Below are 72089 nucleotides of genomic sequence, written 5' to 3'. Positions count from 1 at the left end.
TGACAGTGCTTTTCCTTCAATTCGCCAATCCCAGGTAGTCAGGCATAATGAGGGGCTAGCACAGGGGAACTGTATTACTCAAACAATGTTCAAAAAAAAAAGTTTAATTAACTGCATATTTTGTAAAAGCCACATTTCATTACTGTTTGTTAGGAAGATGGAAGCATGCACTGGAAACACTAATTCTAATTATTACTTGAAGTGGGAGTTTTTGGCAGAAGGTCAAGGAATAATAGAAGAATGTGTGAATCTGTGCTACAGCATAGCAGTAAGACTAATCATTTGAATACAGCCAGTTGCTTTTTCTTGGACTGTCTGTGTGCTGTTCAATGTTCTGGATGAATCTAACACAATCAGCCTGTTCTCTGGTGTATATCCACTTCCTGCTGACTCAGGGCAGCTTGCCTCTTCTGCCATTTATTAAAATGAAACATTCCTATTAAAACACCATTTTTCAGAGAGATGACCAAATAGATATTAGTAATGACATTATTAAAACTATTTTGTTTAAAATGAACTGTCACACTTGTGTGTTGCAAAGCAACACAAACAAATCTATTTCATTTAGTGAGAGATTGCTTTGAAAAGCTGGATTTCTTTCTTTCTATTAGAAGGTATTGCAGAGGGGATGTGATGTGTGCTCCAGGAAACCTCCAGCTTTTATAGCTATTAGAAAGGAGGAATATTGTTTCTAGTACTCTCCATAGCAAATAATGTATAATTCATGGATTTCATTAACATGCAAATATGATCCATGGTCTCCAATGTTTATATCTCCTAATAATCTATTAATGGTTTTAAAAGTAAAGGGTAATAGAAACATTTTGTATGAGCAACATTTAGTCATGGCTGTGTTTTTCTCTAATTGTATAGTATAAGCATGTATAGAGTTAGAACAGAAACAATAGAAATTAATTAACCTATAATTCTCAAACAAATATTTCTTGAATATAAGGTCACATGGCAAATAATTTGAGATTTGCTAGTGAAAAATCCTATTATCATCAGATGACAACATGCCTTACAAAAATTGTTATGGAATGGAAAGGTACCTGTTATATAACTATTGCTTGAAGTGACCCCTAGATTTGGAAATACGATTTGTGTTGAGATTTCAGCTCCCCCATCAAACATGGATGGGACAAGAAACAAATAAATTTAACATACATCTCAAAGACTTGGACTTTTTCAGTTCTCTTTGTAACAGCAGGGGATAGATGAGAGTTCATGGGGGCGCAAACTTATTTAATGTTTTAGGATCAGCTACTCTCCACTTCCATGCTCTATCTGAAACATTGGAGTTGTCAGTCTGAAAAAATGCCAAAATCCACTTCTTGCTTTGTCAGAGAAAACATACAGCAATGGTGGGCTGATAATTCCAGATTTGGGGTTTTTGTTCTGCTCTGAGCCCTTGCTGATGAAAGTTTGCATGTTTTGCCTCCAACTTTCTGCAGTACTTTTGCACACACTCCCCACCTCAGCTGATACCCCAGCCATTACTGAGCCCCTCACCTTTCCTGTCCCTCTCCACAGGAGGATCTGCTAAGGTAGTGAATCACTTCTGTATCAGAAACCACACAAAGAGAAATAGTGCAAGACATTGCCACATCTGCTCTTCCTTCAAAAATACATTTAAAGTATGATGCTGTAGGCAACAATAAACCATTTTAATCAAGTAATGGAAAGAAACATCCTGTCAAGGACAGTTTTGATGATTTTCGTTTCATAACCCACAAGCACTGGACAGTATTTTAGACCAGGGTTGAAGACTTTTTCTCTAAGTCTGAATAGTTTGTTTGAGGATAAGGAGGGAAAAATAATATGTCAATGTCCGCAGCATCTCTCTATATTTCTAATAAAAAATATTCCTCATATCACATAAATATGATAGAGGTGATGGACTTCTGAACATTTATTACCAAATAAATATAGGGCTTTTTTTAAAACAAATGCATATATGATGTAGAAGCCCTTTATTCCCTTCCCAGAATGCTGATTTCTCAGAGAAATTAGAAGAAATTATGTAAGGCTGGGAAACAGAGACAGGACTTTGAGTCAGCACCTTAGCTCACCCCTTTATGGATGACTCTGTGGCATGCAGATCCTGACCATGAGCTTGTGCCAGTGCTTTAATCTTCTAGTGTGATGATCTTTTTCAGGCTAACTGTGATTAAAAAGTCAGTCTCTTATCCTCAGTTTTGTATGTTATACCTCTATTATATCTTCCTCCCCTTAGAGGCATGGAAGAACACTTATAACCCTTCCAAAAATGAGAATTGCCTGAAAGCTACTGCTGTGTGAATTTGGGAAGCTGAGTGGTGGGTCCACCACGAGAGAGGCGGTTCAGAAAACAGTTTATATGCTATTCATATTGACTCATACGTGTAGAAAAAAAATTGTTTCTTTAGTAGAGGCTACCTGTCAGTATAAACAATCACAATTGCATTCACAATGAAAATACAACAGTTTTGCACAACAGAAAAGCCTGTTGGTACATAGACTTCACAGTTCGCTACAGATTTCCTTAATTAAATGAATGTAACAAGTTGATTAGACTTGAGAAGCTCTGAGAAAAGTCAGATCCATTTATACTGAAAAGTAGGACTCAGAAATAAATTATTCACAGTTGATTAGACTAAGACAAGCATTTCTCAAACATTTCTCAATACTTCAGAAAAAGCGACATATTGAACTCTATTTTACTGTGAGGCTCAAAATGGCAATTAACAGTCCTAAGCTGCATATAAAACCCAGTATGAACCACGTTTACAAGAACATTGTGTGTGAATCAAATTACTTTATCTTTGGTTTGAAGAACTTAGAAATAATTGCCAATAAGTATTCATGTATAGGACCAGTTTTTTGAAATAAGTTATTTTAATTACTACTAGTGTCAGGAGTACGTGTAGGCGATTTTATTAGATTTAATGTGTTTAGTGAAGCTCCCTGAACTGTAGCTGGTTTATTTCTGTAGAGGATGAAATATTGAATATAACTCCTCTTACTTTCTAATATTTTATTTATTTCTAAATGAAATCCCAGCATTTGATGCTTTTGTTGCATTCACAGAGAATATGAGGATGAAGCACAGCAATGTATTTATCCTCCAGAACATTTGAACATCGTGTAAACGTGGCTTTCTACAGACCCCGCTTGTAAAACCCATTCCTTTCAAGCTCCATGTATTTAGAGCCATTTCCATTTGTACCCACACCTGGACCCCAACATAATGATGAGTGGAAGCTCTTCCATGAAACAATGTGAATGGGAAAAAAAAATAGAGAGAGGAAAGGTCCCTAAGATGTGAACACTGCAGTCCTGAAAAGTGATAGAAATCCTTGATGATTTTCATTTAGCAGTTCTTTTACTTCTAGCAACATTTTTTCTCAAACATGGAGTTCCTTGAACTTTCCACATCCAAATTACTAAGAAAATTAACAAAAAAATTATATCAGCAACTCTGTCAGTGAATAATGCTAAGAAGGCAATTCCAAGATATTCATACAGGTGAATGATTAAATCTTACCATATGTCTAAAAGTCTTTCAAGTGATATGTCTTGTGAATTTGCTTGCTTTTCAGTTTTCCTTACCCACTGAGGCCATACACCCAAGCCATTCCCAACACTGCAGTGACAGCCAAGCTGCCCAGAGCAGCTGCACAGCCCAGGACTCCACTGTGTCTGCCACAGCTGTGGGATGGGCGAGGACACAACCTGCCTGGAACAGAAACAAACACGCACTGAGGGGTGACAGACACACAAACAGGCTCTGAGGGGTCACAGACACACAAACAGGCACTGAAGGGACACAGACACAATGCCACTGTCTCCTCCCTCCCCCAGGAGCAGACTCAGCTGGCTCTACACCAAGAGGAGGGTTGGAGTAAGGCAATCAAGGTAAAACAACAGGGCCCTTCACCATCATCCATGTTTTTCATCACCCAGTTCCTAAGGTGAACATGTCGGTCCCATGCGAAGGTTTACAGACCTCTGCAAACATTCATTCTTTAAGGAACACTACAGTTATGCACTTTGCTGGTGTGATATAAATTAGCAGTTTCCCACTCTTCATTGCCACAATAAATCGACACAGAAAGAACTGTTGGTATATACAACAACATCAAAGAGCCTGGAATAGAAGTAGTGAATTGCAGTTATAAAAATAAATTCCTATAAAGAAGAGAGAAGCGAAAAGGAGACGAATGTTCTAATCTTACCTTCATCATAATCTTATTAGCATTTCTCAGTGAGTAGTTCAAGTATCAGTCTATACTCTTATGAATCCGTCTCATAAATATGTCAAGTGCAAAGTATAGTTATTTTAATAGTCTGTGTTGGTGGGCCATCATGGATTTAATTAAGAGACAACTAGTGTATGAAATATGACACAAAAGCACCAAACTAAATGGAGAAATGTTTTACTGCAGATTTAAATCAGGGACACAGAAGTAATGATGATCTGGCCTTATAAACCTACCAACATTTAATTAATGCAGACCAGCACAGACCTGTTCATATAGGGGGAGAAAAAGAAAAAAAAAAGAAAAAGAGGCATTAAAATAATGATTTAAGCTATACTATGTTATTTATAAAGACATTTGCATTATCTCAAACAGCATTATATTATTCATAAACATGTGTTTGTTTGTGACTCTTAAATTAATTTTCAAAAGCACCTCTAATAAGAATTAATAAAATACTACTTTCAGCCATCCATTTTCCCAAAATGAAGCCTTTATTAAGCTTCCTGCCTTCCTTTGAAGGGTCTCAGAATGCTTAAATCATTCTGTTCCAAAATTGCCAATATCCTTCTAAGCTTGCAATGAAAACTGTTATTTTTCCACCCAAATCTGCTCTTTCTCCATCTTTCTCCATCTTTCCCATCTATTCAAGAAATGAGGGCATGCTCAGCACTGTGAGTATACAGGATTACATATTCGAGCACTGCACAGTCCTTCCTGCTATCATTTTGGTGCACTGCTTTGACTTGATAGGAGATTTGGCAAGATACACTGGTTTTAAGAAGCAGTGCAAGAGCATATATTTTCACGTTTAAATTCCTTAAATTCTTACTTATGAGTTTAACACTATTTTAGAAAGAAGGAAACCAATAATTCCATGAAACCATTCCAGTATCTTGAACTGATCTTGAAAAATCATTGACTGCCAACAACATCAGTTGCACTGAAGTTGCAAGCAAGGCTTACTATTGATTTGTAAGGGCACAGAAGCAGACTCTGACAATAAACAGTTAAGAATACACCAGTCTGGCTGTAAGAATTGATACCTGGGTCAACTACAGGAAGCATATTTATACATTATTTTCATGTCTAAGACTTCGCTTTTTATTAACCTGGTGCAACAGGTACTAGCTATTTCATGTTAACTTTTCAGTCAAGTGGCTTCCAGTCATTTAGAATAGAATAACCTTTAATTGGTTGGTCTTACAGGCAGTTAAAGTATTCAGAGATTTTTATTAACCTTTTATTATTAAGGAGAAGAAAACAGACAGTAGCCAGAAAGCATCATTAAGGTAACTTAGTCCTTATTTTCAGAAAACTCAGAGCTATGGATTCTAGGTGCTCTCCAAACACCATAATTTGGACTGCCAAGAATGTAATAAAAACTGTAAAATGACATAAAAATGAAAGTACTTCGAAGAAATAAATTCATAACTGCTTTTATTTTTTGGTGAAGAAAACATCAAAGGTTTGCAACTCAGCCTGGAAGGCAAAAATGGATAAAAGGATAGAGCCTATAGTTTCAAAATATTTTTCTCTTTAATGAACAGTTGAAAATATCCATAAATCTCTTCCAGCATCACTGTATTTAAAAAGCAGTCAAGTCTTTTGTGCCTGACATGTTTATAGTAAATCTATTATCATCTGTCGTGTTTGCATAAATTGTCCAAAAGTTCATCCTGCCTTGGCTGTCTTTCAGTATTCATTAGTATTGAAGTAATTTTAGGAGTAAATGAAGGGGAAAACTGCCCAGAAATTGAGATACTGCATAGAAAGAATGAGACTTCATATAACTAACAAGAACAAACAGAGCTTTATTCAGCTAAATTCACAGAATTTTTTTTTTTATTGAACTAACTTGTATGTAAGTGTGTGATAAATAACCACAGACAATCAGGACAAAATTCTAAATAATATATGGTAAGGTAGTAATATTGTCCCAAATAGGTATTTATATGGACAGCTAACTAATCAAATGGCTCTTGTCAAAGGTGTGCTGTGAGCCATCACCTGGATTTAGCACACCTTTGCACCTTCCTCTGATAGTAAGAATTACAGTGCAGAAACACATGAACCCAAATATTTCACTTTCTTCCTCAATTAAGAAGACAAATATAACAAAAATGGAGAAAATAACACTGACAAAGAACTGCCATGGGAGTACAGCCTGAAATACGGGGCTGGCTGAAGCTCCTGTCTGAGGGGAGGCACTGCACACCTGAGGACCCCGGTCTTCTCATGGGACAGAGGATTTGGGCGCCTCCAGCCTCCAGAGTGTGTTCTGGCTTAGCTGTCCCCTCCCTCCAGGATGTTCCCAGCACCCACAGTCCCCCTGTGTCCTCTCCCAGCCTCAGCACTGCTCTCAGTGTCCCCACAGCCCTGCTTTGCAGTGCTTGGCTGTGCCATGGGTGTTTGCAGGAAGCAGCACGAGCATGGCCTCCTTCCCATCAGGGAGGAAAGAACAAACACAGAGCTTTCAGCTTCTCAACAAACACTACCAAATTCAAGAGCTTCCTCTCAGAAATAATTAGAGGCACCTTGGGTGGCATTGTAACTGCAGCATCTAAACACCTTTTAGGTTCCTTGTAGCACAAGGTAGTAACTTGATATAAACGGCTGAAAATCAAGGGCATAATTTTGCTGAGTTACTCAAGTAACAAAGAGATGAATAGGTCAGAAATAGCTGTATTGCTTCACTGCAACCAAAAGAACAAGGAAACCCAGAACTTTCCAGTCTAGACTCCCATGGAATCAAACCTGCAACCAAAGGAACAAGGAAACCCAGAGCTTTCCAGTCTAGACTCCCATGGAATCAAACCTGAAGATGTGCAGGAAGAAATTTACCCTGGTCTACACTCTACACCACGTGTTCATTAGATTTTAAAGTAATAGGGCACTATATCTCTTCGCCTCAGGGCACAGTGTCTTGTGATTTCCATTAAGTCTTGATGACAGCAGGCTTTGTTCAATGAAGTGCGAACATAACAATGGTTTTACGGAGTTTTATAAAGTAACTTACATTCACAGAAAGCTTCCCACACCTCTGTATCAAAAACAATTTGCAGAACTAAATATTTGACAAACAAGTTTAAGATCTGCATTGATTAAATTAGTGAGATAATTAGCAAGATATTTAAGGTTAATGTTTACAAGTAGGTTAATTATTTCCTTTCCCAAATCTCTGTTTTCATTTCATTTGACACATGTTGCAATAACAGTGAAAGTGAGGACACGCTTGCAGAGGTAGCAGCAAGGCAGCATGTGCCTCTAAAGGTGACTAAATGCATACTTCTGAGGGAACTTTTCTCCAATATACAGTCTTAAAGCCTTATGTTCTTCATGTCCCAGCAATTCTCCATCTTTTAGGGTGAATCCCTTCCAATAACACTTCAGATCTGTATAAAGAAACATTTTCTACAGGACTTATGGGATTTCATAGCTTCAAGGCTTCATCTAGGTCTCTGATGTTAATGACAAAGGTGATGGTGTTTAATGCTCTGTACTGAATTTAATCAACATGAACAGCTCCTGTGTACAAGACTGAAGACCCAAGGCAATGTAGAGAGGTGAAATTCCCTCTGATTGGATGTCAATGAGATTACATCACATATACTGTAATGAAATTAAGAACAGAATCTTCTACAATGATGAGAAGGATGGTTGCAGAAAATCAAGAAGGGAATCATGTGCTTCAATAAAGTTTTTAAAAACTATTTAGCAGCTATTTGTGCAGAGGCAACACAACATGACATCTGGATTAACTTACATAAAGCTATTCTGAAAACATGTCAAGTCACTGTGGCCATGGGCTCTGAGAAACCAAGGAGCACAGCTGTGAAATGCTCCCTGGCCCCACAAGCTAATGCTGTTGAAGGGAAAGGTGCTGAAGCTTCTCAGTAGCAGAAGAAACATTTTTCAAGCATCTGACAACTGTTCCCTCTTCTTCCTGAAAGACACTTCTCGATACACCAGAGCCCAGGACCAAACTTCCCAAAACCTGATCGGACTAAAATTCCACATTATGGGGATAAGCCTCAAAATTTCCACCTTTAAACAAGGGAAATTGAGACCCAGATATTACAAAACATTACAACATTTGATAGTCAGATCTTATTTAGACAGCACATGTGATCTGTAACCATTACATCTGCCCCAGCACATTTTACAAGGTCTCCTCCTTGGAAAACATACAACGTGTAGTTTGCAGAAAGCCTCCCAGTCCAGCCGCCCTCCTCCAGCCACTGGCAGCCTCAGAAAAAGTTCATTTTTCATTCATTGCCAATTTTTGATTCTTCCATCTGGAAAGCCAGCTGCCTTTCCCATAGGGCCAGGGCTGCTGGGGAGCCTGTTCTCATGTTCTCATGAGACATAGGATCCTGTCCTGCCCCAGTCCCTTGGAGGGACTGCAGTTGGCTGTCACTGTGCAGCAAGGGATGCTCCTGGAGAGGCTCTACTACTTCTCATTCTCACACAGCTCCACTGCTCCCATCCCATGGAATTGGTTCCTCCCCAGGAAGAGGGTGCTTTCTGGCTGTTAACTGACACCTGCTTTCCCTCCTGTGGACTCATGGCCCAGCCTCCCCTCCATTGTGGGGTCATAAAGCTGTTACTGGGAAAGCAAACACTTGCCATGCCCCAGGGAAGGAGGGAAGCCAGGACTGTGGACAACTGCATAAAATGGTTTGTGTAAAACTTTATCCTGCTAACATTTCACTGAGCAAAAGGATGGATCTGGAAGTTTTATCCCTGTTTTATCCCTGTCTAGGGAGGATGTGCTTTTCTATACCTCTGCAGCTACAGGAATCAACCTTCTGAGCAAAAGGAGTCACCTTTTAAACTAGAGTGAGCCACAGCAGGTGGTTCTTGGGTTCTGCACTCTAAGAAACTCACTTCACTATGTTGAAACTTTAATTGTTTTCTGAATTTTTTTAAGCTGCAAAATGTTACTTAGTGTTGTTTTGTTTGGTTTTACTTTTTTTTTTGTTTTATTCTAGTATGGTGCTGTTATTTGATATATTATTTGATCATTTTGCCATACCATTACAAAACATTAACATGCCCATGCCTGCTGGACACTGCTGATAAGGAGGTTCACAAGACAGGAGCGGGTGCAAATCAGTCTCTGTCCTTTTGAAAAATTAGTTGAAGTAATTTTACATTTTTACTTTCCCAAAGAGACACTGCAGCCATTTCTCTTCCTTTCTTATTTATTGTTCAAACCACTGCAATGTAAACATATACTTCTCTATCCTACATCCCTACTGCCACAGACAAGCCCTCCCCTGTAATGTTTCAGGGGCAAGCACAGAGGTGGGGATGCTCTGGGCTGCACTGCATTTGCACAAGTGACTGCTGTGAGTATACATGCAAGTAAAGCAACTGATTTTTGAAAGGCAGTTAGATACCCAACCAGTAATTGTGTGCACAATTACTGTGATTACACATGTAATCACGGTCATTGTGCTTTTAAATGATGCATGTGCTATTCTAAAAATTCACTGCTGTATTACTAAAATTAATGGGAGCTTTGTCATCAATTTAAACTGATGGAGGATCAAACACTATGTATTGTGGCAATATCCAAGATGTATCCAAGTGCAAATGCAATTTTTGCAACCCAAATGCTAAATTCTCAGTATATTGAAACCGTAAAAGAGGGATGGAGACATAGCTTTTTTAGCATATATAGGTATATATTCATTATGCATTCATTAATAAATTATAATTTTTAATAGAGTTCTGGATTTGATTCAAACTACACTGACATTAAGAGAAAACCAGGGCTCTGGATCAAGGCTTCTTCCCCTAATGTTTCCAATTAGCTCAGGTTATAGGGCTGTGCATGCATTTGTTCATGACAAAATCTTTGGCTTTGACTGCCTTGTCTTTCAAGAGTCAAACAGGATTTTGCAGTGAAGATGCTATGTGGTATACAGTAGGTATAGTGATATGTAGTATTTCACATCTAGTCTTTGTCCATGTTCTAACAATGTGCATTAAATGTGTTACTATTGTCTATTTTTCCGATTAGTTTACAGCCCTGTAGTTCCAGCTGTTTTATTCTGAAACTCTAAAACCCTGTCACTAGGGAGTTCTGTGTAATTGCCCATAATATGCACCACATTATCCATTTCAGGAACTGTGCTGAAAGACAGCAGCAATAAGGGGTTTTCTAAAGGCAGTCTGGTTTACACTAATGGATCTAACAGGAAGGAAATGCAATTTGAAAGAAGCTGATGCATATGTTCTATTGTTGAATATAATGTTTGATTTAATTATTAACTGTCTGTGATGGAAAGTCAGATCCTGCTCAGTTCTGCTTACAGTTTTGTACTCTGCTACCAGTAAAAACAGACGAGATTCAGTCTTAGGATTTAAGAGTTCTTTGTAAAGTACTGACATTTAATTGTGCTTTTATAAAATATCAGCTGAGGAACTTCAATTGCACACTTCTTCCATGCAGACTGGCTTCCTTTTATCAAGCTAAATATACAATATAGAAGCCAACTCTCTTTCATTTTCCCTTGCATAAATCAGGAGATTCTCAAAGTTAACAATCTGCTGTAATTATTTAAATAAATATGATCCAAATTGAGTTCATATTCACTGCTGTTCATGACCTATTCATTTTTCTTTTACTTTCATGTCATACACATAGCACTGCAGTCAATCTACTGTATCACTCAGGATGTTCACAATGGACCCAAGTGAATTTTTAGGAAGGAGTTAAAATGTGCTGGCACGACTATACCTATCCTTCTTTTATCAGGGACAGAGGATTTGGCAGCTCGTTTCAGTCCAATTCTATAATTGGTGTTTTGTGATGTCTAGTAAATTGTTGCATTGTGTTACAAAGGTCCCTAATTCCATGGGTGGGTGTTAACATGCTGTAAGGAATGAATTCATTATGGAGAACTCTTACCTGAAATTCCATTATCCTTTCCTCACCATGGTGACTCCTATCAAACTCATTCATATAACGTAATCTGGGAAGAAATAGCTACTGATGCTAAACAGCTGTATTTTCAGAGGAGCTTACAGGTAAAAAAAAAAAAAAAATACAGCTCTTCTGCATGATTCAGACAAAAACAGTAGTTTAACACCACTAGTAAATAAAATAATTGAGCAACGTAATTTCAGTTTTGTACTTTGTCTGGTGGGATTATTATATTTGAAATTATCTTAGATGCCGAACTGCAGCTGAAATTAAACAATAGTACTGATATTTGGAGTGCATCCAGAATGCAGCTTTTGTTAAACATACCTTTCTATAAGTAGTGCACACAGCATTAGCTCTGTGGGATGCACCCTACTTTGCAAGATTCAAAGAGATTGGTTACTTTTGTCAGGAGGGCAATAGAAAGAAATTAAGTTCCTAGGAAATACACCACCATGCCTCAGATCCTTAATTGATTTTGACAGCTTAAGAAAAGGTAGAGACCCTGAGCTTGGCATATTTGTGTTCTTGGTGTCAGTCAGTAAACTTCAGGCAGAGTGTGAAAGAGCCATTAGAGCAAAATCCATCTCACATTTATCTGGAGAGTTTTACTTGTAATCTGTTCTCGGTCGTAAGGATTGGAGAAGATTTTCTGAAAAATCTGAAGCATTTTGAATATTTAGTTTTAGAGAAATACCTCAGAGCTTAGATCAAAACATATCCAGACAGCTTTAGCCCATGGCTCCTGGCAAAGCAGATTTCTGCTGGATCTTTCCTGGGTCATGAACATCATAAAAACAATCTTTCATAGGCTGTTTCAGGACTCCTGAAAAAGGCTTCTTTTGAAAAGCTTTGCCAGAAACCAACAAATGCCAAGGTGTGCAGCCTCTTTTAAAAAGTAAACAACAAACTGCAAAACAGGTATGAGCAGAGGTCAGCTCTCATTTTGCCTAAAGTTTTCCCTTAGTTTCACTGTTACTCCTACTCCCAATTAAAAGTTTATTGAAGCACTTTGCATACTCTAGTGTATTGAAGAAGCAATTGTTGGAGTGAAAAGGAAAACTGTCAGTTCTGAAAATAGCTTGGACTACTCATGTGTCATTCTCAGTGTATGCTGAAATATCCAGAAAAACGTGGCTCACACTGCGGATTGCATCAGATACCGACACATGTATAAGCAACTCTCTCCCCACTTTCTCCTCCTGAGGCTCATTTTTACAAAACACATGGTTAGAACTAAGCTGTGCTTTCTGCCATTGGAGTAAACTACAATGGAGCAGAGCACAAAGGAAATTTATTCCCCATGCGTGTGTAGGACCTGCCTGTAGAGCTCAGTGTGAGAATCAACGGCAGACACGTGTAAGCAGCACACTGCAGGGGAGGGGGAACAGCCTGCTTCGTTTTCTTGAATCCCACAACCAGACCTCAGGTACAGCCCTGTATGTGCCAATGTCAGATCATTTGCAGATGACAAACGCCAGGCTCCTGCGCAGGTCCTGGGAGCTCATCCTCCCTTCTCAGCCGCGCCAGAGCCCATCTGGCCTGAGCATCCCCAGTGCACCCCCAACGCACCTGTGTGACCAATCCACTCACTCATTCCCTTCTTCCCTTCTCAACATGCACTGTTCATGCTTTGTCTCCATCCCCAAGTACTGCTCTGTTAGCTGCCTCAGGCATGTCCAAGAGGGGGATTGAAAAGAGTCTCAGTGGCTACACAGAACAGCAATGGAATAAGGGTGGAAATCATATTCACAGGGAGACAGAACTGAACTCACACAGGTGTTTCTCCATGTCTGCTGTGACTCCTCTAGGCAGCAAAACAGGTGAGTTTCCTGCATGCTAATCAGGAAAAAACCATCTGAAATATGCATCTGCACATGAGCATCTGTGCAGAGTTTCTCCAAACCAGTTCTCAAGTGCATTTTTTCCCTGTACGGGCCTCTTTTGTACTTCGTTGTGCCAAGAGGCTCATTTTGTATAGGTGGAGAGACCCCTATCCACCAGTCATCAGGGAGTGCTATTAATATGCAACATCTTGAATACATGAGCTGAATGACAAGCTGGCAGTGTTTGAGAATGTGTGGTCCAAGTTTATGTCTCTCCCTGAAGAGGTGAAAAGCCCCCTCCCGAACTCTCTGCCAAACTGTGCAAGAGATGAAAAAAAGGAGAATGGGCAACCTATTTTCTTTTGCTTCTCTCTTCCTAATACCTTGACACTGTGGTTGCCTTCCCCAGCGACAGTTACTGTGAATGGCTGATTTCAAATAGTTTGCTATTGACTTTCAACTTTGAAACAGAACAGAACTGCAGAGTTGTTAATTTATTTTTTTAAATGTTTGTGGAAGAAATCAGAAACATTTATTTTATTTTTTATATAAAAATTGTCTTTCAGATTCATGTGCCATTCTCTGTTCTCTGTCTGAAATGTCCCAACAAAAGTGAGTTAAATTGAGGTCCTCAATTTTAGGCATTTTTGCACTTTGCTTTTGATCACAGAGTGTCACCACGCAAGATTCAACTCAGTGAGTTTCTAAGACTAGAAAAACTTGCTGAGTGTTTTATGTGCCTGAGTAGCAAGAAAGTATATTAGCATGTCTCATTATTGATTAGCTACAGTTTGGAAGGAAGAATAAATGGGTGTTCCTTATACTTCTTACCAAGAAGATGAGAAAGAATTCAGAGGGAAGAGGAAGAATCAGTCAGGCACCATTCCTGGCCTCTAAAACCAGCCTTTGGCTGTTCCCAGACATTCCATGGGGCTCAGGGGCTGGACTCTGCTTGTGCAATTTAGCTGCATCTACTGAGATATTCACCTAGTCCTCCTGCACAAGAAATGTGCTGGATGCTGCTATGACATGACATAACAGAACCATGCTGTGGTTGGTTTGCAGCACTTGTGCTTTAAACACATACCTTTGGTCTTCACCAGCCGTTCAGCTTTGGGGTGACCAGAAAGAATTTGAGAAACAAAAGCCTACAGATCAATAACTTGCTTCCAAGTCTTGAGACAGAAGAACCAGAAGTACCCAGACACGCCCACATGTATCCATGTAGTCTGGGAGCAATGTCTACCATGCAAGCAGAACTGAAACAAGCCTGCTCCAGAGACCTTTCTTTGGTACAGTCACTCCCACTGAGTCCACATGGTCAAGCAAGAAGCTGATTTACAATTCTCCACAGCAGTGTGGAGTTAGGACTTGGTTTTGGCGTACTCAGTCCCAGCTGGCTGGGGCCTCCCAAGCCATGAGATTCACACCAGCATCTCCCCAGCAGAATCCCTGCTCGAGCCTGGCCTGATCAGCCTGGGCTCTACCCCAGCCTCCACGCAGAGCAATAATGGGAACAGCAAACTGGGCTTTTCAGACACCAGCTGTTTCCCTGGCATCGCTGCCTCCCTCTCTGCATGTGCCTTTGTCATTCCCTGAATCTCTGCCTGCTGCACAACTCTTGGAATCAGTTAAAATGACTTTCGGGATGTTTTCCTCTTGCCTTAAAGGACTTGTGTGCTTTGTTTTTCCCTCAGTCACAGCAGAACATAGAAAATGGTCTACATGGAAAATGTGAAAGATGGTTTCTATGTAAATTGAAGGTAATGTCAGCCAAATTAATTTGTTCATTCAAAGTCTATAAATAATTTTGTATTCCACATTTACAAATTTATATTATTTCTTATGGGGAATCTATTTTCTCCATAGTCAATTCATTTTTTAGCTGCTCCAACCATTTTTCACCTTTCCATAGAGCAGGTTAATTTACAAATTATGCTTATCAATTACAAGGGAAATTACATCTTTTATTCCTTATTATGAGATTGAAGTCCTTTCCCTTTTTTGGGAAGATTATATAGTGTCTTACCAAAAATTCTTTCTGATTCAGGGAACAGGGGAAAGTAGGGAAGGTCAGAAAAATGCTGCCAAAGTAATAAAATTGCTAGCTACAATTATCAGCTTGAGAAAACACAAACAGCTACAGTTTGTAAAGTGATGTGGAACAAGCACAAATACATACCTTTATAATGTTCTGACCTTCCTTAAAATTCATTCATGCAAATTTGTTACAATTTAGGTGAGTTATTAAGAACCCCATAAAATAGACAATCTATTAATGCAGAAGGAGCTAGAAACGTTGATACTTTAAATCGTGGAAATATGGATTTTTATCAGCTTGCCCCCAGAAAGAGTCAAGAGATTTTCCAGGATAAGAGACACTCAAGAAATTTAAACTTTCAGGCTGACATATCTCTGTTGTTGAGTGTATGTAGCCTCCCCAAGATCACAGACCGGTGCTAGGCACAGGTCTTCCACAGAAGAGAAAATCAAAGCTTTGAATCATACATTCAAGGGCTTCTCACTGAGAGAGAAATGAAATAATTTTAAACAAAATTCTAAGTATTGAATAAACACCATAGCAGCAGGGATGGTAGCAGCAGAATCTGGGGATGCCTGGGCTGGTGCCCAGCTCTGGCCTTGGCTTTGCATAGTGCTGAGTCTGGGACTGGGGTAATTCCAGCTGTGCCAGAGCAGGTGTGGGAGTGTCCCCATGAGCAGACAGATGAGTCACCTCCTGTGTGGGCAGCACCAACCTCTGCCCACTAGAGAGACCATGCCTGCATCATCAAGCATCCTTTCTCCAGGCACACTGTGGTGTTTTCCAGTTACAACCCCTCTGTGTATGGCCAATATCCTTATAAACATCCTGTTCCTTCTGTGAGCCACGGTGGCTTTACACCAGCAGGCAGCAGTGGAAAGAAAACATCTCAGAGTTAAAATGCACCATCCCAGCCTCCTGCTCGACTGCCCCCCAGAAAATACCACACACATCTAGGCTAGGGGCTAATTTTAATTATATCAGATAGATTCCTCTTACCCTGCTGAGGGTATCCTCTGATGCCACCACAGTGATGAATAACTTCCCCCTACACTGTCAGCAGGACAAAAGTGGATTTCTTCAAAATAATAGAGATCTGAAAATAAAAGGATATTGATTTAGGCCATCTTGTCAATCACAGGAAAGAGCAGTCCAATGGGTATAGCATAAAAAGACTTAGTAACAAAATATGCTTTTGTTTCTGAAGACCAGCAGATATACTTGGTTTTAATGTTGGTTGGATGGACTATAAACTTCCAAGCATTTCCTCTGAGACAAAGTATTTTGCTGGAGACAAGCAAGACTAAGAGACTTTCCACTGGACCAAAAATAATGATTCAACCTACAACTTCATTAGCACCTTAGAAAGGCAGCAGCAGGAAAATCTGAGCAATGTGCTATGCAGCTGAACTTGGCAAGCATCTGATAACTCTCACCTTGTGCAGATCCCTCAGCCACTGCTGGCACTCGTATTGCTCAGGTTCCTGATACCTGGTTGTCTTGAGATGCTGCTGACACAAAGGCCTGCACCACTTGGATCTTGCTGTGCTCCCCCTCATTCCCAGCAGGAGGGATGCTGCCAGCCTCGGGCATGCTGCTGCACTCTGCCCAGTGACCCCAGATCCTACAGCCAGCTGTGAAAATGCACAGGGAGACAGCCCAGGGTTTCACAGCACAGGCCTGCACAGACTGACCCGTGCCATGGGACACTACACAGCCTTTATATTAAACAGAGCTTCAAAGCTGCAAAAATATTAACAGACACCAAAAAATAGAAGCAGAAAGGTCCTTTAATAGCCCTATGCTGCTCTTGCCATGAGCTCAAGCGCTTAGTGAGGAAGTGACCTTTACAAAATTATTGTTTATGATCTCTCCGTGTGTGCCAGTATAGGCACAAAGAGTATTCCAATTTATTTAAAAGGTTACATATCAAAACTGAATATGCAGTACAACTGTGTTATCACACTGTATAGCTTTTACACAGGAAATCCAATCCTCGAGTATGACTTCTAGGCTGGATTCTATCACTATTCAAACTGGAGATGAAGAAGCAATACATAACAAAATAATTCATTCATCACACATTTCTTGTTTTTAAATTATCTAAAAATCACCCAAAGATTCCCCAAATAATTCCTGGCTTTAAATTACTTACAAATTTCTTCCAATAAACAGTATTTTAGCTTGCAAAATATTTGAACATGGAATTCAAGGTACTCAATACCCTGGAAAGCTAAAGCTGGTCATGCTGAAAAATTTGGTTGTCTCAGTTTCAGAACCTGATTCAATTTCTTTTGAGTTCTATTACCCTCTTATGGTAATACCCTTATGCATCATAAACAATCTCCCCCTCCCCTGCTGTTTCTTAGAGGCTTTGGCTGTGCCTGCTGAGGGAGACTGACCCAGCACTGTTACCTGCCCTCAAGCTGGCTCCAGTAACCAGGTGGGAAACCACTCCCCTGCTCTGAGGGAATACCTGTGTTTGTGTATTTCCTTGCTCCACCAGTAAGAAAGTGCTCTGAATCAGCCATAGGTAATATGCCATTCAGTTGCCAAGGTAAAAGAGGAAATCAGGACACATTTAGTCCAGTAAAATAAGCGATTACACTCCTGCACACAACAATGGATAAACTCACAAAATAAAAACTAAACTGAAATTTAGAAGTGCATTTCTAAACTGCAGTCCTGCAGAGTCTCCTCCCCTTTAGTAGCAGGATTAGTAGCACAGGGGGCTGCTAAGGCCAGGTGCCAACCTCGTTCAGGCTGTTCCCCCTGAGCAGCCCCTTCCCCTTGCTCAAGGGGGATGAGCTCACCTTCCTGGGCTGGCCCATGGGGTCCTGTGCTCACCTCTGCAGGCTGCCAGCAGCCTCTCCTCTGAGCCTCCCCACCCATCACAGCTCCAGACAGGGCTGATCCCACTGCATCCATGGAGGGCCAAGCATCCTTCCTGCTTCTCCTTGTTTCTAGGAACACAAAAGTACCCATGCCAAGCAGGCCCACCCCCAGCCTCTCAACTCACCTGCTGGTGTTGGTTTCTCCTCCTGATATGGAAGACTTGCCCAACTGCCATTTCTATTGTGTTCCTTAGTAAGAATATTGTCTTCAGCTTCAGTTCTTCCTGCAAATCAGTGGGCTCTAGATAATGTTTAAACTGGCATACCATGAGAACAGTTTTATACAAACATCTTATTAGATCTAGGATTTCTTATGTGAAGTCAGTTTGTGATTGAAACCACACATCCCATTTTGGAGCTCCAATGACAGTCACTGCATGTATACTACTTTTTCTAAGCTACCCCAAACTATCAGCCATTGCAATCTATCATGATTCTTGCCATCAGTGGTTAAAAATCCAAACAGCCACTTCCTGCTTGGACATAGTCACTGAACTTGGCTGTGATCATGGCCTGACAGGACAAATGAGGAGAAATTGGCCTCTGAGATTCACTTCATGCTGAAGAACAATGTTCAATATATTCCTTTAAAAAATTCTCAAATGGAAATTGAAAATATGCACAGTTTCTTATTTTCTTGTGTATTCTGTTTCTGCTTCTTGGCAAATCCTGTAATTCACAAGGTAAAGGTTTTCCAGTGTTCCATCCAGATAAAACCTTCCTGGAGACCTTCAAATATGCAGTCCCACAGAAGAGATCACAAATATCAGGCAGCATGATGTAAAATCCAAATCTCACAATTAAATATATAACTGAAAAATTATTTTCTGCAAGTATATGAAATATCTAATTGAAAATTTGCTTTTACAAATATTCATGAAAGTTAATTTCAAGTGCACGTATGCTTATAGAGAGCAAATTCACAAAGTCATAGGCATGATCAATTTGGAGTTAATTTCTGAATTTAAATGAATATTCATAGACATTTTCAACTATTCATTTAACTTCAATACAGACTCATCAGCACTCATTTGCACCTAGTTTTTATTAGTGCAAATCAGGATTAAAAACACTGAAATCAAAAGTTGAGCATGTCTGAAAAATCCTTAAAAATCACAATTAAAACAGCCTTTCTTATCTTCAGAATTGAATAAATCTAGCTTTCTTTTTCTAGCTTCATTTTCTATCAAAATTTGAGAATGATTTGTTAACTTTTGAAGTTATTGTTCTGCTGTCAGCTAAAGCTATTTATATGCTTTGATACTAAACATTCCTTTATATAATGGTGTCTCTTCCTCCCAATTCCTTAAAAATTACTCATCTGCAATACTTTTTTCCACATTTCCTTGGATTCACTTTAAATGAAGTTTATAAAACTCTCAAAAAATTGTCTATTTCAGGTTGATTTCAAGTGCCACCAAGTTGAATATTAGAAATTATGAAAAATATTTACAATATCAAGAAAAAGGAGGATTATATTTTAGAAAGTAAACTTAAACAATGGGATGTCAATGAATTATTGAACCATTTTCCTAAAGAGCAGCAATAGTCACTCTTAGGTTACTTACATGCTTAGTGTTCTCATGTGGCTAAAGAACTAGTGGGATATGATAATACAGTAAAATTGCATGGTTTGAAAAGCTTTAGTCATGAAACTTTTTTTCCCCACATCTCATGATTTATTATTTCTCAGTTTGAAGAGAACTCAGCAGTTCCTCATTTTATTTGTCTCCAAATTTATCTGGAAACGCTGGGATGACCCCTGAAGCTGTTCAGAAAGATGGGACTATATTAAAGGTCATATTTTCAAAGATACTTTAGGTGAGTTAGAAGTGTAAATGTCTATTCTCCTATAGGATTCAAAATGTCCTAGTCACTTCTAGAAAGGGCATAAATCTGTGACTATTTAGCTCTTTTGACTGTCAACATTACTTGATCAGAGCAATGCACAATGACATACACTGAGTTGCATCACAAAAGCTAACAAATTACATTATAGCTAATCGAGTTTGTGCTCTATGATATCAAACATAAGCCTGTCCAGAAGATCCAACATCAGAATGATGCCCATCATTCTTGAAGACAGACCAATCCTTTTTTCCTCCTTTCCCCTGGAAAGATGAAGGGATGTAGAACATCATCTTTTAAGAATGTCATGGAACTTTCTGGATGTCACAAATCCAACATTTGCAGCTTTTGTTTACATTTATATGGAGCTAATGACTTCACTACAACAGAATTTTCTGGGAAGTATTTGCAAATTAAAAAAAAAATTAAATAAATAAAAGAAAAGAAAAAAGGGTTCCCCTTCCCCTTTTATTTTTGAACCATTTTTCTTAGATTATCCTAACATCTAAAATCAATATTTTTCTCTCTACTTATTTTCTTCAGAATACAGCTTCTGGGCATGTTTTATACAAGGCAAAGTGAAAGGCTTAGCTTTGAAGTCACAGAAAACTCACTGGCCAAGTGTATCAACAATTCATGGAAATACATGTGAAGGCATAGAGAAAAGAACTAGTACAGATCAGAGAAACCACCCGAGCTGCTGTATCAGTTCAGCTTCATTTATTAAAAGGAATTGACAAGATACTCTGTATTGGAGTCTCGGATATATTACTTACAGAACAACAGGTCAAACTTTATGAGAAATTTCTGTTGCTGCCTTTTGAGGATGCAAAGGTCTTACTGCAGGAGGATCCTTTAACTCCCCTGAGAAAAGAAATTCTCATTCCATCCTCTTCACCTTTATTTCTTAGATGATATTCACTCTTATGCAATAATCAGTAATTATGTACAGTTCTGAAAATACAAACAAAACATGACATTTCCTTAAATCCTTTCCTGTTATTAGAATACTGAGACAGTCAATGCTAATTGATTAGCTAAGACATGTCTTAGTGAAGGAAACTGGTTTAACGCAGGTTTTAATTTCAGTTGCAGAATTCTGCAGTATTCTTTCCCATTCAGAAGATAGAATTATTATCCTCGCCCTCTTTGTTTTCTCATTTGCCCCACAGTCATTTATTCAACTCTGTGGTCGTGAAGACTGCAGTAGCTGTTTGTCTACATGAAGAAACTGTTATAGGAACACCAAATAGATGATATGTAAATATACCATTGTGATTCATATATTTCTTTAGGCTAATTTATATTTTAATTAATTTGGTCATTGGGAATTGAAGTACTTTAGCTTCAGAAACAGAGCTTGTTGAAAAGCTTTCACTGAAATACATAAATTTCAAGCAGGTTTTCAGCCAGCTCAAATCACTGTTGAGATCCTTTATTTAGTGAACCAATACTTCAATAAATAAGACAGAGATACAACTTTTGTATAATAATCCATAATTTGATATATGAGAGATAGGGATAGCAGAGAAAGCCATGCCCACTGGGACAAGCTATTTCTGAGGTACAATGCAGTTGTAAACCACAATCTGGAAATTACTCTAAAATCACCTTGCCATTGTTTTGTTGCAGGAGTAGCTTCTTTCAGGACATAATTTAAAGTAATTTGAAAGATGCCATCAAGATTGAATAGACAAGTTTCTAGACATTATTGGGAAACACAGGAGTGGCTCAAGTGTTGGACAGAGGCAGGAATAGCCTGGTGGGACACTCATAAGGTGGAAGTGGTCAATGTTGCAGCCTGGGATCACCAGAGCTGCTCTGAGGAAGATCGCCCGTACCAAGACTCCTACAGATCTGAAAGAACTGTAAAACAAGCATAGTTCTTACATTAGCATGAGACACAGAATTTTGGTAGCAAAATCCAGGACTCAGGTTGGTGAAGTGAATTCAGGCACCAATGAAACTGCTTTGGGAAGGGGTGTAAGCCTTAATCACGCTGGGTGTGACAATGACTAGCCAGTGCCTTCTAAATTCATACTGAAGCTTTAGGGTGTTCATTTTCCCTAAAAAAAAACCACTGAATTTGAATTTTACCTAGGCTGGATACAGTCCAACATCTGCAAAATCTAGATTTCCATTGGCAACGCTCAGCTACAGGAAATCTGAGCTTTTAAAGAAGCCCTTGCACAACGGACATTTTGGAGCTCTGGCTCATTAGCTGTGGATTACTGAGCTCACTGCTGCTGGAAAGCCTGTGCTGTCATGGTCAAGCCAGAGTCATCCGTGGTGGCCGCTGTTGGCTCTTTAAATAGATTACTTCAGTTTGGATGGAAAGAACATGCAGATTTAAGAACACAGTCTGGAGGATAGGAAAAGACAGAATGAGATTAAGAGAGATATCACTAAAAAACCTCACACGCTGAAAACAATGGCAGTAAAATCACAATGACAGAACAATCATTTATGTCATACCAGCTTGAGAGAACATCGATTTAAAAGGTGTAATCAGATCCATTTATTGCAAGGACTAAAAAAATATGGAAACTGTGAAAGTGAATACAAATACATTCTTTGCTGTATTTTGAACCAGTAGCATAGCTTTACCCAATTAAAATGAAATCCATCTTATAAGAAATATCTAATTAGATATGGTAAACTTATTTTATTTTAAAAGAAAGACATTGATGACTCCTAATTATACACATGCATGTTCTCTAAGTAAATTACTCATTGTCTGTCATTACGCCCAGCATGTCCTTATACAACAGTGGCATCTAGTGGCCAGCGGCCAGGCTCTGCTCCGGCTGGAACACGGAGACGATCAGACGCAGGGGCAATAGCAAACACCACCGGGTTTTTGTTTGTTTAATAGATCGCATTATTTCAGATAACGAAATACTTCATGGACTCTTATGGTAATTTCAGGCCTTCCAGCATCCTAGCAGAAGGCACGAACCGATTGATACTCGGACACTCAGAGAGGACCATCCACTGCCAGTGCAATGGAAACCAGAGCTGTGCCAGCTTTCTGCCACGCCAGAATCGACACACGGAGCCTCTTTCTGTACCTCCAGATTTGTTCCCTGTAGTCCATTTGGTCGAGGTTTATCATGCAGGTTGGGAGAATTTTTGCCGTCAGGCGGGCGTTGAGCAGGGAGCTGAGCGGGCGGGTCCATAGTGCCGCACAGCCCCGGCGGCCCCACGGCCCGCGCCGGCAGCACCGGGCGGCACCGGCAGCACCGGGCGGCACCGGCACCGGCACCGGCAGCACCGGCACCGGCAGCACCGGACAGGACCGGGCAGGACCGGCACTGGCAGCCCCGGCATCAGGAGCCCCCAGGCAGCCCCGGCACCGCCGAGGCAGCCACTGGTGCACTGGAGCGCACACCCCCTCGCACGGAGCTGCTCTGCTCCATGCCCCGCACCTCGACTGGAGTCAGGAAAGTCTCCTGCAAGCCCCTTCGCTTCCTGTTAGACACCCACTGCACACTGGTGAGAATACAGCAGCATGTGCTGCCTCTGATTGCAGCACTAGAGATAAAACACACAGTGGAATAAATAATTACATTTTACAGACCTGCATCCTGGAAGTATTTGTAATTAATGAGAAAAAGAAAAAAAAAATTATGTGATGACAGCATACTGTAAAAGCAATGCATCACCATGGCCCTGAATAACCTGCTATCAACTGAGCGCTGCATTTACCAGTAAATCTTAATTTATGAAAAATAAGAACTTTATATTCTAGAACTAGCTGGAAGCTTTGGATTACAACATTGTGAGTATAGACTCTTGCTAGAGATGTCTAACACAGGCTTCAGTGAAAGCCATGTTTTAAAAAGTTCATGCCTCTGAGATCCAGCACTGACCTCATTGGTCAGACATGCAAATCCAAATAGTAGTTCTCAGCTCCTCATTGTAACAGGCTACTGCTATTCCCAGAAAAGCCCTGGGGCTTGATACCAGTCCTGACAAATCATCGAACTGTCAGATTGGCAAGGTGTGATCTTGGTTATCTGTGATAGATTCCACCTCAATTCACAGGAATGCAGTACTGTTTCTGAGAGCCTACAAATTCAAACGCATTCTTGGCAGATTTGAGCCTTTATTTATTGACAAATAAATATCGTAATAGAGATGATTAATTAAATTTGGAATGTCTTTTTTTGTGTGTTCTCCGAAAAAAAAAAAATCACAATAAATTAAACACGGATTTTCAACATCATCCACTTATTACAACTAGTATTGTCTCATATTTAATTTCTCCTGATCAATGACATTATGGAAAGACAGATAGAAAATCTTGTAAAAATCAGCTGCTTTGTCTAGTTTTTTTGGAGGTAAAAGACAAGGCAAGGATTTCATGCACTCAACATCATCTCTAACCAGTCTGGGATTTTCCCAGTTCCTTGCTGCTGGGTCCCACTTACCTGTTTTTTTTCTCAATCCAGCCATCCTGTGAAGGGCTGCACTAAGTCAGCATTCTTCGACTGGATTGTTCCAGTGATCAATAGAGAAAGGACAATGATTTATTTATAAAGCAGCAATGCAGCACTGCAAGAATTAGTTCTGTTCTGGAAACGTTTCCCATTTTACACATTTCCTACATAAAAGAATGTATAAACACAATAAACTTCAGCATGAATTGCAGTAGAAACCACATTTTAACTGTAATCCTTCATTTGCTTCTTCTTGGGAAGTATTGTGTGGCTTTGCTGTTCAGCTGTTGGGGTTTTGGAGGGGGGGGCACAGGGGTGTGTTATTATTTATTTATTTATTTATTTATTTATTTATTTAAATAAAGCTTGTTGTGTATTGATTTAGCAAGGAACAGGTAATAGCCATATCAATTTTCTCACAGTGAGATGTATTGGTAGAAAAATAATTTTATAACTAAACAGAAATGACTGATCTATTGGCTAGCATGAGCTATTCTATTATACATAGATTATAGAGTTGACATATATAAATAACTTAAGAAATATCTGTATTTTAGATATGCTTCAACTAACACAGGCAGTGTTGTTAAAAGCAAAAAGGCCACATCAGCAGTGTAACGTGCACTAGAAACCGATATTTTGTGTGGGAAATGGGATATATGTCTCTGAGTTCCTTATCATGTTGATGATTACATTTGGGAGAAATAACACTGAGTATTATTATGGCAGCTTGAGAAATAACAATATATCTGAATCTGCAAAAAAATACAGCTCGTAACAATGTGGGCACACACTCAGGGTTTCAGAAAAAGTAAATGTGATAGAAAGTATGTTTTACATCTTCAAGAAGAGATTTTCCTCCCCCTTTTGGGTTGTATGTTTCTTCATAATCATCATTTTGCAATCTAATGTCAGAATGAAGCACAAAAGAGAATTTTTTTCCAACAATTGGAATTGCCATGGCAACACCCTAGATCTCAGATAAAGTTTGGTCCTGTACTGATAGTCACATTAGCATTTGTTTTTGTGCTAAGTGCAATACTGCATGTGAAAAGCACCTCAGTCTCCCTAGTTATGTATAAGAAGATGTAATTCGATTATTTCAGAAATGTGAAATACAAAATTTTGACAGCTCCATAGAATGCTTCACCTTTAAAATAATGTTTTTGAAATTACACAAAGAAGAAAATCAGGTTCAGTTATCAATATTAAAAGCAGTTATTTGCATCTCTAGACTCACTTATGCTGAATCTGAGTAACTGTCCACTGTCCCCTCCCCAGCAGCTCTTAACTTTCTCAAATATACTAATCTTCAGTCTCTGAATTCACATAGATATGTAAAGAAACTGTTGAATTTATGAAACACCTACTAAAGAATTAAAGGAGACAATTTTTACCAGACATATTTATAATTGCCTCACACTATTGCAAAAAATCAGTTGAAGATAAAGACAGACATTTATTTTCTGACACACAAAAATCCTATTCAAACTATAAGGAAACTGAAACCTTTAAATTACAAATATTCTATGCTGGAAAATCAACATAACTATAAAACATATACACATCAAAACATTTAGGATGTATTTAGGAGGCTTTTATTCTGTATAATTACTCTGCAGGTTTGTAGAACAGCCTACCAGAAACAAAATACAGAGGGACAACCATGACCATTTGAGCTGAAACCTGATTCCTCCCCAAGCAGAAAACAAAACAAGAATATACTTTCTATCATGGTAGCATATGGTTCAGATTTCAATCACTGATTTTTTTGAATACTGTAGAGCCAAATGCTGTGTTTCAGAAAAACATGATGGAAATACCTAGGAGATAACCATAATTGTTCCCAAATAAACTGCCTAACAAATAGACAGAGTGCCAAATCACTTATCATGAATTTTAACAGTTTTGATGATAAAATAAATAGTAGAGAATGCAAGATGAGACTGAAATTCTGTTGCAAAAATGAGATTTAAGTGTAATTCATTGGGCAAATGTCATGAACAATAAAATTAAAAAAAAAAAAAAGCAATTCAAGTATGTGGTCTTGGTATAGTCAAGCAGTTACCACATACTCTGTAATAAATACAGTAAAGAATGTACTACACAACATTTCCAGCTGGAGAGAGAGTAACTCAAATGCAAGATCTGTGTCTCCTTTCTCTTGAAGGGACAGATAGGTAAACAACATTGACTAGGAAAGGATCTTTCAGAAGCCTGATATTAAACAAAGCAGTCATGGCTGTCATTGGAAAGATCCTAAATTCTAACACTTTACAAGTGTACAGGGTCTGCCTGAAATACTGTTACTATTCTCCTTTTCATAGATACAACTTCATGGATGCAGGATAACAAGCTTAACTCCTCAAATTAAAAACCTGACAAGCTGTAAACTGTATTTAGGGGCAGAATAAGCTAATGACCAAAGCATAAAGCTACGAAAATAAAAAAACCTAATATCAGATACTGCTGGCTGTTGTGGGACTCACGTTCTAGGCACCCAGAAGAACTTTTAAGTCCCTGTTTACTTGGCCCAAGAAGTGCACATTAGTCTTTATTGGGTATCTCAATACCTTCACACAATAGCATGCCACACTGACACTTCAGTCCTTGGAGATATGCAAAGAGTCCTGCACCACTTTTGAGATCAACAACCTCCACAGTTGCAAAATCCTTGGCAGATAAATTCTGCATGTCCTGGATGAGGTCCTGAGAAGCCAGGAACACATGTTGCACCAAAGTCAACTCAAATGTGACTCCTTTTTAATATTTATTGTGGGATACTAGAGAAGAGAAAGGAACATTATGCTACAATTCCTCAACATTGTTTAACTTTTTTCTTTATCCTATTAATTTCTATTCTGCAGAACAGGCTGTGAGCCTTACAATCATCATTTGGGTTTACTCCTGCTTTAATGCACAAATTAAGAGACCTCTGTTATGGAAAAGGCAAAGCATTCTGTTAATGCACATCATATTGCACTCTCCTAAGCAAAATGTTCACTTTGTGCAGGTAAAAACTGGGACCTTTTTGAAGACAGACATACTTTGAATAGCTTTTCCATATTTCACATTGTTAGGCATTCCCTGTGATGTAAGGAAAAAAAATAAGAGCAATGAAAACTCAGTATTTTGGAGATCATAAGCTGAAACACAAAATTGGAAGGGAGATGGGAAGACAGACAGCAGTAAGACATCACTAAGCATCTGGTTTTTTCATACATTTCCTTGCTCCCCTACAAATTTTCTAGTGGCTCCTCTTTGAAGGGAATAACACATAGGTAGCTGAGTCACTGGCAGCTGTATCTGCAAGCATGCAGTTGTGATTTGCTTATGCAGTGCTGTTGTTTAGGAGCCATTTGAATGCATTACTGAGATATCCCATTGCACATTACAATGACTCTTGTACTAAAGATGTAACTAAAGATGTAGGCCCCAGGAAGTGCCATTTGTGTCAGTGGAGCACAGCTGCTCCAGAGGAAAAAGCCTGGGGCACCTGCAGCAGCCATAGCAAAGCAAAGGGAACCAGCAGCTTTGGCCTGATTTGAAATAGGATTCACCTCCTTTATTTATTTGCAAACACCTTGCACAACATTTTTAGGGGAGTCTCCATTTTTTCCATTCCTAACTATTTATTTCTTCTGGTGTTTAGATTATTTTGGTAATCTTTCTCCATGCAAATATATCTATTCCTTTTAAAAAGTCTATCGGTTCATTTTTAGCATCCAGTATGTGCATAAATGAAGTTACAGATTGAAAAACGTTTGCCCCTTTTCAACCTGTTCTTGAGCTCTAACGGAGAAAAAACAGAAAACTTTAAAATGTCTTTCTTCCTATGAAAAAAAAAAGTTAGTTTTAATTTTTTTTTTTCCATTTTAGAAAAACATTCCGGAATGACAATTGGAAGTAGTAGTTTCTGAAACTGTTCTGAAGAGTTTCACAATAGCCACTGTATATAGTTATAATTCTTTCTGAAGAGAGGAACAAAAAGGACAAAAATAAAATTCAAGACAATTCCAAACTCCTCACCTCTTCCTAAAAATCAGGACTACGATTCTGATGACTCCTTATTTAGTAGGCTGGGCTAGGAATCTGCTTCTCATGCTGTCAAAGTTGTGTGTTGTGATATGGAACAGGTCACTCAATCTATATCTGCTGCTCTCTTTCTCCCTTCCTTAGCTGCCTAATTTATACAGTGAAATATCAAGACAGACTACAACAATGCTGCCGACACAGCACACAGAAAAATGAGGCATGATCTTTTAAACATAGTATTCATTATAACACTGGCACTGGAAACACTTTACTCTTTTACAATGCAAATCAGCACATCTTAGTTGTGGAGGTTACATATACAGATGTCACAAAAGCACATTAAAGACAGGCAAATATATGAAAACAAAAAAAAAAAAAAAACAAACAAAAAAAAAAAAAAAAAAAAAAAAAACACCCAGAGGAATCTGAATTAAGTTTAAATTCCATGGGGTAGAACCCTGATCATGAAGGACACTTTCTGCACAGTGCATAATGGAGGGTACAGTGTATTCATTTATATTTCTCAAATGTGTACATTTTCAGTGTGTACACTTTAAGTAATTAGAAAAGAAATTTGGAAGTTAGAGTTTACAGAAATGACAAAAACCATCAAGATGCCTTTTTCTTGTGATTTTTTTTTCATTTTATCTGCTTTATAATTTTTTTTAATTTCCTTTATATGGTCTCAAGATATTAAAGTCCAAATCCCCTAGATATATCACTGGCAAAATAAGTCATATGTCATGCTCAATTTTAGAGTCATTAGCTATCTGTAGACACTGTCTTATGCAGTGGAGTTAAAAAACCTAAAAAGAGACAATATATCTGAGGGTAAAAAGCCTTTGTGGGTGTTGATGGGAGTATATGGAAGAAACCAGCAAGAACAGTGGATAATGGAAGATTGCTAGTGCAGGTAGTGGGCTTATCTATATGACAAATTGATGAAGAATGAGGAGGAAAACTATGTTGATTTAATGCTGGCAATTTGAAGCATAGGCTGCACAGCTGTTTCAGACAGAAATACTAAGATAAATTCAGAAGCAACTCCTGCTCTGACAGATTAATAAAAGACCAGGAATTATTTGAGCTTCTTAGAGGAAGGGATCACTAAAGAGCCCTTCAAATACCCAAGATATTGCACATAAGAATAGAAGAACAGCTCATCCAGCCCTTGCCTGTCTGTTATCAAGAACATGCTTTAAACTGAGAATCAAGCTTTTCTAGTAGACATGAAAAAATACATATTAGAAGTGAAAAAGTAAAGAACAAAGTGAACACCTGCTACTGATACAATCTTAGGGGAAAAAATTCATTGGTAGAGCCTTCAAACCCAAAAAAAAGGCTCACATAACATAAATTTTTAAAAAAGCTGTACTGGGTCTTCTACTTCAACTCGTTTCTTAAAATCGTTACTAGCAAGAGGAACATTTATCCAGGAAGAGTGAAGATACAGACTTTTTACACTTCAGAAGTCAGACAAACCAACTCCATGTAAACATTCTCACCCGTGCTTTAAACACGCCTGTGAACACTGAGCCCTTCATTCTTGGTCAAATAGGGAAAGGCTCCTTCCCCTGGTTCTGCCAGGAGTGTACAATGTGTTCTGCATGCTCACTGCTGGCACTGTAAGTCTACACAGTCACTTCAAACAGATTTTAGCACATTTTACTAAACAACCAGCCATGCTTTTTAGCTGGATTTCTGAAAGTTTGATTTACTGGCATTATTGTTCAGTTCCAGACAGCCCAGCACTATCAAAAATGTTACACTGCATCAGCAGCTTTCCACTGCTCTGATCCAGAACCCTTTGGAAAAATTCTATGGATTAATTCACAAACCAAAGGATCAGAACTGAGAGCTAGTTCTATGTTAAGAGAGGAAGTTTCTATGGAAGTACACTTAGAAAATGTTAAGACTGCAAGGTAGCATTAAAAAAAAGTAAAAAAAAAAAGACCCAAAACCAAAAGTAAGTAGCTTTGGTATCCCTCCTCTCCTTCCTCAAAAGAAGGGAATACTTCAGCGTGACGGCTCACTAATGAATTATTCACAGAAAGGTAGGGCTTTCCTTCCCAGAGGTTACAGCAATGTCAAGTGAAAACACGTCAGTCTGCCAAGAAACACCAGTGGTGGGGAATATTTCAATGGAAGATGACACAATCACCCCATTAATGATGTGAGCTCTTTTGGTGAGTGTATCTGAATTACATTCCTACAAAGGATACCAGGCATTACCAATAATTTGATATTTAATTTGGGGAAAATTTAAACATTAACAAGCTCTTCTGAGCAAATTGTAAAGCCATGTTGTATTTTTAATTTATCAGTATTGCCTAGGCTTATTATTCATCACATAGTCCTCTTCCAGCATTCTCTATAGAGTATATGCACTATAAGCAATAATTTTAATACTAAAATGACCTATGCTGTAAAAATGCCCATCACCACCTCATCTCAGTTCTGGAAAGAACTCAAACCTCAGTCTAACAGACGGTCCTAAACTGTGGGGAAAACCACAGGTCACAAAATGTGACTTACTCTCTGATGTTTGGGTTAAGCTTGTTTTTCCTGCAGATATTGTAGAGAAAATGTGGTATTTAGGATGCTTTTTGTCAAGCTGTTGGTTCTGATGGTCAAGAAGAAAATTCCTTTGTCAGGAAGCCTATTGGGAAAAGATCTGTTGTGGGATTTTTCACCTCACTCACAACATTACCACTTAAATACAATTTAGAAATAAATTTAACTTTTCTAAGCAGGCTGCAATTCACAACTTAATTTATGCCTAGTGCTAGTAAGAGGTCTGAAGCACTTACCTTACAGGACAAAATTTGAAATTCATCCACTGGACTTGATTCTTATGGGAAAATCTTTGTAGACTCAAGTGTGTTCTTCACAATCTCTCTCAGCCTCAAGAAGAAAGTTAAGATTACTTCAAAGAGTTCACTGCACTCATAAATCACTGGGAGGGGAATCTCACAGAAACCCATAATCTCTGTTGTACAACTATATTAATTTTGGTGCATTGTATGAGAAAATTTTAGCTTACAACTGAAATTCATATTTGTGCAAATCTTCATCTGCCCAGTATGCATAAAAATTAAGTTACAGGCAAGGAATTAAGAATAATTTCTAGCCTGAGCCATGCTCAGTCTTTTAGGCTTTTAAAGAAAGCCTATTATTACTTAAAGATCCAAATTGTACAGAAGTGTTCCAGCCCAAAGCTGGGGTAAACTGGCCCCCAAGAACACATGGTCTCTGAGGAGGTGTGTGTGTGCACAGTGCCTGCAGCACTGCCAACACTGGCAGTCCTGTGACAGCCAACATCTACAACCAAAGCTGCAATCAGTAAAGCATTTATTTGCAGGTACAGGAAGGATTCCTTCAGAAGTTGTTCACAAGCCTCAAGGTAGGACTAATGCACCTATAACCACTTGGATCATTATTCCTTCTCCCTAACCACTGTTATTCGCTGTCATACGTTCAAATGAGACTTCACGAGCCAGGATCTTTCTGGAACTGTTGGTTGCCTTCCTTCAAACCACTTGGATCTAGGTTGCAATGATTTTTATTAAGCCTGTGGACTTACTCCTACAATGCAACTTCCATTTCTCACCACAATCAGTACTAATACCTCTAATGAAGACAGAATAACACATTTCACTATTTTTAGGGCAATACATTTAATGCCTGAACAGTGACTATATGTTGCTCTTAGTGGTTTGTTTCTGAAACTGCTTGCCTAAGGCTGAGTAATTTTATCATGTTTAACATCCAGTGCAAGGTCTAGCTCTGCTTGACTTTTATTCACTCTACTCCTATCCTTCTCTAACTCTTTTGTATACATTTCTATGCCTTTGTAGCCCTTTCTGCAATCCTTTCATACATTCTGCCAATTTACTTTTAATTATATGGCTATTGATCCAGTTATATTATTTCTACAATGCTTCTTTCTTTGTTCCAGGTATTTATGCCAGAGAGTGTTAAAGCTTTCAAATAAGGAAGTTCCAGACCTTTTCCTCATTTAAGTTTCAGAGCTTCTTTGGTAGATTGATTCACATCTCTAGAGTATTGAGCTTTGAAATCCTCATTTACACACAGATTTCTTTTCCTCTTGTCATTTAATTTTATCTGAATCACACATCATACATTCCTCAATCAGCTCATCTAGAAAATCTTCATTACTTAAATGAAGCCTTATTGATGAAGTGAAAAAACTGTCAGCTATTATCAGCAGAAATAACCAGTACTATCAGCATTTGTTCTTCAAGCTATTCTGAAGAAGTTAAATATTTCCATATGCAGGGCTGCCCACCCATATGGTCACAACTCCTAGTAGTACTTAAAAGCTTTAACCACGCACAGAATGTTAAAATATAAAATGCTTTAAAAAGATCCCTTTTAGTATGCAAATTCAATCCTACAATATCCTACAGACTCACAAAACTAATAGAATTTTTCTATCATTCTCTGATTTTGAGGTGTTTTTTGATTCAAAAAACATAGCTACACTAAAGCTAATAATTTCTTTAATCTGCCTCATAAATTAATATGCAATTCTATCTTTTGTGATTACCACATCAGATTTCTCACCTGTTTTTCCACTATATGCTTGTAATCCATCTAACATAGAATCATTAAGGTTGGAAAAAACCTCCAAGATCATCAAGCCCAACCTTTGACCTAATGCACCACACCCACTAAGGCCTATCTCAGTGCCACATCTAATTTTTTGAACTGTGTTTGTGCTCACTGTCAGCTCCATCATCATCAGAAAACACTTGAACTGCCTTTTTCTGTTAACAGGAGATAGGTTGGGCAGTCCAAAAATCTGTTTTAACCCGTTTCTTGGCTCCAGACTAATTTTGCCCATCATGCCAACCTCAGCCCCCAGAGGCAGATTACCAATGCTATTTCCTAGTTTCAGCTTCTTCAGGATGCAGCAGTACATACCGTTACCTACCTTTCAATCAACTACCAGATAATTTGCATCCATTCCACTCTGCATTGTGGTTACCTAAAAATTGTCTGATTCATTTTTTAAACAGATATACTTTTGTTTAAGAATCATTTGCATTTCAGGCCATACTTCTACTGGAGACCCATTCCTCCAGCTTCCACGCTGATCTGCATGTTACTACATTACTTGGCTTTTTTGTACTAAAAAATAATGAGCAAGAAAAGATTTATTAATTAGACTATACTTTTAAATAACCAGTGGATTGTTGAAACCTTTTTTCATCTGGTTTAAGTTCATAACTACCATGTTTGCTCTTATTGTTTCCTTTCACTTCCTTTCCTTACTCCTTACTCAGGCATGTTTCTTTGTTCCAGTGTGAATGCAAAATTAAAGTTAAAGCATCCTAAAAGCAGTAGCATATTTTCATGGAAACATTCAGCTCATTTGTTGTCTAGTGAATAATCTGAATTGGTTCTGCTAAAGCACAGGAATTAGGAATCTTCTTGGGGTATGCTCCTAAAGCCCTCAAAAGGCACACAGATATCAAAGGAGATTTGCTCCGCTCTATTCAATGACTCTTTTTAGCAGAGGGAAAGCTGAAGGCAAGAATGGCTGCAGCACTATATCCAAAACACTTCTATATTGCCTTATCAGCACAGGGCTTCAAACAGAATCCATACAGCTTATAGGAAATTATATGAGGTATTTTTGGCAGAGTGGGAGCCAAGTATAAGTCTTCCAAGTCTTGTATCATTCCTCCTGGTGACTTGAAGGGCTTTCTGAAACATAGAAATACAAATTCACATGGAGGCACTCCTAAAGTATTCCAGTCTGCTAAAGAACTGGAGTAATTCCCAGCTGGTTCAAAACCAGATGAGTTTACCACTGAGACCTTTCCCCCTAGACTCAGCTATTAGTCTGGCCTCAACAGAGTTTTCCCATCTAAAAGACAGTCTCAAAGGTGCTAGAATGGTTGAACTGGAATTTCTCTTGAGCAAAACCAAAGGTGCTTTCAGAGATGTTGCACATGGAAAATGTACCTTTCCATGAGTTGTGCTCTGTTCGCTGCTTTCTTCCTCATGCATATCACATGAGAACAAGAAAAATCTAAAATTCTAGTCTGTTTCAATAGTTTCATATACAGTTAAGAAATGTGAACAATTTGGTAGCATAAATCATTAAGTCAGTTTGAAGAGAAATTTTTACAGAACAGCAAAACAACCACTGTAGTATATGTGGCCACAGGCTAAGAAATGCAATCTAGCAGATGGTCATTTGCTGTCTTAAGTGATATGGCATATAGAAAAGAAAATATTATTCTGTTAATGCTTCAGAAGCTCAACAAAGCCAAAAACAGCATGCAACTTTGCTTCACGGATAAGAAAAGCACAATACTAAAGGCAGAAGGAACTGACCTCTGATTTCTAAACTTTTTCAGAGTATGGAGAAGGTTAAGTGTAAATATAGTATTAGATGCCTCTTAATTATATTCCTTCCTATAGTCTTCCTTTTTGAAGTCTACAGCATCCTTCTAGCAATTGCTTATCAGAAAGATGAATAAAGAAGAGAAATTTAATGTATTTAAGCTTTCATGTAATATGATAGGAATTTAATTCCTGGGAGCTGGGGAGGTACACCTACTCTCCCCTGCAGTTTCATCTTGCCTAACAGCTTTCTGTTTCTCTCAGCAGTAAACAAGTACCAATGCTATAGCTACAGAGCTCATTGCAACTCACCAGAACACAGTATTTCAATGCCACAGTCTATCCATCAACCTCATTTTAAACAGAGCTTCTCTTGCAAATCCACAGGGTCAACAACATCACTGCATTGCTATCACATCATCCTAAGTGAAAAATCTGTTGGATATAATAATGACCTAATTAATTCCATTGTTTCCCCTCTAAGACACAGATCAATCTGGTCATTTTCATTTTCTCACAAAAGAGAAAACTGCAGGAAGCTCATCTTGCCACTGTAAATCACATCTGCTGGAATACTTCCTTCCCATCTGATCTGGAGCTCTGGCAGCTGCAGTCTGACCATACTGTCCAAAGTCACTCTATGAAGTCTTGAAATTTAAATTGTTTTCTTTGCCATTATTTTCTAGAGTTTGGCAATAGTTATTCTTAGTATCTGGAGACAAATATGTCTCAGTTTTCAAGACACAGAGTCTCCAAAATTGTACACAGTGCAAACACACTAAGACATGCTAAGAGGAAATTTTAAAAAACCCCAATCTACAAAATTACTGAAGTCTGCTGCCCTGTGCACTTGTGTTCCTGCACGTATTTGCTATATAGCATTCCTGCTAGATACATCACATACCTTGGCTAATCCTAAGCATGTCATGCAGTGGTGAGGGAACAGACAGTGGCTGGTGTGTTGCTTTTTATGTGTTCTGAGAAATGGGAAATAAATACTCTGTCACTTCACTGTCCACCAGAAGCAATAGGTATTTTTAAATCATTAATACATTTGGGGGGGTTAGATATAAAATTAGGGCACATGAATAGAACAGTTGTCTACTATACTACTAGTTTTATATATATGTACTCTGGCAGGAAAGTTTTGAGATTTCCTGAGAAGTTCTGCCTAAGGGGTAAGAGATCAAGGCATAGAGCAAAAAACATTCATTCTTCTATAGATCTATCTCAGCTCTTTTTGAGATTCAGGTATCTCTTTCAACGGTGTAGAAACTATTCTGAGCTATTTAGCAACTTTATAACAAATAAAGTTAGGAGAGGAAGAGGATGTCAAGAGGAGGAAGAATCTTAGACCAGCTGCCAAGTTTTCACACAAGAGCTTTTCCACATGTTAATCTTTGATAAGAAAACTATCCTAAAATATTGTAAACACAGCTGTTCCCATTTTAAGCTTGACATTTTCTATATTGGGGGAGCTCAGTGCTCACAAGACCCCAATATTACTCCTTTGTGTTTTTAAATTATTCAAAATTTATGCTTCCCTGACCAATCAGATTGTCTGATAAGATAAAATGTTCTTTGGTCACTTCTGAGTCTCACCAGCTTCCAGATTTTTAAAGCAACCTCCACTATCAACTAAAATGCATCCTTTGTTTGCAAGGGTTTAGCAACAGCTCTTCATATACTGAGAATAGTTTTTGCCTTAGAGATTACAAAAAAAACCCCAAAACAAAAAACAAAAAACAAACAAACAAACAAAAAACCAACAACAACAAAAGCCCAAAAACAACAAAAAAACCCAAACAATTACAAATTACAAGAAAAGCTATTCATGAAGTAAATTCAGAATTTATACCTGAATACATTTCAGGTACCCTGTCAGGCTGTGTGGATTTTGCTCCAGCTCTGGCAGACTGTAATTGTTTACTTAACCTGGATATTGATTGCAGTTAGACTGCTGGCTCACTTCCCTCAGCCAATTCTTATTTTGGCAGTTTCACATACATCACTTAAAATTTCTCTCTGCAGCCATGCTGTTCACATTCTTTCCTCTGGGTCATAATCTAAACATGACCAAACTTTTATTTCTGCATTATGATGATGGTGTTTTTTAAAGTTTTCTGATCTTTGTAGAAAAAAAAATGGAAGCTTTTAGCAAGAATTACTTTGAATCACTGTCCTTCACAATTATTACTATACAGAGTTTTATGGAAGAGCTGAGATAAAAGTGAGAGATTCTCCAGCAGTGTAGCTCCAGTATGAATTTTCTACGTGTTTTATGAATACATATATATGTCACTTTCTATCAATTAATATTGTTAATTAGGCTGCCGTTGTTCCAAATTTTATGTCAATAGTTCAGATGTGAATTTGAGGACTAAAAAAAATCTCCTATATAAAACTTTCTTAGTAACCATCCTGGTAGTAATAAACTAAGGCAAAAGGCACAAAAATTTGCTATCTAAAAAAAAAAGTCTATTAAGACTTCATGAATATGGAGTGTTAATTCAACCTTGAGGTGACTTCTGTATTGGTTCAAGTACTCTCACCTACTACAAATGTACTTGGGCTCACCTACTAAAAAAATTTTGAGGGTTGCTGAAAGCATGTGTGAACATTAAAGCTTGCTAAATCCGTACAAACCAATTCTGTAAAGGCTAATTAAGCATGAAATGGTGGCAAAACCTAAAATGCCTAAAATGTCAAAAAATGATCACCAGTTTGCACAGTGTTTTCAGGGCCATTACACTGTACCAGCTGAAATACAGAATTCTTCAATTTAAATGGATTATAAACAGATACTTGTAAAGAAATAACATTCGTATCAACCACTGTCACTTTTTAAAATGTATTTAACAAGCAGGACTACACCTGGTCATTGATAAACAGGATAACTGGGGTCCAGTATTAATCTGTTTCTCTTTACCTAGAGTTCCAAGCTAGGTAGGAGAAAAATTAAATAGAGAGAACTCCAAATCCTGTATCAAATTAATTCAATAAGCCTTTATATGTATGTAATGTATGAATAGTTTTGCATACTTTCTGATTAGGAGATACTCTAGTACTTCACTCCATACAGTACAGCTTGCTAAATATACAATTCCTAAAAGAACAAGGACAGAAGCATTTATTTGAAAAAAGGAAACCATTTTTTCAGCAGAAAAGACAATGTTACATTAGAACAGACAGACTCTATTGACAACACCGCAAAGTATAACATCCCCTCACCCCCCCAAAAAAGAAATCAATGTTTTCATATCTAATGAAGCTTGAGAACTGTTTTTAGATATTGCAAAATATGTGAAACCAAATAGTACTTCATCTGGAATATTTTTACATCTAAAATTTGGCAGTAACATAACTTAAAAGGATAGCACATCTCTAGATATTGATCAGGGCTTTGTACAGCTGCAATGCCATAAAAATGATCTGCAGCTATAAAAGAGATAACATGATTATGAGTACACTACATTGTAATTTCCTTTGGGCAGTCAGAAAGGAAAAACAGTCTGATAGTCTCCGAGGAAAATAAGCTTGGCAGGATATCCACCATCTGACAAATGAATCATTTTACAATATTCCAATTAAAGAATCATCCAAACTTAAATTAACAACAACAACAAAACAAAATAACACAAGAACTTTACCTTTCAACCACAAAACAAGAGGCAGCTGAAAAGGTAAGCAGCTCACAATGTAGAGAGTTTTAATGTTCCAACTTCCTTGCGAGGTCAGGCACGGAACATAAAGAGTTAACCTTATTCTAAGCCATTAAATGGAGCTTACTAGAAAGCTTGCTCTAATAAATGGTATGATATGAAGGTCAGCCCTTAATTCACCATCAAAATATCTTCTGGGTGTAAACATAATGACTTCTGCTTATGCACTACACAACCCTGACAAGAATGCTACTTGACAATCCATTTCAGAGCTAGAAAAACGTTCTCATTTGCGTCAAGGTGCTGAATGTCAGCAGATTCACTAACACGCTTATTTGCACTGCAGTGGTGGAACAGAGTGAAACACCACGAGCCCTCCACACCCTGCTGCTGCCTGGCTAGGGAGATGGTGAAATAAAACAAGATTTAATCCTGTCCATATCACTGTGCAGTTGGTGAAACTTGACAAGTCAACATTAAGTATTCAAAGTGGTATTGTGGCCTAAAGGGATCACATGCAGCCTGCACATAAGAGCAAAGGAATAGCTTGGTTCTGCTTCGGTGTTTGTAAATTTAATTTGTTCAAGGAAAAGCAACTCTGGAAGGGATTACTAGCTAGGATCAACACTCTTACCAAAGAAAAAGAGAAAATGCAAGTAGGAATAATATTGACGTTTCTGTAATACAAAATAGCTTTTTGGGCCTAAGTGAATAAATAAAATTTGGAGGTGATTGCCGCTCAACCCTGGCATGTGAGAATATTTCACTTAGTGTTCCTGAGTAGGAGGGCCTGGGAAGCTTGAGTATTTCATGAAAATTGAATAGGAATTTAGAAAACACCATATTTTACAAACGTTAAAATTTATTTAGCAAAATATTTTCAAATATTGTTTCAGTGCAATACATATTTATTTAAATAAGTGGGGCAACAATATTCATGGTATAAGAACATCTAATATATTGAGTCTAAATTATTGCCAAGACCTCATTCTACAGGCGCAGGGAATGTAACCAGGAAGTAAAATGGGAAAATCCCTGGTGCCCAGGAAACATGGAGCCTGTGAATATGCACACATGGAAATGAAGAAAAACCAAGATCTATAGCAATGCACTTCTGAAATAAAAGTACAAGCAAAACCTGCACAGCCCTTTGCTAAGCATAGCTCTGTATTTACACTATCTGCAATATCTTTGAATAGAACAATTATGCGACTATTTAAAGTCATCTCAAGTCCTACAGCAGGAAATGAGCACGAAATTCCTGAGTGTGTAAAATGCTCTTTTTGCTAAACAATGCAGGGGAGGGGTGCTGGCAATGCCCCTGGGACTCTGCATGGGTGGGAAGGTGCCCTGAAGATGTATTTGCTTTTGAAGATGTATTGCCCTTTCAATAGAAATTAGGTACTACTGAGGCAGAGGGTGGGGAGGGCAGCTGAAAATGATCACAGAACTATCTCCTGTTTTGTTTTTGCACGGGTCCTTTTGATGATTAAACCTCCAAATGACTGCTAAATGCAATGTATGTTTTTCTAGAGTGAAGGACGATGACTACCTTTTCCTTATAGATTGATACTTCAAATATAAAGCACAGAAAGATAAGCACTGCCAGCAAGAAATCTAAAAATATGTCTTCTTAAGCTCGATTAATGAGCTAATAAAAAGCCATAATAAGAAAAAAATCAAATTAAAGCATCTTGTGATATTTCTCTCAAACAGAAATAAAGAATCCAAGAGCACGGTAAAACTTTGAAAAATTAGTATGATTCAGACAACAGTAGTTAGTATTCAAGCCTACAATACATCAATTTTATACTTTCTTTGACTGGCTGTCCTTTATTTATCATCTCTTATGTGTATTGTCTGAAATTGTGATCCTTTGATGAGTTTTATTTTGTTATTGCCTCACAAGTATATAATCTGAATTTAAATAAAGATGTACTAAAAACTCGGGTTGTAGATACTTATTCTATTCAGAAAACTTGCAGGCCTTTAGCAGAACATGTAGAAATGAGGGTAAAGCCAGTGAAAACTATATACAATCAGGTATATATAAAAGTCAGAAAACAAATTAGTCCCACTTCTTAGTGATGGACAAATGACAGAGTAGAAAATTTACATTTGTAATAGTCACTTGTCATCAGCCTTTGGTACCTGAAGGCGATCAAAGGACATAGGAGCAGCGGCGACACTGGAAAGACACAGAGGTAGGAAGGGCTGGAGATTCGACGGCACATGAGAAGCATGTGCACCACAAGGAGCCGCAGCACGGCCCTGGCAGCAGCTGGGGGAGAGCAGCGCTCAGCCGGGCGCCGTGCAGGCTGTGGGGACAGCACACCGAGGGCTTCCCGAGGGGAAAGCAGCACACCGAGGGCACCCCGGGCTCCCTGAGGGCTGTGCAGGCTGTGGGGACAGCACACCGAGGGCTTCCCGAGGGGAAAGCAGCACACCGAGGGCACCCCGGGCTCCCTGAGGGCTGTGCAGGCTGTGGGGACAGCACACCATGGGCACCCCGGGCTCCCTGAGGGCTGTGCAGGCTGTGGGGACAGCACACCGAGGGCTCCCCGGGCTCCCTGAGGGCTGTGCAGGCTGTGGGGACGGCAGCACACCATGGGCACCCCGGGCTCCCTGAGGGCTGTGCAGGCTGTGGGGACGGCAGCACACCATGGGCACCCCGGGCTCCCTGAGGGCTGTGCAGGCTGTGGGGACAGCACACCATGGGCACCCCGGGCTCCCTGAGGGCTGTGCAGGCTGTGGGGACGGCAGCACACCGAGGGCTCCCCGGGCTCCCTGAGGGCTGTGCAGGCTGTGGGGACGGCAGCACATCATGGGCACCCCGGGCTCCCTGAGGGCTGTGCAGGCTGTGGGGACGGCAGCACACCATGGGCACCCCGAGCTCCCTGAGGGCTGTGCAGGCTGTGGGGACAGCACACCATGGGCACCCCGGGCTCCCTGAGGGCTGTGCAGGCTGTGGGGACGGCAGCACACCATGGGCACCCCGGGCTCCCTGAGGGCTGTGCAGGCTGTGGGGACGGCAGCACACCATGGGCACCCCGGGCTCCCTGGAGGCCCAGAGCTGAGGCACAGCAAAGAGCAGTAGGGCAGAGACAGTAGACAGGGTCGGAAAGAAAAGAAGCCTGGGCATCTCGTACCAGTTATTCTGTTGTTATCCCAATACTACAGAAACTGTTTGTTTTCACTTACTGGAAAGTCTCAGGCACCAGCGAGCGTCCGAGGCTCCAGGACCGGCGCGTCCCGTCCCCTCCGGGCGAGAGCCCCAAACGCTGCTGGCACCTGAGGTGTGGAGCGGGCCGCTGGCACCGGCTCCTCATGAGTTTTAGGGTATTTCTTGAACAACAATTAAAACGTCTTAGTAAACACTCTCTAATTAGGCAGACATAGTCTTTGTCTCTTTGCACAGTTCAGTGAATATTTACTGGTTTTTTTTAAAATTTTAATCCCTTTATTTCAAGTTGTGGTTCAAGACTTCGCTGAAAAGCGTGAAATATCAAATGTATTTCCTCATCAGCTGCCAGCAGTGTTTCACGAAGGAATACTTTTTCAAAATACTTTCATTTGATTACGAGGTTTGCCTTTTCTAATTTGACAGCAAGGGAACCAAGCTACACAAAGGCAATGTTGTATCTGCCTGTTTAAGAACCCGCCCACGACTCCTGAAATTTACATTAACAACAAAGTTGAGTTCAGCTGTTTCAGGCGGCGCCGGGGCAGACGCTGAGCCGGGTTCCCCTCGGAGTAGACGCGGCGCTGGGGCCGAGCCGGGCCGCGGCGGAGCTCCCGAGGGCGGCAGCCGGTGCCAGGGAGGCGCCGCAGCCCACGGCCGCCCAGAGCTGCCTTCCTTCCCCTCCCGCCGCTCCCTGCCCGGCCCTCCTGCCAGCTACAGCGCCGGCCATTGCTTCACTTCAATACTGGCAACTTTGGAATCCCACAATTCCCATGGGTGTACTTTAAAAAAGAGACAGCTTTGCTGCTTTTAAATGTTTGGTGTCTCCCTGCCGGCTGCTTTCCTGATGTAATATGGTGTCACTTTGTTTTCACAAGCACATTTCTGACGCCAGTCCCTGGCCTCAGCATCAGGACACACGCCTGACCCCAGAAAGGGTCCAGCTACGAGCGACAGAACGGCTGCCCCAGAGAAGCTGTAGAGAGGCAAGAGACAAAGCAGCAAAGCATGGGTGTTGCCCGCTGCCCTGGTGGCGGCACCTGGGCGCTACCAGGAGGGGAAAAAAGAAGCAACCTGGAGAGCGCAGGAAAGAAAGCCTGGGTACGTCCCTGGCGGCTCGGGGACTGCCGAGGGCAGTGGGAGGCTGCCTGGAGCGCACGGAGCTCTCCAGACCAAGGCACTGCACACACTTCCCAGCGGCTCCAGCCAGCGGCAGCCCCGCGGGCGGCTCGCCCAGTCCCGCGGCAGCGCCGGGGGCGGCCCGGGCGGGGTCCCCCGCACGAACCCGCCTGTGGGCGTTGAGCCGCCCCGTCCCGCCTCCGCAGAGGCCGCAGCCGCAGTCCCCCCGCCGCTGCCCGGGCCTGCCGGCAGGCTCGACGCCTCCCGGCCCCGTTCGCTCCCAGCCCGGCCCGGCAGCGCGGCCCTCCCGCCGCCGCTTCCACTCCTGCGCACTGGGCGCGCCCCCCGGGCAGCCGCGGCCAGGGGCGGGCGGGGAAGCCGCCGATTGCGGCCCCGCAGGGAGCGGCTGTGGCGGAGCCGCCGCCCCGCTGGCAGGGCAGGATGGAGGCGGAGGGCCGGGTACCGGGGCCACCGCTCCCCGTCGGCGGGGAAGGGACCGACTCGCATCTCGCTGCGGGTGCCCTCGGCACGGCCCGGGGGCCGGTGCTCGCCGCCGCCGAGGTGCTGGCGCTGGACGATGAGGAAGACGACCTGGAGGTGTTCAGCAAGGTACGGCAGCGCCCTCCGAGCCGGGGCGGCCGGGCGGGCTCCTGGTACTTTGCCCCACGGGCGCCGGGCGGGACGGGACGGGACGGGAGGGCTCCGCCCCGGGCGGCGATCGCGGCCTCTGCCCGCCCGCCCCTCGCACGCGCGGTGCTCCCGGTGCTCCCGGTGCTCCCGGTGCACCCGGGGCTGGTGACGGGCCCGGCTGCCCCGGGGGCAGCGCTCGGCGGCGCCCGCGCTCCCGGGCGGCTTCCCGGGCACGAAACGCGGAGTTGCTGCTTCGGACCAGCAGTGCAAGTCATGACTGCGCTTACCTTAAATGTGCCATCTAACCTGGGCTCGTTGTATCCTTGTCATCACTTACGTTCGTCAGATGCCGTATGTGTATCTGTAAGTTAAATAAACAGTCGTGTTTAGTAATTGCAGTTGTGTTTGAATGTAAATCAATGTTTCCAAGTTTCAAATTGAGTTTTCTTTTAAAAGATGAAGTCTCACCTTCACATAGGAGATTTCAGAAGATAACATCTGAGTTTTGATGAAGGTAATAAAATGAATGGAACTGACAATGTATCAGGGTCCACGTTCAGAGAGCAAACAGCCAGGTGCATGCATCCAGTCTGGCTGATAGTGCTGGTTTTAATTAAAGCAGTGAGGCTTCCACGTATATTGTTTCTCATTTAGTACTGATTCAGTACAGGTTAAGACAAGACTTCTGTCTTGTCTCCTCAGCAGTTAAAGAAGATGGCATGTCATGGATCTATTTGCCTTATCAAGGCAGCGTCTAAAATATAAGTGCATACGGAGAGCTAGGGTGGAAAAAATATATATGGGGCTAGGGTGTCATTGACCATCTGAGACTTGTGAACTGCTGTGACAGGATGTGTGCCATGGGAGAGAAATAGCAGTTACATTTCTGATTTGAAAAAGTGACAATGTATTTCTATTCAGTAGGACAGATTGTCATAGGGAGTGAGTGTGTGGTTTTTATATTTCTGTAGGTGAGAAACACTGTTGTAGTATGGACGAATACAAACTATTGGAGTAGACTTCCTTCTTAGGACCTATGTATTTAAACTCTGACTATAATAGAATTCTTGAAACTCACAGCTTTTAATGCCAGAAGAGACTCTTAGGTGATTTAATAGTCTGTAACGTGCAAGAGATCAGGCTAAATTGCACCAAGTTACCTGTATTTTTCTGAAGCATAACTAGGGTCAGGCTGAATTATATTTTCTTGGAAAGCACAAGTCCTGATTTGACATAAAAAGATGAATGATTCACTGAACTCACATGCAAAAGCAGTGCTAAAATGTAATTTTAGTTGTTTAGGCTCACTTTGCATCCATTTCCTTTTATGAGCGAAGTTCAGGCTTTTCTGCATGAAAGTATCTGCTTACCAACACAGTGTATTGATGCGTGTTATGCTTGCTTGTCAAGACCAATTCTCCTTTGGAATAAAAAAAAATAAAAAGAAATGGAGCTAATACAAGTTACTGCTGCTTTGTGGCAAATATTGAGATCTTTAAACTTTTACCTAGATTCATGCCAAATATTTTTTACATATATGAAATCTTAACTACATATATTGATGCATGCTACATGCTAAGGTATTCCTGCAAACAAGAAAATTTGGCATATTATATAAAAATACAGCTTTCCTTCCAAAGCTTGGATACCTGCATGTAGTGGTTGTATATATCAACCAGAAATTCATGGTTTGTTTTCAAGTGCAATTTGAGATCTGATCTTTTGAGCTGATGTAAATCTGTGAGGTTGGTTGGGCTTTACACCCTATTTATTCCTGTTCCATATATTCAAAGGAATTTGACAGGCTAAATGTAGCTTGCAACTAAGTTTTGTAAAAGCAATTTTTCCATAACATACTGTTGCAGGACTACCTTGTTTTAGATTGCCTGTTGATGGGGCTCCTGCTGCAGTGTGTAGCCTTTGCAGGCCAGGCGGGATGGCAGCAGCCATGCAGAGCTCACTGCCTGCCACTCCCGTCAGCTTCATCTTTCTCAGTCCAGGCAGTGGAATGTGCCAGCTAACAAAATGGTGAAAAATGAGATTCTTAAAAATTGTCAAACGCAATACCTTGAGTTATTACTCAGAATGTAAACACTGGGCTTCTATTTTATGAAAATCCATAGATGTTTAACCTGATAGTGTTACAAACCATTGACCTGGTATCCTCTGACATATCTCAAATATTACAGACCAGCATCTTCAGCAGCTCTGATAAAGCATTTCATGATGTGATGTGCGTTTCACTTCTTATCCTAGTTTCCACTGCCACTGAAAAAGTTCTGAATTCTTTTCAGCAGGCAAATTCTAGGAGCTGAGTTGTGAGTCACACAGATGGAATGTTTTCAACCTGCTTTCTTCCCTTAGCTTTTAAGTATAGAGTACTGCCTGCATCACAAATACCCATTCAGTTGTCTTTTGCATTCCTTGATAACTGATATGTAGCATTGACAAAGCTGTCAGCAATTTACTTAGAATCTTTAGCACCTCTGCTTTCAAACTCTGTTTCACAGTGTTTGTCTGCATTTCATAATTGCATAAAACTTAATGATATTTCTGAAAAACATGTATATGTCACTTCAGAATTGCATAGAGACTAATCTTCAAGATTTTTCTTTAAGTTCATCAAGGATTTGAGGCAGAATAGTTCCTTGGCCAAAAAAATTCACTTATAAATCAGTCTTCCAGAATCTCTTTGCTCTTTGAAGAATGCTTCAACAACCAAGCTATTCACTTATTAGACAAACTCCGCCCTGTCCTTTATCTCAAGACTTGGTTTTGGATCTTGGCTTCAGATCATTGCAAGCTCAGGATCCTTGTTTGGATGGATGGATGGATGGAGCACAGAGGTAACCTTGGGTCAAGGACACATGCTGTGGGAGCCTTGTTTAGACAAACCCCCAGGCTAAGTGTCTTCTCCAAAGAGCTGCAGTCTCAGCTGTGTGTGTAGCCTGTTTTGAGGCTGCTCTGGCTGTAGGAGTGTTTTCTTCCCTTGTATATTTTGGAGTGTTGCTGACCAGTTGCAGTAAAATGTGGGACAGATAGGGTACCTGCAAGTATTAGAGAAAGGAGACCTAGAAAAAGGCCTCGTGCTGGAGGAGCTCACTGATTTTCCATTGCTTTGGTCTCTTGGCCAGTAAATCAAAAGGCACGAAGCTGTTTTTGGACTGGCACACACAGCTCTACTAGCTGCTCTGTCAGGAGGGAAGGGAGTTGGAAACAGAAGGGGTACTGCAGGTAGGTGGGGATGGGGGAGGTTTGGGAAAGGACATCATTTTCTGGGGCAGGGCCTTGATGCTCTTTGCATGGAAGAAGGTTATACAAGCCAAGAGCTAGAAGAATTCTCTTCTTCCTGTGCTACAAAACTGCTGCCCTCATCTGTATTTACACAAAAACATAGTTCCAACCACAAAATTACAGCTGTATAGAAAATTACCATGTTTTTTTTTTACTGTATTTCTGTGATGACATCAGACTTAGACCACATGAACTTCAAGAATTACTAGGAGTGAACCTGAACTATCACGAGGATAAAGAGACAGATGTTTGTTTAAACTCACATGTATTCATTCATTCGTGTGCACGTGAATACTGCACTTATTAAATAAAACCAAGACTTGCGTATTGTGTGGATCTTTATTGCCCATATTTTGTTTCTCAAGCCACATATTCATAAGCCCTTCCACATAAACATATACTTTCAGACACCTGCATGAATAGAGCAATTTTCAGTAGCAGCCTAGAAGAAGGAATGAAACATTAGGACATTAATGCCCCAAGGAAAATGAAAAAATATGAAACACATTTACCTTGATCCAATTTAAGCCTTGCAGAGTCATTACTCCTCAAATTATATGGCCATTCAAGTCCCTTAGATGCTCACATGCATTTTTGTTTCCCTGGAAATTTCCCATTGCCTCAGCACTTTGAATTGCATGGGCTAGCAGGCTCTGGGAACAGCTCTGAGTAAAAGTAAAATGACTGACAGGTGACAAGGTGTAATATTTAAAGTGTTGTCTTTAGTCTTCTGTGTTGCTTTTGTCTCCTGGTTCAAAGAACTGCATGTATGTGATGGGAGCAGAGCTGGTACATAAGCACTTTCTGAGCATATTCTGGGCATAGTTCCTGGTATAAATGTCTCTTCCATATTTGTGGGAGTACATTGATAAATCCAAAGATAAAGAACAAGCTCAGGTATTTCTATCCAGAGAAAGTTTTGATCCACTTGAATTCAGAGGCAAAAAGCCACTCTCCCGCAGCTCAGCAGCACTGCAGTGGGGTTCTCATTCTGTGAGATCAGCCTTGGGATGATGCTATGACTCCTGTTAGTGTGGACTCTCATTTTTCCAGTCCTGCCATTTGAGCAGTTTTCTCTTTAACTACATCCCTGTTCTCCTTCCTTCATAGTTAACAAGGCTCTGGAGAGGGCAACTCTTTGCCACTCATAGTGTAGTCTAACTACTCTTTTAGAAAACTTCTGGAAAGTAGATTAATTTTAAAGTTTGCTATGAAAATAATTCTTTGCATTGCATGTATTAAAAAAGCCATATATGGTATTTGATATTTAAAATATAATGATTTATTTCAATTTCTCTGTTATCTCTAAGGATTTCTTAATTTGTTATGCTCTTTTATGAAGTCAGTTAATTCAATTTATTTTCATAGTAACAGTATCCTTCAAGATTCTAGATTAGTAGATGTCACACAGACTTGTATCTAAGGAAGAAATGCTTGCCTGTCTCCAATTTCCACCTTGTTTCTCAGCAGTTGAGTGAACACCATTGAAGGCACTAGTAGAAGCAGCTGCTATGGGGACATATTCTTACCGAGTTGTGTGGAAGTTGTCAGTGGGTCAGTGCTATCAAAAAGAGGTTTTTCACTTCAGCCAAACAGTGCTTTGACTTACTTTTAGAAATTAAGCAGCAAATTTGTACTGCATCTTTACTTACTGTTTTCCTTAAAAAAAAACAAATCAAAACAAAATCACTATTAATTTATGTACCTGTAATTGTTTTCCATTTCAAATTTTATTTTAAAATAAACTCGAACTGAAATACCCAATTCCAGTAAAAATTCTGATTTGGATTTTGCCTTGTTTTTTTTGAATCATCATTATATTTATCCATCCTGTTCAGGTAATTAGAGATAATTCAAACATTGTAAGTCCTCAGTAACAGGCTTCTAACAATTTTAATAAAACTGGTGAGGACCCTACAGTTAATGGGTGCTTGGTTCATAACTAATTGTAATATTCATAAGCAAGTTCTCTTTCTAGCTCTGCATAACATTCTTCTCAAATTGTAGCATTTAGTTCTTTCATCCATTTTATTATAAATCTCATTTCTTACATCCTCACCAAAGCAAACACTGAAAAGGATAATAGATTTGCTATGTACTACGTAATTCTTTCATCTGCTCCAAATTTTATCTGTTCTGTCAGGTTATTTTAAAGCTTGCCATCGGAGACGTGTTTGTATACAAAGGTTATTGATGTGGATGTTCTCATGTCTTATCTGTAGGATATATCTCTGACTGAGGTAAACTCATTCAGTCCTTCAGTGCCAATATCCCCCTCATCAATGATAAACCAGTATAAATTTGAAGATGGGCCAGAATTAAGAGATCTGTTCATTACAGTCGATGATCCTGAAAGCCACATTACAGCCATTGAAACGTTTATTACATACAGAGTAGTCACAAAGGTAAGTATCTATTCATGGTTTAATGGCTTACTTTGATAACAATTGGCATTTTCATTCTTCTTGCACACCATTCTCTGGCATATTACTAAATTTAAACTTTAATTTTGCGATGAGTTACAGACAACTAAAACTGCATGAACTCTGCTATATACTGAAAAAAAAAAATTCAGTGTGAGTCTGCATACACATGTGCCTAAATTCTTTATGTTGAGAAAATAGTTAATAATTCTTCAGTGGCAAAATGAATGCTGTGAGGCAATAACATTTTCTATTGTGATCTTCAGCAGGAACAGGAGACCACCAAAGGACTGATCCACTTTGAAGACACTATATTAGCACAAGTATTGATGATTTTTAGATCACTTACAGGCTACCAGTCTTAGGTCTTGCATAAACATTACCCCTACAGTCTTTCAAATCCATTCTTTTCTAATTGCAGCGTCCATTAACACACGGATGTTTGCTTCCCATGTATAGTTGCTTGTGATTTCTTAGGAAACTGCCACAATTCTCTAATGAAAAAATAGTATTAGGAAACAATTAATTGTATTTTTAGTTGTCCTAAATGCAAGTTATTTACAGGAATTAAGGAAGAAAGTCAGCCTTGTGAGACCAGCCAGGTCTTCTGAGATTACCAGTAAATATTCTGCAGGCTCCATTTTGAGAATTGCACTGTTAATTTATTTTACTTTGAGTTCTTTCAAAAAGATTCCTTTAAAAGCAAATTTTCAAATGGGCATTATTCATCTTTAAATAAGAGAAGATATAAATTCCTCATAAAATATTTAATGAGTAAGAAGAGAGCTATCTTTGTTAGGTTGCTAGCAATAATTTTCACTTTATGCCTGTTTCTGTAGACGAGAGAACATTTTTTCTTCAGGCAAGTATGAGAGGGCTGTAAGGTGGATTGCTTTTGCTTTTTTTATCTCTTCTATCCTTTCTTATCATATTTAATTTGGAGTGCTGGTTGTTGATGATAAAGTAATAGCATTCCTCCCACATACCTTGAAAAATTTTTATTCAACCCTCAAAAATGTTTAGATTACAAAAGCATGTTTTGAGGTTTTTAGAATTTACTTGCATCGCGTTATAAATCTCTGTGCAACAATGAATGCTAAATAGCAAACATTAATGAAAACATGGGCTCTTTGTGGCTTGCCTCCAGAAGACAGAGCAGTGGTAAAATAAATCTCACGGTCTGACAATTTTGTAATCTGTGATAAGCATTTTTTGTAGGCATTAAAGGTTTGTTGGCAAGTTCTAACAGGGGGCTGCAAAACTGGAATTGATGATGGGCTGCAGAATCCATTAAGCAATGCAGGAAGTGTTATTGCTGTGATATGTTGAAGTTTCCATGTTTTAAATGTGGGGATTATTGAGTAATGTCACCAGGTCCCAAGGACATGTGTCAGCTCTCTGGGCTTTGTTCAGAGTGCTTAAAAATGGACTTTCCTCACTTGTAGATTACTAATCACTTTTTAAAAAGTGCCCTAAAAGTAATGAACATAATTGTGGTAAGATAATCATTATATGTCACTGCACAAAGTGCAGCTTGGTACTCACTTTTTTTTTTTCCATAATAGAACTTTGATGTCTTGCTGAAATAGGATGTGTTAACTCTTCAAGAAGTTGATCATTGTTCTTTAAAATAACAGCAAACAGCAGTAACAGGGACCAAATAGAATGTATGCATTCCCTCAAGTGCTCAGTTTTCTCCAAAATTTAAAACTTTTCTTTTGCTGGTATTCTAACCTAAGCCTTTTTTTTTCTGTTTTTGGTTTTCAGACAACCCGTGGTGAATTTGACTCCAGTGAATATGAAGTTCGAAGACGATACCAGGATTTCCTTTGGTTGAAGAGCAAACTTGAAGAAGCACATCCAACACTGATTATTCCTGTTTGTTTGCTAAAGCTTAAGTTACTTTTCTTTGTTTATAAGATGACTCCAGTTTTATACAGAGATATTTGAGGTCTTTTTTCAGCTTCTGAAGTTTCACAAATATTAAGCCAACTTATTTTCCTTAGCTTTATATGTACATGACAAAAATCACATAAAGATATTTCTTAGGGTTTTAATTGTGGCATTTGCAGTAATTTATGTCCTTTCTTAGTTGTACTTGTGTTCTTCTGCACTGTATATTACAAGAAAAATGGTATATCTTAGTTGAATATGGTAACTTTTGGGTTGTTGCATCGTGGATTTTGCAAGGTATGCCTGTGTTTTTTAGTAAGCAGAAGAACTATTGTAATACTCTGAATATTATGCAAATTTTACAATATATTTTTTCTTTATTTCCTTAGCCATTGCCTGAGAAATTCATAATGAGGGGAATGGTGGAACGATTTAGTGATGAATTCATTGAGACTCGAAGAAAAGCTTTACATAAATTTTTGAACCGTATTGCTGATCATCCAACTTTAACTTTTAATGAGGACTTCAAAATTTTCCTTACTGCACAAGCCTGGGTAAAATGCCTTTGTTTTTACTTGCAGTTATGTCAAACCACATGTTATGTTAGTAGGGTATGTGGGGAGCCTCCCTGGTTCAGTACTCAGTAGTGTCATCCCATGGCTTAGTACAGAAGTGGCAGAAGCAGGCAGGGATTTGTGGAATATTCATTACCTGAGATAACCTTTTCTTCTGTAGTTTTGGTAATCATGCACATGACCATAAATATTGCTGTACCTTCCAAAGTTGGTTTTGTTACTGCATTTTGGATTTTTGTGGCAAATTCATAGTAATTCAACTCTGTGTGTTTTTTGGTATACATTTAAGTTTCCAAGATTATGAGAAAAACTGTGGTTTTAATTAATTATTGTTTTGGCATGGCACTTTTTTTTTTTTTTTAAGTATTAGTAATCTCATAAAAGAAAAATACAGGTTTTTCTTGTTGCATTGTTGTAAAATGTGTCCAGTTGCAAATTGGAGTTTTGTACTCAGAAAAGCCTTCCTATGAATTTCAGCAATGGTTATTCTAGCAACATATAAAATAAGTTTAAAAAAATAGATGGATTCCTTCCTCTAGCAGGAGCATTGTCTGCTTTTCTCAAAGACTTACTTCTGCAATCATCACATCTGCTTTCCTGTTCAAAAAGCTAAATTGCAAACTAGCTAACTCACCCTGAGGAGTGAAGGGGTAAAGGTTCTCTGCCATCTTCAATCATTCTTGTGACACTGTAATACCTGTTTGCTCAGAAAGGCTTAGCTAATAAATGCTCAAGACAGGGATAATTCTGACAGTGGTCTAATAATGATAAGATTTATATACAAAAGGTTTATATATGTAGTTTTGTTAAAAGAAAAAAAAAAGCACTTTATTTACTATTTTCAGAGAATTAACAAAAGTACCTGGAAGTAAAGAGAGCTTGTTCTGTCTTTAGGAACTCTCCTCACACAAGAAGCAGGGTCCTGGTTTGCTGAGCAGGATGGGACAGACTGTCAGAGCTGTAGCATCCTCAGTAAGAGGAGCGGTTAAAAATCGTCCTGAAATGTTTACAGAAATGAACAATTACATGGAAACATTTAGTCAGAAAATTAACATACTAGATAAAATAGCCCATAGGATTTACAAGGAAGAAAGAGGTAAGTAGAAAACATGTATCAGTTTTATTGATTTAAGAAATTAAAAAGTAAATTAGTTTTCATTGTGGCAGGCAAAATACTCTTTCCAGCAAACAAGGAAAAAGGAAGATTTTTATGTTTATATTGTGTTTTTCTTTCTGGTTATGTTTTTGACAGACTTTCAAGTTTTAATAGTTTTTTAATAGGAAGAGTTTTAACATGTCAATCAGCTACTTATAAGCAACTTAGAAAAATATTTTAACGTATGTTTTTTGGAAAGCTGCATGACCTTTGGTTTTTAACTTTCAAGGGAATGTACAGTTTTCTGTGCAATCTCATAGTGAAACGAGGCTGTCTTCATTCCAGATCTCTAAACTTCTTTTTGTTTAGTTTTGCTTTGCACCTTTTTTCTGTTGAAAAAATTGATTTTAATTTTTTAATACCTTCATTGTTAGCCATAATTTTTGTCATGGTAAGCTGTGCCTACTAGAGTTTTCTCAGTAAGGATGGCTTTACCTGAATTTTTTCCTTAAGTAAGAGCAGTTCACACATCTAGTTGGAATGCTAAGTTACTGACTTTTCCTGAGATGATCCTGATCTCAGACTATGCCTGTTCAGTAGAATTTCCACTGGGCAGCACTTGAAGTATTTACTTGTTTATATAATATAATTTGAAGAGCTTCACTGTGTTAATAACTGGGTCCTTGAGCTTTGTTGTGCAGTATCACCAGATATCAGTGTGTCCTCACTGAATTGAAAGGGTGTTATAAACGAACAATACATGTTGGTGAAAAGAGTTAATATTGATATTATTCCCTCCAGTGAAAGTATCTGTCTAAGGTCTGCAAGTTCAAAATATTTCTTGGAAAAGCTTAAGAATTTGGACATGCTCCCAAATGTTGTAGGTTATATCTTCTTTCTAGAAGCAACACTTGTCAGAACACTTGTGTGCAGGGCCACACTGTTGTGAATAGGAATTGTTGATAGCTGTGATACAGAGAACATTCCTGCTTGCAGTACCATAACATGGGGTTCTTGATTGCATCTTCCATAGAGGGTTTGTTGGGTTTTTTTTGTCCAAATAATCTCAAAGTAAACATTACACTCTTTATGCCACATGACTGTTTTCTTAGAACATTTCTCCATTATAAATTTAGTAGTCACAAAATTGCATTTTCAATTAATGACCAGTGTGTTCACAGTGTCCTCCTGTGAACTGCAGCTTGCCTGTGTTTAGCCTTACCAAATGTCACAGTGATTTTTGGGCCTTCTCTCTGTTTATGGATTATCACTTGGTCTAGAAACTTAAGAGAAGTAATTAATAGAATATCCCTGTATTTAAATTAATAAAAACTACTGAAGGAGATACCTGCTGAGCAGGAGTGAACTTCAGTGTTCCTCCTGAAGCTTTTGGGACATAACAAAGCTTCTAGTTTTAATAAATGAGACTATTTGGAACGTTACTGTATACCAAGAAGCAGAGGAACGCAGGGCAGTAGAAGTCAACAAGTCAGACCAATTGCTGTGCCTCCTATATGAAGACAGAATGAAGTAATGCAGGTAATTGGTGTCTGAAAACAGCTCTTCAGGTCTACCTGAGTATGTGTGACACTGCAAAATGTCTGGGGCATTTTTGTTGATAGATTTCTCAAAGCTACTTAATTACAATACATTAATTGATTAGTTTATTTCAAAACAATGAACTGGAGTTTACTTATCTTGGTCATTTGAGCAAATTTAAACATTAGCATCAGTCTGTTGCTTGATTCACAGTAAATACGAAGTTGCAGCTGTATCACTTAGACCTCTGTTAATGAAGAGTAACACGTGTGTATGTTCCCTTTAAGACTATTTTAATGAAATGAAGGAGTATGGCCCCATCCACACGCTGTGGTCAGCATCAGAAGAAGACATTGCAGACTCCCTGAAGGGCATTGCCAGCTGCATCGAGCGCTGCTGCAGGGCTACGGAGAGGAGGATGGCAGGGCTCTCAGAGCACCTGCTGCCCATCTTACATGAGTATGTTCTCTACAGTGAAATTCTCATGGTAAGCTTTCCTGAAGGACTCTTTATGGCTCAATATAAGATTTGGCTTAGTCCAGTGACAATGTCCAGGACAGAATTTGTAGCTGATGAAAATGACTTTACAGTCCCTGTATTTACTTAGTGCAAAGCATGCACAGCATGCTGTCCATTATTGGGGAATTGATTGGTTTTGTTCTTCTTGCTAATCAGGCAAGAAGTGCTCTTTCCAAATAAGAAAAGCTTGATAGTTTTGCCTGGCAGGCAGCCCTGGGAAGTGCTAGGGTGTCTAGTTTTGCCATCTTCAGTGAGCTCTGCATTGTAGCAGAGAGGGTTTGGGGACAGCAGCTGAGAAAGACCTTCCCTGACACTGCTAAAATATGAACTCATTGAGTAACAGATTGTGTGTGGGGAAAAGAGTGGAGAGGTTTTTCCCTTTCTAGGAGCTTTTCCTAAGTATGTTTTCTTTTTTTTCCAGAACAGCTGGGAACTTCCAGTCCCTGCACCATTATATAACCATGTGTTAGTCTTTGCCATAAGCTACTGCTCTCAGTTCCCTTTCTGTATGTATTTTTCTTACACTTGGAGAGGATGTAAAAAATCAGACTCCAGAGTTGATATAGTCAGTGCTGGTGAATAATCAGCATAATTAAGTAACTGAATTCAGTATGTCATAATTCCCACTTTGCTGCCTACAGAAAGCAGAACATGTGTATAAACCCCTCTTTGTCTAGGTTTTGAGCAATGCCAGCTGCAGAATCTGTTTTTGTGGAATCCAGCTCCTGCTGCAGTGGTTTTTGGGTAGGGGCTGCAAGAGTCTCACAGGCCACAGGTAGAGCAAGACCCAAGTTAACTGAACCTTTGGTGGTGCTCTGCAGGGTATTGCCACTTTCTCAGCAAGGCTTAGCTACTGAGAGAGGAATTCCTGCTGCAATGACTTCTGTCTGGCTCACCTTCACCCTTTCTCAGATGTTCTCTTTTGTCCAGAGCACAGAGAGGTTTCTGGGGACAATCCCCAGGATGACTACCTGGCTTTTTCTGCACAACTTACAGTTTCCCACTGCATTTTTATTTTTTTTTCTGCTTGTAGCTTTCTTGCTACACTATGTAGCATTGGCAACAGTATTAGGCTGCCATGAGGTCCTGTCCAGAGGAGAATCTTCCTTCAGTAACTCACTGCCATTCCATTACTGTTCCTTTCCCTTCATTCACCATGGATTTTTATTTTACTTACTGCTTATTTCCCTCTTGCACTTTGGAGAGGGAAATACCAGTTACTAAAATAAAATACCTAGAAATACCTTGTAGAGGTCACCCACTAAACCTTTCAGAGTTAAACCCCTCATCGCAGGGACCTTGGTGCAAAGCTGCCAAGATCACATGCAAATGTGCAGAGCAAGGTGTGATCAATACAATACAATCCTTGTATTTTCCAGTGTTGAGAATTCAGCCTGTAACTGGGAAAAGGGTTGAATTCATAGCTAAAACATTTACATCTGGACCAATCCCTTCCTAACTTACCCACAGAGCAAGTCTGCTGTCCCTCAGGGTACAAATTACAGCATTAATTAGTTATGGGTCCATATATAATTATTTGTGGGTTTTGTGGCAAGGTACCATTTAATATTATACAGAAAACCTGTAAAAGTGTAATAATATGTTTTAAAAATATAGTGCCTTTGTTTGCCATTAGAAGTCAGCACTTTTTCTGTAGATGTAGTGCCTTAATATTATAGTAATTGGTTTTGTCTTGTAACTTAAAGTGTGTGTGTGATAACTGTTGCCAAGCACTCATTAAAGGTTTTAAAAGAGCCAAAAGAAATAGGTCAAAAGAAAGGACATTTGTATTATGAAGAAAAGCTGTTCTAGACATTTGTTTTGCTTCTGTGCTTCCAGCTAAACATTTTCTGTATTTATCTAACCAAAAGATTCCAAGCTATTGATGAGCATTTGTCTGTATTGCTAATTTATTGCTCAAAGTGAGGTTGAACAATTTTTTGTAGTGATTACTTGTTCAAAAAGAAACATCGAAAAATTATTTGAAAATTAAGCTCCTAAATTATTCTATCATGTTTGATGAAATGTCAAGATTTCAGAGAGAGCTCAGTCATATAAGAGAGCTAGAGAAGGTAGAGCTGCTTGTGCCCTGTGCTGTTTCAACATGCCCTATGCTAGAGGTGAATACTGAACATCTCTGCAGAAGAAGCAGTTGTGGCAAGGTAATGTAACAGAAGGTTTTGAGATTTGTTATTATATATGTCCTGCTTCTGATTTTCTTTCAAAAAGACTAAAGCCTTGAAACACTTCTGCAAGATAAGCATGCCAGAGTGTGCTATTACAAATGAGGAAGCTAAGACAAAGAGACATTTGTAAAGCTTCATCAAGGTCTCAGAGCAAATGAGCATTGGAAATGGAAATTTAATCTGTAACATTTTCGTGTTTTGTAGCTTAACAAGTAATATTCCTTCCCCTTTCTAATTATTTTTTTGACATTATGGTAAAAACCCAACACCTGATAAAATAGTTTCAAAGGAGATAAAAATTTCATATGCTGAAAATAAGCACATTATTAATGGTAGGAAAGCTATCATTCCTATGATAACTTTATTTGATTTTTCTGATTTGCCAGAACTATATTTGACACTTACAAGGTAATATTAAAGGTTAAAGTCACAATTAAAAAATGCCTTGTATACTATTTCTAGTCATTCTACTTTATATTGTAAATTTTACTCAAGATACTTCTGTTCATGAGATTTGGCAAACACATGTTGCTGTTTTTAAATGAGTATATAGTAAGTTAAGCTGATACCAAGTACACTGCTGTAGCAGTTCTACTCATACAACTGGCAGTGATACTGTGTGTGGCAGATTCTTGTGCCACTGATTTTGGATTTAATAAGATTATTGAAAATCTTGTAAGATAAATACATGGTATGGAAAAATAAGTCTTCATGATTTTTTTTTATAGAACATATATCTTGTAAAATTATTAAATGGTATAATTCCATCATCTTCTATATCAAATTGCCAAGTTGTTTGATGGTTTTCTGAAAGAGCTAAAATGTGGTGCAGTTTACTTCTTTTTTTTTTTTTTTTTTTTTTTTCTTCCATACTAAGGGTGTTTTGAAAAGGAGAGACCAAATTCAAGGCGAGCTGGATTCCAAAGTTGATGCTTTAGCCAATAAAAAGGATCTGGTGAGTATTTTCAGAAAGCCAGACTGTTCCAGGCCTTATTGTGACAGCAGGAGAGGTACAGAAGGACACCTGTCCCCTGAGGCTGGCACTGTCTCTGCCCCTCTGGTAGCTCTTTGTGCCAGGCTAAGGCCAGCACCAGAGAGAAGCAGCACTTCACAGCTGGGCTGCTGGAGGGAAGGGCTGGTCATGGTGGGCTACCAGCTTATTTTTAGCTTTTCTATTTGCTGAAATATTTAAAAGAAAGTAACAGTTTCTGCAGTGCTCTTGTAGCTGCTGCTTCATTGATGTAGGATAGGTAAAGTCAGCAAAGAGTCAGTGAAGCTGTTCATTAAACTTATTTAAACTAAAATGTTACGCCTTCTGTTTTTCAGGTTTGTTTTTTCTAGTTGGGCCCAGGGATTTTTTTTTTTTTTTGTTTCCAATATGAAACATTCATTCATTCTAGTGAAGTCAGACTATAACTGGTACCCCATGGGGGCATCTCCAAACCACCAGCAGGGCTCAGCAGCCAATTAAAAACAACTTCTGGGATGAGAATTGGCATTTTTAAAATTTTTGATTGTTAAACTCTCCAGCCTAAATAATGTCCTTTTAGCACAATATTAACACCAAGTGTTACACAGCGTAAATAATATGTAAAATGACTAATAACTTTTTTAGTACATCAAAGGAGAAAATCCTTCACATGTCAGATACTTTTTATTAGGCTTGTTGTAATTAGTTTCCCTGTAAAGATGAGCTGTTTAGATAGTTTTTGGGACTTGAAATGCATATTTGCATTTGATTTTTTTGGCACTGAGATTAATAAATAAGAATATATTGCTGATCTCTGATATCTACAATGGCTGTGGTATATTATATAACAATTTGCCTCTGTGTACTGCAGTGGGACATTAAGTAAATATCTCTGGTTTTGTTGTTTTTTTTTTCCCTGGAGCAGAAATTTTGTTTACTTACTGCCTTTGTGTCCTGTAGTTTGTTTTTGTTTTTCTATTTTCTTTGCTGTTTCTCCTGTCCTTTTTCCTTAGTTTAAAGCCTGAAGCTCTTATAAAATGCACAGAGGATGGTGAGTTGGAGAAGTCCCCTAGGCTGGGAGTTGGGTAGCCATGGCAGGTGCATTCAGTGATGAATTCAGCTCCACACAGCTTGTTTAGCAGGCAGAACCATTGTTGTTTACTGTAGAAAAGACACCATAGCCTGGCAGGATGTGCCATCTTTTCAGCATGAATTTCTGTTATAATCTGATGGAGTTTGCAGACAACGTGCATGCACTCCCCTTTTCTGAAATGTTACAAATAAAAAAGGAGTATTTTTATTTTAGCATAGTCTTGATCATACCATGTTAACTTGATATTGACAATGGTTTACTCCATCATGAGATGTTTGTACTTGCTTTCAGTAGGATTTTGAAATCAGTTTGTCCAAATTCATTCTTTCCACTGTGTATGTGTTTCCATATCTGCATTTACTATTTGGTAAAGGCTTTGGACACACTGATTACATAGGTATTCAGATCTTTTCTTTATCTTTTCAATCCCTCTATTTCTTACTAATTTCAGAGAATCCTGTTTTTGAGAGCCTGGTTCTCCTTGCAGTCTCAGAAGAGCAGTAAAACAGATGTCTGTTAGTCTAATCTGATAATAAAATCCTGTGTTCTCTAATTGAGTGTCAGCTGTATCCTGAAGACTTTTTCTTAATTAGAAGCTGAAGCCTTTTTCTTCTAGTAAGGATAGTTTGGCAACAAAGAATGGTGTACTGCTATTTTTAACCATTCAAGTGACTTAACTATCTTCTTGGTCATTTTTTTACTATGTTTTCATTTTTGTGTTGAAATATTTTTCAGACACTTCTAACCAGACTTATTTCATAATAGAAGGTGGTCATAACACAGGTATATTGTTGGAATGGGTGTCAAACACCAAGTTTGTGTGTATTTGCACATACCTATTCCTAAGCAGAATTCCTGTAGCTTCTAATAATCTCTTATGTCAGATTGAACTTGTCAGTGCAATCTAGTAGCCAGAAATTTTGCTGACAATGAGTGGCATGAAACCTAATCTCATTTGAAGTACATTTCTATCACAGATAAGGAGTCTCAGACTGTCATTAGAGCTGATAAAAGGCTGTGAGATATTTAGCATTGGACATGGCAAACATTAAATGATTTAGCAAACAATAGGTTGTACAGCCAAAGAATGCAAAACATCCCTAAGGTCAGTGCAGATGAAATAGGCTGGAATTGCAAATTAAACCTTATGGGACATTAGGCTCATTGGCTGGGAAAAAAATGTTTTCTTGAGCTGTACTTGTGCTTGTGGTGCTGCTACAAAAGCCAAAACCTTGGTTTCTCCTCCAAAATTTGGTCCCAAAGGAGGCAGTTGTTCAGGGTATGGATGGTTTGAAGACTGTGATTTTGGGTGCAGGCTCTGCCAGAGAGATTGGGCAGGACTTTGGTACCCTCCTGCTTATACAGACATTTCTTACCTCCAGAGTTGTGGCTGTAAAGATAGTGGGATAGGCTGCTACACGTCTCCCAAACCATCCTGAAGGTTACACAGCAACATTACTGTATCCCTATGGTTTGGGCATTTTACAGTTTTAGTCTTGCCACTAGGGCTGATGATAATTCTGAAAAAAGGTTGGTATAAATGTGCTCTGACAGAGCAAGATAAGCATTAAATGCCAACTCTAAGGATTCTAGTGCTCAGGCTTGAAACTGAGATGAAATGCTGAATCTGTTACATTCTGAATATATTTTGTGTTTTAACTCCAGGCTAAAAAGGGGTTAGTATCACCAAGCTATGATTAATTCACATAGCAGATAGAAATCTGTGCTGTTTTGCACAGTGAGGTAGTGTGTCACTTACCATGTAATTTGGCTATTGGGCCAGGTCTCTTTGGCCACAGCCACACAGTCCATGTCTGTTAGCACTCTGTCCTAGCAGTGCCTGGCTCCCACCTTCCTGTGCTCTGGTCCTGTGTTTGTTAGTGCTGTGCTGGCCTCTGGCCATCACTGATGGGAGATTTCATTTCTCACACTGGTTGTCTCAGTAAGATCAATGTAAGAAAATGGAGATTCAGAATCCTGTTTAAATTGCAGGATCAATTGTAACAATTTACACCTTGTAAATGAGGAACACACTAGGTAGATGTTTTAAGTCAAAGCCATTCTTCCATTTCTGCTGTCATGGCAGCTAAAGAGAGTAGCATTGATGGGTTTTTTTCAGTTGTGAAAAAGTAGACCTTGAACATCTCTACTTGACATGAGGCATAATGCTGCCTTTAGACCTTAAGTCCAACCCTTGCCAACATGTGGTTTCTTTGGGGCTTTAGAGTGGGATGTTTAATCTGCATACACAGGCAGAGTGGTGTAACAGGGTCTACCTGTCCATATCATGTTCTGACTACAGTATGGAAGAAATTCGTAGTTCCTTAGAAAGGCTAGACAAAAACAAACTGTAAAATAACTTAAAGTTGTAAAGTTATAAAGAATGAAGTAAGGGGAAGCTGCTGCACCCAGGACTTCTAAGTCAGAGAAGTTCTGTATGTGTGTAGACTAGTGCATTCCCTTATAGGAACTACTTTTTTTTTTTTTTTTTTTGCAAAACAGAGAATGGATTCAACTGCCTTTCTACTCTAAATCATCTTAAAATGTCATCATTTTCAGTATTCCGTGCACATTCATCTTTTGGTATTTGAAGGAAAGGCAATTAGCATGGAACATGGTCAAAATACCAAATCCAGTTGTCTTTAATTCCTTTAAAGCTAAATCCCCCACATTTAAACTTTGGATTAACCTTTTCATTCAGTGATGCAGTGATGGTAGTTGAAATTACCCTTGTCTGTAACTTGATTAGTGATCTGGCCAGATAACTGAACTTTGGCTTTTCAGTAAAGTAGAATTTATTTTTTTTTTCATTTTGTTCCTCATTAATAACCAGTATGTAATTAATCCAGAAGTGTGGCAAAGAAAGTCAGTGTAGAAATCAACATCTAACTAAAAATGTTTATTATTGGCAGCATATAACATAGATTCAGATGTAATTTTCAATTTTACTATCTAAGGAGTTCTTGTGTTCTTTAAGAGGTTCTGTGACCATTTCAGGCAGTGTTTGGTGACTCAGTTTGTGTCTGTCCCTACCCTCCCTCCTGCTGCACACAGTGACTGCAGTCCCATCTCTGCAGCAGATGATTCTGCACTGTAGCCACAGGACATGTACCTCATTCTGTAACCTGGTGCCAGCCAGAACAGACACAGCTGATGAGTAATTGACAATAGATAACCGAATTACTGAGAAACCAGAAAAACTCATTAAAGACAGGGCTGGTGTCCACTCACTCCCATTAGCTGGCAAGTCAGTTTGTGCATCTACAGTAATGAGAAGCAAATAATGGCTGTAGAGTAGCCCTCAAGGTTTTGGGCCCTGGCTTGCTGTGAAAGGATTTCTTCTCTGTAGAAGTCCTTTCATTTAATTTCTTTCTCTGCTTCTGTATTTCTTTTTCCCTCATATGGTCACACACAGTTCCAGAAGAAAAAATGGTTATGTGACAGGCAAGAAATCAGAAAGTTTGTGACTTAGATTTCTGCTGTCTTCTCCCCATTCTGTTTTCTCCTGTTGTCAAAGATTCTGTCAGGATTTTCTCAGCTTTTCTGGCCAAATCTAATTTGTACAATTGATCCTGCTTCAGTAAAGCCCTCTGTATATTTATTTTTTGATTCATTAATGTCAAGTGCTAGTGAGGAGGTGCCAGAGTCTGTAACTTCTCAGTGAATAAAAATTTCTCCAGGAACACTTTAATTCTGGTCTATATTTTCTGTAACTAATATTTCGGAAATTGTAGTGAGTTATTAATTAAGAATTAATTTTACATTAATCCCTGGGGAAAGACTTTTTTGCAAGTTAAATACCAACCTTGGTTTTGCAGTTCTCTTCGTCTCCACTACCGTCAATTGATTTCAATAATTTTGGAAATGTTGATTTTCGTAATATTTTTTAATGTTTGCAATTAATATTTAGTTCTCAGAAGAGATTGAGAAACTTGAAGACAAAGTTGAACGTGCCAATAATGCTCTGAAGGCAGATTGGGACAGGTGGAAGCAGAACATGCACTGGGATATGAGATCAACATTCACTAATGTGGCCGAAAATAATCTCCGTTATTATGAAGAGGTAAAACTCTTTCTCAAAAAATGTTATTTTTTCATTATTTCAGTAAAGAAGTCCATGGGTTCTCTGTAAAGAGGAGTTTTCCATTTTAGTTCAAACATTTGGTAACTTTGGAATCAGTTTCTGTGGGAATAGTGAGGCAGTTATCCTTAATTTGACAGATTTCAAGCAGAATATATTTTATTGTGCCCAAGCTGTTGATCCTGAATTCATTATCGACAGAGGGCACTCTTGTTTTACTAACCACAACAACTTGGAACATGATTTTCAGTTCAAAGTCAGCTGCTGTATTTCAGTTTGGAAACATTTTACTGTGAGAGCATGAAGAAGCCTTCTGGAAGGCTCAGACCTATATAAGGAAAACCTTTAAATGCGATTCCATCAGATTTTTACTTTCAGCTCAAATGCCACAGGTAATATCCTTGGTAAGAATTTCCAAGAATATATGCTAGGAAGGAGAATTTGAAAGCATGTAACAAAATACATTAAGCATTCTGTGAAGTTTCCTCATGGGGAATACAATGTTGATTGAAATGCGCATTTTGAAAATATCCCAGATGTCTTCAGGTTTTTAAAATAATTTCTCCTTACTTTTGGGGGAAAATGGAATGCACTGAGCCATCTATTAATCATAAATTAGTCATTTTCACAGATATATTTTGGTATCTGTAACTTCAGTCATGTAGTCTGAGCCTTTTATGGATTGCACCTTAGCCAATGGCAGTGCTCTGATTTTACAAATCATTTTGTTAAATCATAATTGAAAAGACAGAGCTCTTGATCGTCAAGTCAAATTAATTAACATGCAGTCTGTGAGATGCATGGACATTGACAATCTGTTGTTACATATTAAGATCAAAATATTTTCAGAAATCAGGCAGCAAGTTTTTGGCATCCTCTAACATTGTCTTCATTTATTGATGGTCTCTGACTTCCATAGCATCAGTATGTATGTTAAAACAATGCTGAATATATTAGAATATTTTCTTTGGGAATGATTAGCCAAAACATAAAAATAATTATTTGGTTATTTTTCCTGTCTAGAAATGTTTTTTGCTGAATTAGAAGTTTAATTCAGAATGCCAAAGCTGATATGGTACATTAAATTACTATTCTTAAGCCACAAACTGCAGAAAATTATTCAGCTGCCAGAGCTTCTTCTTAAATAGCCTCTGAAATACCAGAGAAATTGGTTTATACTGAGACACGATCTTTTGATGGTGCTTTACTTTAACATTGAAATCTTCATTAAATGGTTTCGCTTTTACATCTTTGTAGATCTACAGTTTAGAAAAAGGACCTTATATTACTCCAGCAGCTGGAATAATAAACAATATTGTGCTAACTGTATCACTCCTTGTCTGCAAAGTGAATGTTTACCAATTTCTTTCTATTTTATCTGAAAATCATTATCTGATCCTGATATCCAAAAGAGCTTGATCAAGTTAATATTTTGATTGGGAGTTTTAACCTAAAATACATTTATTTAAGACCCATGGTTAATGGTGATGGTTAATTATTAGAGAAGTGATCACTGATTACTGTCAGAGGCCCATGTATCTCAAACTACAAATGTGTACTCCTGAAAGCAGCAGGAAGCAAAGCTCTGGCATCTGTTCCTGCTGTTTGGGAGTGAAACTTCAGGAAGGGAATATCAGAAACCTGAGAGACAGGAAATTTTTTTATGCTTTTGGTAGGAAAGAAAATCCAACCTTAAATGTAATAGTTTGAGTCTGACTCATTAAACTCATGCACAAGCACAGTGTCTGTTACAGTGTTTTTTGCTTGTTCAATTATTACTTGCTTCATTAGCATTCTTTCACATGTGTGAAGTTACTCATTCAGACTTTTGATGCACCATTTGATGCTTACTAAGCCTTTTCTTGCTGTAACATCCCTCATGTTATTTCCTGCCTTTTCCCCAAAGCACGCTCTGTGCATTTTCCCAGGCACCATGGATACTATGAATGTGATTTAGTTGCCCAGGTCTTCTGTCCAACACCTATGAGGAATCATCTCCTGCTTTCTAACTCAGTGACTACCTGCTTCTCATTCTTTCCACAACTTCCCCCACCCCTCAGTTAAACTAGTCTTGCCTCTCTAAGCATTGTCCCATTTTCTTCTCTGCAGCAGCATTTCATTGCTTCTCATTATTCCCCTTGCTGACTGCATTTCCCAGGCACACAAACAAAGAAGGAGACATTTCTGTTCACGGTCATTCTCTGCATCCCTTAAATTTTGGGAACTACAGAGTAATGAGAGACAGGCATCTTCTGATGGCTGCTGTAGTAGAGAATGCAATCCTTCAAAACTGCATAAAACCCAAGCTGGTTTGGTCAAAAAAACCCCAGCAGCATGTCAAAACACATTAGAATTTCTAAAATGTCATTTCACCTTTGTCACAATTTGGGCAAAGAGTATAACCTTACATTTGTTTGGGTTTTTCCTTAAATGTTGTTGCCTAAAGATTCTGCTATCAACTTGCAAACATCACTTAGCTAGCATAAAAGAGTATCTCTTCTTTAAGCTGAATTAATGTTCACTTTAATTAAGTGTTACTCTAAAGTTTTACCTTTCCTTATGTTTCTCCATATTTACAAATTTAAGAGTCTGTAGTCTTCCAGTTCATTGGCTATCTCCATTTATTATACTTGAATAAGAAGTGTTCCTTTGTTTCTACAGCTGTTTTGTGTCTCTTAATGCTGTGGTAACAAAGACTGAATAAAAACCTAGTGTTGCAGATTTACAGGGTGCTCCTGTGCAGGCCTATGAAAACAAAAGTTTTCAAGTGATAATGTGCAAGCTTTGTTATAATATATTTAAAATCATTTAGGAGCCAAGAATTACCATGACTGACCAATCATTTGGTATTCCTGTAGCCAGTCTAAATGGTTTGTACAGGTCTGTACTTCCTTTCCTCTGGAAAAGAGTTGAATACATCCTTAAGTCTCTCTTTATTCCACAAAGTCTCAAATAAAAAAAAATATTGTACTAACAATGACAGTAAATGCATTGCTAAAATAAGGAGGATTTTCTGAAACAAAATGAAAAGGTTGTGATTTTTAAATGTTCATAAACGTACTCCTATTTCTGAAGTAAACAGCATTGATTCAGCATATGTTAACACTGTACCATTTATTTTATTCCTTTTCATCAGGCCTTAGTCATGACATCATTGTCTGACAGCTTAGTCCAGAAGAGGTATCTGCCAAACAGCTGGAATCACAAACTGTCCACAGGGTGGAGCTTTCATCTGAGAAACTGATTGTCATCATGAATATTTTAATTAATTTAGAAATAGATATTCTAAAGATGCAGAATTACTAAACCCAAAGCAGGATACAGAGTTAGTGGTGGTGCTAGCAGTGTTATTTAGCTGGCAGGTTTGAAGTGTTGCTGCTGCACACTAGCAGAACCCAACTAGGCACTGTTGAACTCTGGCTTCAAAGAGCAGAAGCAATTAAACATTTGCTAAATTTGTCCTTTTTTTCTCATGTGTTTAGTACAGCTAGTCCATATGCAGCCAAAGAATTTTAGTAACTTCTTCTTTTCAGGAAAACCATCAGAATAAGTGGCTAGGTTTTATAGCCCAACCCAAAGACTAGTTAGACATTGTAAATCCAGCAAATATACCAGAGTTTGGGTTTCCACTGCTTGTTGGGAACTCCAGGAAATGCAGGCAGCTTGGTGTTTTTTCCTAATCTGGGATGATAGTTTGTTTGGCATTGGAAGAATGTGGTTTTTTTTTTCTTGAGCATGGATGAACCTTTCTTTTAAAGCATAGCATTTGATTTTATTTATCACATGTAAAATTAATCCTATTAAACCCTTGCATCCTAATCAGATAATCAGTTACTTTTGATATAGTGAAATTCTTGTTGGTATTGGCAGACATTTCTATTTTCTGTTTTTCTTAAGTATTTCAAACACAATGTAGTATATTTCTGTGAGCTACATTGTTGTACAGACATAAATTGATCCAAAAGATTCATTATGGCAAAACAATACTTGTTCCCCATTACAGCAAGTTTCCTCTAACTCCAAAGCCCTTATTTAACTCTCAGCCTTGTAAAAGCTGTAGAAAAAATAGATGAGAGTTGTTATTTGCCCTAGAGGCCTATGTGGTGATGCATTTCATTTGGCTGTGTAGCAGAAAGTTGCATCCTACCTCAGCCATGCCTGGGGGTTCAGTTACCAAACTTCACGAGATTTTCAAAAGCTTCCCCATCTGAGCCTGTTTGTCCCTGTGAATGTCACTTCAAAGACAGATCCATCTTTGAACCCTCATTCACTTCAGTGTTTAAAATTTTTTAAAAATCATTTTGGGAAGACATTTTTTAGAGTGGGAATTGACTATTTCTGTGTGGTCTAGTTTTTATTTCCCTGCACACAGAAATCATGAAAATATTTTCTGTTTCTCTCAGACACAAACAAGATTTCATTTTCAGATTCTACTCCAAAAAATGCCATCATAAATGTTATTTTTAAGGTATCAGCCATGGATAACTGGGAACTGGAACAGAGACACACATGGCATGTGACACACTGCTTCTGCTAGCATCCTTACTACATGTTCTGTTTTTATATCTCCTTTTCCATTATATATGAAATTGTAGTTTTTTTTGAAAAACTTTTTGCTGCTTTTTCTAAGAATGATGTTGCAGAGTAGATATGTGTCCTCCAGTAGTGATCAGAATATTTTAGGTAAAGTAGCCTTATTTAAGTTCTTTGCATTTCATTTTGTATATTTAGGCTTATGTTTTCCATTGGGCTTTTATGAGTAATTGGATTATGAATTTCAATCCTGTCCAAACACATTTAATTTCTCAGTTTGGATTTTCTGGGGTTTTTTCCTTTCTGTCTCCTTTGTGAAAACTGGCTGATCCTCTATTTAGATCTCCATTTTCAACCTCCCAGGAGAATGGAGTCGTATCATTCTGTAATAATGTTGAAGTATACATCACTAACAAAATGTCATTTATGCAGTTCATGCTTCACAATATGAAAAGCTTGAGCCTAAGGCACAGAGACCTAGTTTTGTTTTGGTGTGGTTAATTATAAAATTTGCCAGCTGTAGCAGCACTGTGATGTCTGACAGTGAAATGAGCCGCCATTGCTCTTACATTTTGAAAAATGTGTTTTGGTTATATAAACAGGGATAAATTAAAAGCTGAATAACTTGTGTGAAAAAATGCTTTGTATCTTTGTCTGGACAGACTTCAGTAGATCATATTTATCTGGTTAAGCAGTGTGTTGTGATTGAATTTTAACATGTGCAGCCTGGCTCAGTGTTGCAAAGATAACACAAAGCCATTTTTACATTGCAGCCAGTGCTGATACATATATTTTAATTCACATTACTGAAATTACAGAATAACAAAACATGGACTTACATGGTAATTAAAGTGTGGTTCAGAAAAAAATCTGTCATTGCTAATGAAAGACTTTTCAAGAAAAAGTGATGTTTTCTTGTACCACACCTAGAAAAAGTTTAGAAAAAACGTTGTGCCTTGTAGCTTTCTAGGATGGTAATCCAGGCTGGGCTGTAACAAGCAAATTCATGAGTACCAAACTGAAGACACATAGCTAGCAGCTGCCTCACTGACATTTCAAAACCTAGAGGCCAGGTTCCAGTTTAGGCCTCTCAGACTCAGCTGCAACAGTGTCTAATGAAGTCGAGAGGAACTTAATGATCAAACTTAAAGGCTTTATGCTAAAAGTGAAAAAGACCTTATAAATCAGAAATCAGTTCTCAACACTTACGGTTCACTGTTCAGGCTGGCAGTATCTTCACAGTTTCTCCCTGGTATCCTATTTTAAAAATAACATTTTTCCAAAAAGTCAAGCAGATTTCCACATGAATCTTACCCTGTTAGTCCTCTCTTTTCACAGTAATTCAAACCTTAGATATACTCTGAACAGCAGAATAATGTTGTTGTGTGCAATAGCAGCAGAAATTACTTGGGGCTTTTGTCAGCAAGATCAGAAGAGATAGACTGAGGCAGTAAATTCATGGTATCCGTAGTCTAGGAGACAAAATGTGAATAACAGGACTGATCTCTACCATGCCTGATAATAGGTAAAAACCTGTGAAAAAATAAGCTCATACTTTTTTATTGTGATCTTTTAGTTCAGTTGGCTGTTTTAAGTACTCGTTGTCTTGCAGACCCACATGTTCTACTTTCTTGTGTCTTCAGACACAAAGCTACTGTGGACTTGTTTTTTTCTTTCTCTTGTTTCTTTTGTTACCCTTAATTCTATGGGTATCCCTGGTTCTGTATCCTTGTGTCATCATGGATTCCCCCAGCTCCTGTCATTCTGTGGGTATTCTTTGTTTTTCTCTTTGAGCTTATATTTGACATTATCAGATCCTCCCACTCATCTGCTTACAGACAGACATGCAGTTATAGCAGGACCTAGCATTTCAGTGTAGTATGATTAAATCTCCATATTTAATGGCAGAGTTTGGAACTCATTCACAAGAAATGTCTGATGGATCAGGTGGCTGCAGCTTAAAGCAGGGTCATTTCCACATCTCCTAAGCAATGACAGATGGATACGAGGTGTTTCAATGAGCTGGGCTTAGCAAGCTGCTGGGGCTTGAATACTTTATGGCAAAATATTTCAGTTAGGAAATAATGCTGTTTTCAGGGCACTGATTTAATTCAAAGTTGTGGTAAATGGAGTGGGCTGTCCAGGTTTTAATATATATTTCCTGGGAAGTTTCAAAAGACTTATTTATGGTGCATAATAAAGATTCTTCATGAAAAAAAAGTGTAGAATAAGTAATAAATCAGTTGCATTGTCAAGAACAATAGGTATGAATGTATAAGTCAAATTTTTTTAAGAACATTTCCATTTCAAGGGCTTTTTTTTCAGTAGCATCAGAACAAGGGTAATTATTGCAGCAATTTGCCTGTCCTGTTCTACTGACAGACTTGAAATAGTAGAAACCTGGTGCTTTGGGTGACAAGCATCAACTCATTGCAGGTTACCTCCTCACAGCCTTGCCATGGCTCTCAACACTAATTTATGATTTAGAATGGCTTGCCAAGCTGCCAGCTCATTTAAGCCAAGTTGAACCAAAGTCATTTAGGGATTTTGTTAGTTTCTTTTTTCATTTTACTGCCTGCAGAATTGATGCTTCAAATAAAAAAAATTAGATTTTACAATTGTAAATACTTTTTTCCATAAGCCGAGAAATACCAGCTATAAGGATAACAATTTCCATACTCCCAGCCCCTGCCTCTCTAGTTCTATTTCTTTCCCATTACTCTGGGGAAAAATGAATTCTCTCCTTATTTAGGAAAAAAATGGTTTCATTTAACTTGGAAGGAAAATTGGGTATACATTAGGAATCCACAGAGAATCCAAGGGAACAGTGCCTGACAATGTGCTTTCTATTTGGAAGAGATCTTTGCCTGTAACTAAGGGAAGAGATTAAAGAAGAGCATAATTAATGTTAGCATCTTCCATGCTACAACATACAATTACAGTGCTCACAGTGTGTGCTTGTCATTATGTAAAATTGACCTTTACAGCTCACTCAGCATGTTAGCTAACATTTTTCATATCACTAAGCTGCCTAGGGAACCGTATTTTGCTCTTACCATGGTCATACAAAAGCAGCTTGTGACAATGTGTATGTATTCTGCTACTTTTTAAAATTTGTCTTCTCCTTGGCTAACAGCTTACAGGAGTCTCTCTGCTGTACTCATATGTATGTGTTTGGTTTTTTTTAAGTGCCTTGCTACATGGGAGTCCTTCCTAACATCTCAAACAGTGGATCTTCATGTGGACGAAGATTCTGAAGACAGGCCTTGAGTAATAATCTCTGCTTGATCTCTGCCTTTTCCATGCAGTTTCTCCCAACCAAAGTGCTTTATATGAGATCAGATAGATTATTAAATTTAACTGTTAAGATCAGTGAAATGCAGGAAACAAGCTTATTGAACACTCAGGTATTCTAGTCCTGAAATACATTTTGAGACATGCCATATATTGCTTTATATTGCTTAGCTCTGATTTTACATATTTTTATGCATTTGCATAAAATTGTTTTCATAAATATTGTGTAATTTTGATATAAAGTATTTTAAATATGTAAAAATAGCTCAATTTTAATAAAAAGTTGAATAAGTAAAGTTTGTCATCAGTCTGTATCCCAGTCTTTTTTAGAAGTATTTTGGTATTTTAGCATGTTTCTTAGATTCTCTTTCTTGAGTAATTTCTTGTACTTGCAGAATTACATCACATAATCCTTAAGGACTGGGACTTTAGGATTATTTTAATAGATCTTGCTAGTTGCCCAATGGCAACATAGGACATAAAGATGTCAGACTTGTTCTGTGAGACTAATGGTGCTTTAAAGATTTGATAATTTAGTTTTCAGTTTGCAGTATTTACATGTTTATTAGGCATCTTCAATTTGACATTTTTTAAAGGATAAAGAAAAAGTGACAGTTCATTAAACAGTCTGTTTGTACAGTGATGCCATTAGTCACAGCACTGATCCTGCCAACACAAGAACTTCCATTTGGAGTTTGCAGGGTGACACTGCTCCCATGGCTGACCCTCCTGTAATTTTTAACTTCTTTCCTCTTTAGTCAGTCAGTGTGGAAGAGAAGGGTTAAGAAAATAAGAGGTTTGCATTAAAATGATCTACTGATTCACTCATGCAATATGCATTAAAGTCTTCCAGTCACTGAATTATTCCACCCAAAAGGTCCTCCAGTCTGCAGCTGTAGTTTCTGCAGTTCTCCCTGGTGGTTAAGGTCTGAGCAAGCCACAGGCTTTATGTGGAAAGAATGAGGTGCAGGAATCAGAGACGGCCTAACCAGAGCTCTGGCCTTGCAGAAGAGCAGGGCTTCAGCCACCACCTGCAGCTTTTGTGGTGGCATTTTGAGAGCTTGCTCTAGTCAGTCACCTAATGGCTGCAGGGGACAATTCCAGGGCACATGGCTGCTGCTCCTGGGTGGCTGTGGACCTGTCTGAGCTGGGCAAGGATTTTGTGGCTTTGATCTTAAAAAATGCATATTGCAAGTAAGACCTGGAATACCAGCATGACCTTTTCAGCACTGCTAGGAAAACGCTCTCATGCTGCCCCATAAAGTAGTAGTGAAAGCTCCCCATATAGAGGTGAGTCTGTGCTAGGAGGGCTGTGCCTCACAGGGTCTTCTCCAGCCATGCTGCCAGTGGATCCTTGCA

At 38.9% G+C, this 72089-nt stretch overlaps 1 protein-coding gene across 2 annotated transcripts; it reads left to right on the top strand.

The window, feature by feature from the left end:
* The first annotated feature begins 42839 nt into the window (after positions 1-42839).
* Positions 42840-71032, top strand: SNX7 (sorting nexin 7). 2 transcript variants are annotated; one of them, XM_056497888.1, is made up of 9 exons: positions 42842-43213; positions 48751-48933; positions 50719-50829; positions 51234-51398; positions 52314-52515; positions 54342-54541; positions 57637-57714; positions 62733-62885; positions 70626-71032. In XM_056497888.1, the coding sequence occupies exons 1-9, from the start codon at positions 43046-43048 to the stop codon at positions 70704-70706; spliced, it is 1341 nt and encodes a 446-aa protein (XP_056353863.1). In that variant the 5' UTR covers positions 42842-43045; the 3' UTR covers positions 70707-71032. The 2 variants fall into 2 exon arrangements, with proteins under 2 accessions (XP_056353864.1, XP_056353863.1); XM_056497889.1 differs by lacking the exon at positions 62733-62885 and having other exon boundaries at positions 42840-43213.
* Positions 71033-72089: the final 1057 nt, after the last annotated feature.

Source organism: Oenanthe melanoleuca, chromosome 8, assembly GCF_029582105.1.
Source record: "Oenanthe melanoleuca isolate GR-GAL-2019-014 chromosome 8, OMel1.0, whole genome shotgun sequence".
NCBI lineage: Eukaryota > Metazoa > Chordata > Aves > Passeriformes > Muscicapidae > Oenanthe > Oenanthe melanoleuca.
Note: the sequence above shows the minus strand (reverse complement) of the source record. Positions and strands in the feature narration are given on the sequence as shown.

Excerpts from the sequence above, each read along its gene's own strand:
- SNX7 (XM_056497888.1), top strand. The coding sequence starts at position 43,046 with ATGGAGGCGGAGGGCCGGGTACCGGGGCCACCGCTCCCCGTCGGCGGG. Across the intron at positions 57,715-62,732 it reads TAGCCAATAAAAAGGATCTG|TTCTCAGAAGAGATTGAGAA; the intron begins GTGAGTATTTTC and ends ATTAATATTTAG. Across the intron at positions 62,886-70,625 it reads ATCTCCGTTATTATGAAGAG|TGCCTTGCTACATGGGAGTC; the intron begins GTAAAACTCTTT and ends GTTTTTTTTAAG.